The sequence below is a fragment of the Hevea brasiliensis genome, chromosome 5, assembly GCF_030052815.1.
Source record: "Hevea brasiliensis isolate MT/VB/25A 57/8 chromosome 5, ASM3005281v1, whole genome shotgun sequence".
Lineage (NCBI taxonomy): Eukaryota > Viridiplantae > Streptophyta > Magnoliopsida > Malpighiales > Euphorbiaceae > Hevea > Hevea brasiliensis.
The window spans coordinates 44,236,280-44,308,368 of NC_079497.1; the positions used below are offsets into that span (position 1 = coordinate 44,236,280).

The window sequence follows — 72,089 nt, forward strand, 5'->3', positions numbered from 1 at the left end:
AAAGGCAAGTGTGTATACCAACTACCTTCAAATTCAATCACACAAGCCCGTAGCATATCCTCCAATATCTGAATAACTCTTTCAGGTAGGCCATGCATGCGTGGGTGGAATCTTTGTCTTTGAAGTTCAATCTAGTTCCTAGGGCTCTCTGAAGACTACCCCAGAATCTAGAAGTGAACAAAGGATCTCTATAAGATATAATCGATACTGGCACTCCATGCAATTTTACAATTTCATATATGTAAAAATCTGGCCAATCTCTCCAACTATAGTCCATTTAGAATGGCAAAAAGTGAGTAGACTTGGTCAATCTGTCAATTATGACCTATACTGCATCTTGACTATTATGTGTCCTCGGGAGTCTCATCACAACATCCATAGTTATCTGTTCCCTTACAATGTTTCATAGGGTGCCACTCGTATGCTAGCTTGACACTTATTAATGTATACAAATTCTGTTAGTGGGATGTATCTGTCCCATCTCCTCTCGGATTCAATGACACAAGTTCTCGATATATTCTTGAGGGCTTATCACCTTTTACAGGTTATTTTTATCATTTCATTTCATTATTTATAGGAACTCAATGAGTTTTAAAATTTACCTGAATCACTTGTTTCAATTGTCCATCTGTCTGAGGATGATACGTTGTACTGATATCTCTAAGCTTATAGCAATTACTGTGGTACAGGTAATTCACACTAATGTAACCGAGTCACTGACTCTAGCTACCTTACAAGTGTAGTCGTTTGATAGGCTAGTTCTGAAGTCTTAAATTTCTGACTAAAATTTTCACACTTATTTCCAGTAGTAGTACTCTATTCGGGTGCAACTGTATCAATTTATAGATTACTTACAATTATTCTTAATTTATTATACCACAAGGAAGCACGTAGCTCTACACAATAATCTCGTGTCGATCTTGTGTCTGCGACTTACAATACAAACATCGAGAACATTATATAGTCACTACGTTATAACCTCATGGACTAGGTTTTCTAACATCTTATCCTTCTCGAATCCACTAATATCCTATATCGATTCTGATTACAATATCCATTGACAATTACTAACAGTAACATCTTTGCCCTCATCTAGAGCAATTCTATTACTGTAACTTACTTTTAGGTCCTCTTGCCTTACATTAAGTAGGCTCGCCAATTAGCTTTATAATTTATGGTATGTTAGAAAATACTTTTAGCTAACAATTCTTCCAAAATTAATGTCAATCATATTTGTTATTGTAGTTTTAATCCTAAAAGACTAGTCACTAACACATCAAAATTCATTTCCATGTGAAGGAGTAACAACAGAACATATAGTTCTGACACTAACACACAACTAAGTAGTGCTGGGATCAAATAATAACTAATTGCTTCTTTCAAAAATTAAGAACTTACCAGCAGCTACATCTGAAGTTTCTGCTCTTTCTTCTTGGCGCATAGTGAACTCTCTGACTGGTGCGCTACTATATTCGGGTTGATTCACTGTGTTATAATGGTGAGAAGTACCAACTCTATTTCTATCTTGACTCTGACTGACGGTCTGTGAAATCCAGAGAGCAGATCGAGGTGGTTTAGTACAATCTTTAGCAAAGTGTCCAAGTTTTCCACAATTGTAGCAGGCTCCAGACGCCTTATAGCATATCCCACCATGATATCTTCTACAAGTTTCACATTGGCGGGAAGGGTAGGAACTTCTAGTTGTTCGACGACTAGATCTTAGTGGTCTCTGCCCTGATGATCCGCCTCTATCATATTTCTGTGTTCGAGGTTCCTCAAATTCTTTTCTCTTCCCTAAATTACTGTTCGAACTCTGACCCATAGGTTTCTCCCTCTTTTCCATTTCATGTTGCCCTTGTGGGGGTTGGGTCTGTACTTGGGCTTGGGCTGACAGATTATCAGCCATTTGTTGGAAGAAAGTGGCCATTTGTGCAGTAATTTGTACCGGTAAAACTGGTACAATCGAGCCTTCGACGTTTTGTGGAGCTGGGGCCTCAGCTTGTTCTTCTGCCATCACAGACTGTTCTATTGCCTCATTATTCTCTTCCATATCTTTTCACAAGATTTTCTATTCCTGTACAACCAACATAAGGAGATTCCTCTCCATTAGTTCACATTTATGATGTAAATGTACTATATGTATCAAACATTTGAGCAGTTGTAGTTACCGACAAAAAGATTTCAAATTCACAGTTCAAAATTTACTTTAAAACCATTGCTCTGATACCACTAAAACATGTCACACCCTACCCCTCTGTAAGGCATAACATGATCCCGTAGTATACCTAATGAATTACCAACTCCGTCTACTGATAACCCATTAAGTACACTACAAGGGATTTTAAAAACTTTTCTTACTTCTTTTACAAGCAGGTGAGCACTATTTACAGTGTTAAAAACCTTTTGAATCAAGTGATAAACGACACATTTGACTTAATTGGAGTTTCTGTTAAAATTTTGGCAGAATGCCATCTGTATTTTGGATAAAGCAGTTCTTGTAAAACTCAGAAACAAAGACTTCAATATGTATTTGCAAATCTCAACTCCAATATATTTCTCAACACAACATATTTCTCAATTCAAATCCATAGTGATTTTTCAAAGACTGAGATACAAGAAATATAACACAAAACTATTTAATTAAATGAAATCTCATATTTACATTCACGATAATTTACATTTAATTACATACCAAAATATTTTACAAGAGTTTCTATATAACTGCTCAAATAATTTACATACATATTATTACATGCTTACATCAAAACCTATGTACATGGGTATATCTATGATATACCCGAGTCGATCTGAATGTATCCTCAAAGCAACTTAATCATCGCTCTATGCTCTTCTTACTGCGACAAAGATACAAAGCTATCACGAGTGGTGAACTCGATGGTGCACAACTATAATTTAAAACATAGTACAATATACATTGACAAATTTTACAGTAAATAATTTGAGAATCTGAATACTGATCAAATTTCACAACTCAAAATATTCATTGCCAATAATGTAAATCATTTGTATAAATAACTTGGAGCACAAAATTCAATTTATCAAATCTTGACTATCCATTTAAGTAATTCCAACAAAATCAATTACACACAAACCATAATTGAAATCACCATTCCTTACCATTCAAAAGCCATTCTCAGATCTCAAAATCATTTTGTATCTCAAAAATCATCTCAGATCTCAAAAGTCATTATGCATCTCAAAAACCATGTTGTATCTCAAAAATCAATCTTTATCTCACTAACTATGCAAGACTAATCCGAAGGGCCATATTCGATGTGATTCTAACTCCCTATGGTCGGGAGGTCGACCGATTCTAACTCCCTATGGTCGGGAGGTCGAATCATCGTACGCACCATCACAATAATGAATCTTCCGTAAGGGCCATAACGATAAAATAAACTTAGATCTAACCTCAAATCGAGGAGAATCTAAGCCTGCACGTACCATGGTAATCAAAACACAACTCACTCCATTGTCTTCTCAACAAATGAGAGAGACGGTAATAACCTAGTCAAGCATCTATAGTGAGATATAAAACAATATCACAATCCTTTTAGCGAGCATAAATCACAATATAATTCGATTCAAAGTCAATTCCAATATCCAATAATTTTTATGCTCATCACAATTCAAATAATAAAGTTTTCATTTTTTCCATGAATATTACCATCACAATTCAAAACATATTCTATCACAAATTTTCCAAAACATAATTTACTTAATCCATAACAATGCTTAATACTTATGGAAATACCATTTCACAAAGCCAAATTCATACATACAATAACAATTTTCAATAATCATGGAATTAAATCCAATGCTTGTTAAACATAATTCATAAGAAAAATATATCATTTAATCATATGAAATATTCAAAACAAAATCGATTAAAAACTAGTTGTGCACAAACCTCTCGATGATCGTCTCTCGATCCGACTCGGTGTTTCCTTCCCTTTTCTTTGAGTCCTTGTTAATCGAGAAACACAATTTGAAGTGTTTCAAGATTAAATTAAACTGCTCTATCGATGGTGTTTGGTAAATAATGCAATGAACTCAATTATTCACTTAATCACCTAATATACCGACCCTCATTGCGCTTTTAGGTAAATTAGGTTTTAGTGTCGTTAATATGTCACATTTGATAGGGTTTTAGGTTTGGTATGTTTTACCAAAGTCATTTCCTTGCTTAGTGCATTTTAATGCAAATTCTCGATTCCGACACCGGTTTGACCTAACCGACGATCTAGTTCCTCGGTTTTCGGTCTCGGTCGAAACTACAAACTTGTAGATTTAGGTCTTATGGATCATGTGCAAAATTTTAGGTCAATCCGAGTTAAGTAGACCAAATTATGGTCATTACACTCTTGCTGGTCAAATGGTACCATTTTAGGTCAATTTTAGGTCAAATTGGTCAATTCTGGTTCGGCCAGTTTTTGGACCCGAACTTGTGCAAGTTGTTTGACTTGCTTATGGTCATTTCTGGGCTTTGGTGTCTTCATAAGACTTGTAGGTATGGGTCTTAACTATTCTTGGTCAAAATTTCAGGTCAATTGGACCTGGTTTGAGTGAGTTATGGCCTAAACACTCACTGCTGCCCAATTGGTCATTTTTCAGGTCCTAATTGCACCTAATCCGAATTGGTCATTTTTAGGTCACCTTGCAAGCAGAATTTTGGCATGGTTTCTCAATGAAAGTTGGCACATTTTGTGCCTAGTTTCACCTCAAATTGGTCTCATACCAATTGAGGTTACACATTCAAGGTTATAGGCTAAAATATACACTGCCCTCAATATGCATTTCACACCCCAACTTCAAACACACACTTACCTTTGCCATTTGTTTACTTACCTACCAAACTGTTTTGGCACATTACCAAAAGCATTTTCTACATTACATTAGCATTATTTTGGGCAGATTCCAATCACCCTCAACACACCAAATATCATTCACAATTACAATTTCTAAGTACCATTACAAACACACCTAAACATTACAAACTTTACATACACTTTACAATGTTAATTTACATACATATCATCAATCCTTCTAGGTCAATATTCTGCCCACACTTCCTTCAATATATACCATTACTCAAGTGTCCACAAGCTGCCACAAACCATTCTTCAACATCACATTGCCGTCCCATATACCAATTCCCATCAAAGTGCATAATTCACCATATAAACATGAAATAATTCACTAAGTTACTAAATCACCATGATTAACATTATTTCTCATCAATTATATGCACAAATACCTCATCAAAAACGTGACTCATGGCTGTCCAAAATGAAAACAACAATAACCCTTCAAACTCAAAATTTTCCTTCACCAATCTAACACCCATAACATGAACATAAACTTTAACAAAGAATTTCTCAAAAATGCAAACTTACCTTTAATTGTAACTTGCTAAACCTTCACCAAACTTCTCAAAATTGGTATCAATATCTTCCTTGTGGTGTGTAGACCATTTTTCATGAAGCTATCAAAGTGATTGGAGTTGAAAATGGGGAGTGCATGGAGCTTTGAAGAAAAACGTTAATGGTGGCTTTCTCCTTTCTTTAAATTCGACAACTTTGTAAGTTGGAGAAGATGAACTATGTGATGGGTTTAGTGGACTTACACCTGCCATACTTTATGTTTAATTAATCCTATAGTGGTCCACTAACTAAAATTAAAACATATTATAAGTTAACTTTCACTTAATCCACATTTAACCCATTATTTTAGCTATTTACTTTGGGTACCACCAATTTAATTTTTCATTTATTTTCTAAGTGTAATACTATTTATTTTTAATGGACATTTAGGTCAAAAGACACTTCGGGATGTCAAATGACTATAATGCCCCTGTTCGGGTTGCATTCCCGATTTTTCGGTAACATCGTATTTTGTCTGTTTTTCGATTTCTCACTTTTCTTTGTACTAATTATTTAATTTTTTTTAATCTTTCTAATGAGATTTATACTTCAATAAGGGTCTATTTATGTCCTAAAAATGTTTTCCAGGGTTCCCCGCAGTCCAGGGCTAGTCAACGGACCACGCCGTGACTTCCCGGTGCGGTCACCCATCGCTAGGTTTCCCGGCTCGTTTAACTTGGCTACATTTCTTTGCTATTATTTTTCCTTTGTTTTTCTTGTATTTTCTTTTCTTGTATTTCATTATTTTATGTCTCCCCACTCATATTGAAGTGTAGTTCTAGGCATCCTAACTGTCCGGACAGCACTGGTCACCGGAACAGCAGAACGCACTACCGAACTTAGGGGTGTTACATGACACATATTACATAAGTAATACAACTTGAAATATAAAATGTAATTAACACAAATGGATTGTTTAGAGTATAAATGAGATAAAGTTATCATTAGGATTTACGTCTTTGTTTCAAATAGGATTATAATACCTTATACAAAAATTGGTACATGAGAGGTAATAATGTGAATACTAATTCATATAAATATTGTAACGATTAGATGAATCACATGGATGTGTAAATGGGTTAATTGCTCTCATCATGAGAGAAATGGAAATATTTCGATGTACAAATGGTACATGAAAATCGATTGATGTAAATTGCAATTAACGTGAATGGTATGATGAATGCATAAATTATATAAAAATGAGATTTGAAGATTTATGCTTCTACTATAAATAAAATTAAAATACTATGAACGATAATTGGAACATAAAATGAAATAATAAAACTTATGAACATTTAATGATATTATGTACCATTGTATTGCCTAGACATGTGTGTTGGATTGGATAGTTTGGCATGCCAATAGGGTATTGTTTTAGCAGTACTGCGAAAGGCTTTATGCCTGTATTCATGGCTTTGTGCCCGTATTCATGGCTTTATGCCCGTATTCATGGCTTTTATGCCTGTATTCATGTCTTTTATGCCGATTATGTGATATCATGGCCTTTTAGTCATACTGACTGCATACATGGTTGACGTTCTGCGTCCCATGGTATGACGGCCCGAGGCACCGTGGTGTGCAGTGCCAACAACCCGTTATCCATCCTGGCCCAAAGATAGGTTACTTGGGCATGGAAAAGTATAACTGTGATTGAACTGATTATTAAAGAAAATATGAAAATTAAGTATCAGGAATGATTACAAAAATACAAAGAAGCTGAAGATCATGAAGAAAATAATTAACGAAATGCATGAAGAAGTTAATATCATAAAACATGATTAGCCCTCGACTAAACAATAAGTTAATAATTATTCATTTCTTATGAACACAATAGCAAGGAAATTATTATTTTTATTTGCATATTATATTTTCTTGTATTATTGGCACAACTAAGCTTTATGCTTAGCGCGTCGCTTTTGCAACGTGTAGGTACTGAAGATTTGGACAGAGGGCCCAGTAGACCACAGATTCGGTAAGGCTCACGATTCAGCATAGTGTCCGTGTCACCTCACCATCCACAGTGCATTGGTAGGACACTAGGTCCCATTTTGTATTTTGAGATTTTTATAAATTTTGTAATTAAACTCTTATTTTATCATGTGTATTTGAAACAAATATAATATAATTTTGTATTAATGTAAGTACTTGTAATTTGTGATTATAAATCACATGTGAGAATTTATTTATGATTTGAGTCTAATGATGATGTGAAATGAATGAATGACAAATAGAGGAATTGTTAAGAAAATTGTGTTTGTGAAAGGAAAAGTGAATACATAACTGTGACTGGTACATGATTATCACATGAGAAGAATGATTGAGAAATGAATGGTGAAAAATGTTGAGATTTTGATATTGAAGTTTGAGAGCGATGAGATGATTGAATATGATCATAGGAAGTGTTTTTCACAGGTTCCGAAGAACTGTTTTCTCTATTTTTAACCTGCAGATCACGATTTTCTATAAAATTCTCGGAACCTCAAATAAATTATAATTTCGATAAATGGCTTAAATAAATTATATTTCACAAGTTATATTCAAAAGGAAGAATAAAAAAATGAATTAAGATAAAATAGAGTGCTCGGCACACTGAGTGGCATAACTTGCTCAACTACACTGTAGTCGGGTAAGGGGTGTCACAGCGTGTGGGCTAAGGGGGAGAAGGTGAGGATTCTCCTCCTCACCTCGATGAAGACCCCATTCTCCGTGCAGATCGTTTTGCAGGAGCTATTGATTAGTTTTGGGAAAGAGAAAACTAGGGTTTGGTGAAGGGAGAGGAGATTTGAGAGGTTTTTATAGGCTATAAGAGGTGGAGATGAAGGGTTTTGTCCTTATGAATGGTTTCAAGGCGAGGGGTGTATTTAAAGAGTCATTAGGACTCTTCGTTTTGTACGTTTCGCACCCCAGAAGTCACGTCTGTGACATGATACACGGGTCATGTATCACTGTATGGATCCCGACATGTAGGGTCATGTAAGTTTCTGCCCGAAAATTACATTTAGTGATAAGTTACGAATTTACAGACGCACATCAATTTGAAGAATGGATGATGTTTGCCAATGTTGCTTGCTTCTCTCACAGCAAGAAGGGCAACAAACTATGTGAGATTATCTGAAAAATTAATAATTAATATTAATATTAAAAAATAATCCTTTATCATCATTATAATAAATTAATGAGTGTTTTTATTAAATTTAATGTTGTTTCCCTTCACACACACACATATATAATAAAATAAAAATAATTTAAAAAAGATAAAAGAAATGCTAAGTTATGTGGACAGTAACACAAGTACTATTTATCTGTAAATATAATAATATTCTTTGATCATAAATTCTGAAAGATAAAATTATACATGATATGAGCCAATAAAAGATAATTATATAAAAAATTTATGTGTTTATAAAAACTTAAAATTAGTAAATTTTATTTTAATTATAAATTTCATAATAAATCTATCTTTCTTTTATATTTATTTATAGGTTTATAATTTTTTAATTTAATTAGTGTACATCCACTTTCGTTAATTTAAATCTATATTGATATATTTTTAATTCTACAAATTCTCATAGAAATTTATTCTCATAATAATTTATGATTATACAAAATAATTATTTTTTTAAAGTTAACCTTATAAATATAGCCTTGCTGGAAAGGAAAAACCATTAACTTTAAATTACTACGAAATATTATATGGTAAAAAATTAAATTTATTTTCAAAAAATAAATTTCGGATAAATTAAATTGCATGAGTTAACTCATATATATTATTCTTTTATCATTTAATTTTGAGCAGTATCCATATCATAATTTTATTTTATTTAATAATTATATTAACAATACATGTTAATAATTAGATTAATTATAACAATTTTTTTAGAAAGATATAATATAATTAGACATATAATAAATTTTAATATTTTATAAATAGTAATTTACAAATCTATAAATGTTTTTATTTAGAAAATAATTTAAATTAATATAAAATTAATAATATTTTATAAAATTATTTAATACACGCAATTATTTTTGTGACTAATTTAATTAAAGTTACATAATAAAATTAATGCGTATATAACAATAGTGTCATCGTCATCATTTGACTATGGTGGTCATTTAACCATGGTAGGTTTCCCCCATAATAAACCGTTATAGTCAAATATCGATCTCTTTTTCTTTTCAAAGAAAAAGAGACTTCGGATGCGTTAAAAAAAAAAAAAAAAAAAAAAAGAGACTTCGGATGGCCCATAATTGGCGTAGGAGGCAAGCAGGGAAAGAAGGGACTTTGGGCTATGGAGGAGAATATAAAAGGCCGAATCAGCGTATTGTCATCTCACATCATGGCTTCAGAGAAAGCGGCGGCTCTTACAGCTGTTCCCTCAGATTCTCCCACCATGTAAGCTGATCTACCGTTTTCCGTACACACTTTTTCTTGTCTATTTTGTTTGTAGCCACTATGGACAATTTTCTCGTAATTGCCTATATTGAATCTGGGAGTGTTTTCTTAACTCTTGGGAATTGAATGGAAGGGTTGTGTACTATTTTATCAATCCTTGTGGTGGTTCAAATGATTTCTGATTCTTTATTACCTTTTAGGGTTAATTATTACCCATTCACTTGTTATATCTGGTAATCAGACCATGCATGTAAACCTTTTGGAATATCTGCATTTAGGGTTTGGAAGCAATCGATATTATAAGCAATTAATACTCTGGATTGTGAACATCACGCTATGACTTGGTGGGGAGAGTATTTGTTTGAGTACCCTCTATGTTACTGTTTTAGTGGCATATCCGCTTGTGGACCAATACGCTGTATGTGCTGGGTGAGTGCAGATAAGAAAAAAGTATTTTTAATCAGAAAGAAATGCAACGTGGGAAAAAGGATTTAAAGAATGGATTGACATCATTCACGAGAGCAGTACAACCATTATAAGAATGTTTGATGTGTGCATTGGAAGAAGATTATAGTTGAGTTTATTCAGCCTTCAGACAACTTATATACAAGCTTTCTGTTGATCTTATAGCCAAGATTTTTTAGCTTTATATATCCCACGAGGCCTATCTAGGATATACTTTTTGGATATATCGGAAAATACTATCTAGGATATTTTAACATTTTGATGTCTGGGTATTTTGTGCTTACGTTGGTGCTTCAAATTAGTCAAAGTAGAGTAAAATTTTCTATTGATTTAGGAGTCCTGTATGCATTTTTGGTCTTTCATTTGGCCCTTTCAGACTGCAATTTATGTTTGAATGGTTTAGTTACTCTTTTCTTTTTTGAACCACAATCAAAATTGCTCTGATGTTGTGTCTGTATTACAAATTTCAATTAGTAAATAGATCCCAGACTTATTATATATTTGTTTGACATGCAGATTTGACAAAATTATCAACAAGGAAATCCCATGTAATGTTGTTTATGAGGATGATAAGGTACTTGGACGCGTTTGCTTTGTTGCTGAAATTTATTCATGAGAAAATTTTTTGATTTGTGGCTAACAAATATTTCATTGACTTGATGAATGGTATATATGAAAACTTTGATAGTTGTTTGATTAAATTTTTTTTTTTTGTCTTTTTATTTGATTTTGGCGGATTATTAGTTTTCTTTAGCAAAATGTAGAATAGATTGAAAGAGAGAAAGAATGTAAAAGAGATGAAAGAAGTGTTCAATTGCTTATGTTTGAAATGTTATCTAGTAAACAATGTTTACTAACAAATTGCTATTAACAGTTATTGTAATGTATCTATTTTTTGATCAGCAGCATGTTTCAGCTTTGATAACTTTTCTATGTCTCAACTCCAAACTAATTCTGTGCTTTCCTTCTTTTTTTTTTTTTTTTTTTTTCCTCCTTCTTCTAATTGAGATACTTCACTGGTTTTGCTGTTTGGTTTCCATTTTTTATTCGTTTCTTTTGTCAGGTCCTAGCTTTTAAGGACATATCTCCTCAAGCTCCTACACACATCTTAATCATTCCCAAAGTCAAGGATGGCTTGGCTGGACTGTCTAAGGTATGTTCCATAGCTGATTTAATTTTCATAATCGCTTCTAACATTAACAACTCTAGCTTTTTGGAAATTTTTCTAGAAAATAGTTCCTTAGTTAATCACTATGCTTTTGCTTGCTTTTGAAATTTGAGTGGATTGACCTATACCTATTAAAACAATCCTAATACTGGACAGCAACACATTGTCAGCTATTTGATAACTTTGTCATGAATCCATCAATGCTTTCACCATAGCTAAAGCTTAATTTATTGTCATAAACTCCTTAACTGTCAACTCTGTTAACAGTTAGTATCAGTTCAGTCTATTGGATTCTTAGGTTGCTTTCTCTCATAGCAGTTTTGAGTGCAATCTACATTTTCCCACTTGTATGCTAAAAGACAGCCTCATTGTATCAATTGTTCTGCTCCTTCAAATCACTGAACCCATGCAACCTCAAAAGGGGAAAAAATGCAAACATGCAGCCATGGGACCCAAACACAATCTTTGCCATCAAACTAAATTTGAGCCATGAACACAAAGTGAGAGAGATCGCTAAGGTTCAGATTTGAACTACCAAGAATAAGAACAAAATTAAGTGAAGCTAAGGTTTTGGCTTTAAAGTTTAAAGAATATAAATAGAGAAAAGATAGCTGAATAAGTCACAAATTTGAAGAAGTAAAAGAAAGGATTAAAAACCCCTAATTGGAGCCATTGTGGTGGAGAGCTGTAAATGGAGGAGAGGAGGGAGTAGAAATAAGAGTGTAGATGCCTATTTTTGCACCTTTGTATTCATGCTTGATTGGATTGCGTGGGTGAGCCTAATGATGAAAATCTAAGTTTGGAATGGCATTAGCATTGTTTTAGAATGATTTAGGAACAATTTAAAATGGCTCTATGTTATGGTCCCGGCTAACGGATCTAGTTATGGGTCGATGGGTAGTAGTAGGAGGGGTTGGTGTTTGGGTGTTTGGGTTAGGGTGTTTCCTTGAGCGACCTATGGTGGAAGACAAGAAAAAGTCAGACTCGTTAAAGGGAGCCTGAAACCTCAGTCAAGAAGACTTAAATTGGGTTTTAACAGTCTGTTTTATTCCATTAGATTTGCTGAATATATACAAGTGCAGAAATAACTACTCCCTACATACAAGGAGCACTACTTCTATATGGAGGAATAACCTCCCACTAACAACAAGAAAATAGGAAAATGGAGGAATACCCTCCTATAATGCAGGAATGTTGAAACAGAATCAAAACAGAAAGAGAACAACTACTGCTGACTAATTCAGCCACTCAATTACTGGTAACTTGGATTTAGGACCATGGGTATAACGGGAATATACTTGCAGGGGTTTGGTAACATTACTTCCCGCCCCCAATGGAAGCTTGTCCGCAAGCTTGAAGTCCGAAACTTGTCATTATATCTTTGGACCCTTTCCCACGAAGCATCTGTTGGTGAAGAATGACTCAATGAATTAAAACCTCTGGAATTCCTCCTTTGATACGATGATCCGTAGCGGCTAAAGGATGGACAGGATCCTCCAAAAGAATGGTAGGTGGTAATGTTGGAGTGACAGTGGCCGGCATGATAGGGCTTGAGATAGGAAACATGGAAAGCAGGTGGATCTTGGACTCTGTTGGAAGGTCTAGTTTATAGGCCATGGTGCCAATGCATTCCAGAACCCGAAAGGGTCCGTAAAACTGGCGGATGACTTGTGATTAGTTCTTTTGTAATCGATCGTTGTCTATACGCCTTTAAACGCAGCAGACCATGTCACCAACTTTAAATTCCATGAGCGGTGGGGTGATCATAAGTGGCTTTCATCTTATTTTGGGCTTGTAATGATTTTGGCGAAGTAGGTGCGCATGTCATCCGTTGGCGCGAAAGTATCAACCGCTTCAATTGAAGAAGCGCCATGCAAGTAAGATAATAGTCGAGGAGGTGGTCGACCATAAACAGTCTCAAAAGGTGTGGATTTAAGTGAGGTATGGTAGCTGGTGTTGTAGCAGTATTCAGCCCAAGACAACCAATCAATCCACTTTGATGGCGATGAACTAGTGAAACAACGGAAATACATTTCAACAGTACGGTTCACAACCTCTGTCTGTCCGTCAGATTGTGGATGGTAAGAGGAACTGAAATACAGCTTGGTCCCACATAAACGGAATAGTTCTTTCCAAAAAGAACTTGTGAAAGTCACATCCCTGTCACTGACCATAGTTTCTGGCAACCCATGTAATTTAAAAATGTTGTCAAAGAAGGTGCGAGCGACACTTACAGCGGTGTACGGGTGAGTGAGAGCAAAAAAATGTCCGTACTTTGAGAACCGATCAACGACAACCATTAAAACATTTTTTCCGCGTGAAGTGGGAATGCCTTCTATGAAGTCAATGGAGATATCAGCCCAAATTTGAGTGGGAACGGGCAAAGGTTGAAGGAGTCCTGCCGGTTGTAGTGTGTCAGTTTTATGCCGCTGACATACATCACAAGAACGCACAAAATCCCTTACGAAATTTTTCATCCCCTGCCAATAGAAATCTCTAGTGATTCTGTATAATGTCTTCTGGTAACCTTCATGACTTTGGTTGTGAAGAGCACTAACAACCAGCTGAATTGATGGGGAATTGGGAGGCAGGTAAACTCTGTTATTGTAGAAGAGTAACCCATCCCGAAAAACCCATTTTGAAGCGACTGTTCCATTGGTAATTGCAGATTTGTTCTGAATTCTTTGGTGAATCACTATGTTCCTTTCGAATTTCATCAAACAAACTGAGTTGAGGCATGGAAACAGCCATAAGGATTGAATCATCGGCATTCCGTCGAGAAAGAGCGTCCGCCACCACATTAGATTTGCCAGCCTGTATCAACAGTAAAAGAAAAACCCAGGAGCTTGCTAATCCAATGTTGTTGAGAGATGGCGCTGCTCAAGCAGATATTTCAATGTATAATGATCTGTCCGAACAATAAATTCACGTCCCCACAGATAGGAATGCCAATGCTTTAGTGCCTTCACTAAGCCAATCAATTATCGCTCGTAAGCCGGAAGATTTTGATGACGAGCTGCCAAGGAACGGCTGAAATATGCGACTGGCCGGTTGTGTTGTAACAAGACTGCTCCAATCCCTGTACCAGAAGCGTCACATTCTATAACAAAAGTTAGATCAAAATTCGGTAGAAGCAGGATTGGAGTAGATGTCAAGGCTGCCTTTAACTTCTGGAATGCATCGATAGCGTGATCAGTCCAGTGGAAGTTGTTTTACGCGACATAGCAGTGAGGGGGGCGACAATGATGCCGTAATTCTGCACAAACTTGCGATAATAACCTGTGAGCCCTAGGAATCCACGTAACCCACGAATGGTGTTGGGCTTTGGCCATTCTAATACAAAGACAACTTTGGGTGATCCACCGCACTCCTTGGGAAGAAATAATATGACCCAAATAGGAAATCGAGATTGACCGAAGACACACTTCGACCGCTTGAGGACCAAGCGGTTCTCAGAATGCAATTGGAAAACCAGCCGCAAATGGTGGATGTGTTCTGCCCAGGATTGACTGAAAACCAAAATATCGTCAAAAAAGACGAGTACAAGTTTTCGTAAGTAAAGTTGGAATACCTCGTTCATTAGGGCCTGAAAAGTTGAGGGAGCGTTGGATAATCCAAACGGCATCACCAGGAATTCAAAGTGTCCGTGGTGAGTGCGGAAGGCAGTTTTCTCTATATCAGCAGGATGCATCCCCACCTGAAAGTAACCCGAAAGCAGATCTAACTTTGAGAAGAACTTAGCTCCACCCAATTCCTCCAATAATTCATCAATAACCGGAATAGGGAATTTGTCTTTGATGGTTTTGGCTTTTAATTCTCTGTAATCAACACAAAGGCGCCAGGAACTATCAGCTTTGGGAACCAGAATCACCGGCGACGAGAATGGGGAACGGCTGGGACGGATTATACCCTGCTGTAAAATTGCAGCACATTGCTTTTCAATTTCGTCCTTCTGACCATGAGGGTAACAGTATGGTCGAACTACCACAGGACCAGCTCCGGGGATTAGGGGAATACGATGATCACAAGATCTGCTAGGGGGCAGCCCAGTAGGAGCATTGAATAAAGAAGCAAATTCCGCCAATAATTTCTGGAGTTGGATGTCTGGGTCAGATGAAATCTGCATGTTGTTCAGATCTGAACCGTGGGAAGAGCTTGAAGAAGTAATACCCTGCAATGTCACTAAGTGGCCCTGTTGATAAAAACTCATGCTCATAACGGTGAAATCCCACAGAATGGGTCCCAAGGTTCGAAGCCAATTAACCCCCAAAACCATATCGAAATTGGTTAAGGGTAAAACAAACAAATCAACCATGAAAGAATTAGACTTCAGAAGGACCGGAATTCCTTTACAAATACCTGGGCTAGTAAGTTGCTCGCCATTGGCAACGTGTACCTTTAAACCATTCTGTTTGTTTACCACAGCATTCAGTTCCTCAACTTTTGCGGCAGAAACAAAACTGTGAGTGCTGCCGGAGTCAATGAGGATCAAGACTTGCCCAAGCATCCAACTGCCTATCAACCTCATGGACTGGGGATTTCGAATCCCAGTAATGGCATTCAAAGAAATTTCTGGATCAGCTGTGAAATCCTCTACATCTTCCGTCTCTTCCAAATCAATCCAAAACAATTTCTTACATTGATGGCCTCGAACAAACTGCTCATCACAATTAAAACAGAGTCCTTTCTTCCGCCTCTCCTCCATTTCATCAGGGGACAGCCGCCTCACTATCCGATTGGCGCGGTTGTCGTGGAATTGCGGCACGACGAGTATCCTCGCGGTGAAGAACGTGGAAAGCTTGATTTGCGTTCATACTGATCGAAATGCTCATAGCATTAACCAAGTCGGTGGGATGGTGAAGCTCCACTTCAACCGCAATGGAGTCTTGTAAACCACCGAGGTATAATTGGACCTTACGGTGTTGAGTGAGAGTTCGGCCCGAGACACAAGAGCCTCAAGCGATTACGATAATCCGCGACAGACCCCATTTGCTTGGTTTAGCTAATTCACCAAGTTTGTTCTGCGGATTGGAGGCCCAAAACGGAGGTTACATTGGTGAGAAAACTCAGCACAAGAGGGATTTGGAATGTCATCCAGCAACTGCATGTACCAAAGGTGGGCAATTCCTTCGAGATGGTATGAAGCTAAACTGACCATCTCTTCTTCCGTAGTTTGTTGGTGCTGAAAGAAGTGTTTGCAACGGTTTAGCCATCCCAAAGGGTCATCTTTCCCATCATAGCGAGAAAATCCAGTTTGTGAATTTGGTACAAACGAGCTTCCTCCATTTTTGAATTCGCGATACCGAAATTCCCTTATCTCTCCGTAAGCTTCTTTGGACTTCGATCTTCTTTGGTTTGGAAATCCTTTTAGTGGATTCCCATTCTGAGTTAGAGCATCGAATTTGGCGTCTGATTCCTTGTTGGATTGTTGCTCGGCTAATAACAAGTTAAAGAGCTTAGCGGTGGTCTTGAAAAGAATCTCCCATAACTGCAGGCTCTGATACCAAACTGTTATGGTCCCGGCTAACGGATCTAGTTATGGGTCGATGGGTAGTAGGAGGGGTTGGTGTTTGGGTGTTTGGGTTAGGGTGTTTCCTTGAGCGACCTATGGTGGAAGACAAGAAAAAGTCAAACTCGTTAAAGGGAGCCTGAAACCTCAGTCAAGAAGACTTAAATTGGGTTTTAACAGTCTGTTTTATTCCATCAGTTTCTTTGAATATATACAAGTGCAGAAATAACTACTCCCTACATACAAGGAGCACTACTTCTATATGGAGGAATAACCTCCCACTAACAACAAGAAAATAGGAAAATGGAGGAATACCCTCCTACAATGCAGGAATGTTGAAACAGAATCAAAACAGAAAGAGAACAACTACTGCTGACTAATTCAGCCACTCAATTACTGGTAACTTGGATTTAGGACCATGGGTATAACGGGAATATACTTGCAGGGGTTTGGTAACACTCTATTGAATAAAAGTAAAAGTTAAGGGGCCAAAGTACAGTTTTGACTGTAAGGGGAAAATGGTCATTTTTAAGTGTATGGTTCAGAAGTATTTTTTGGAATTTCCATAATGAATCTTGACCAACCAACCAATGTGATGATAAAAGATAGCTGAATAAGTCCAAATTTGAAGAAGTAAAAGAAAGGATTAAAAACCCCTAATTGGAGCCATTGTGGTGGCGAGCTGTAAATGGAGGAGAGGAAGGAGTAGAAATAAGAGTGTAGATGCCTATTTTTTCACCTTTGTATTCATGAGTGATTGGATTGCGTGGGTGAGCCTAATGATGAAAATCTAAGTTTGGAATGGCATTAGCATTGTTTTAGAATGATTTAGGAACAATTTAAAATGGCTCTGTTGAATAAAAGTAAAAGTTAAGGAGCCAAAGTACAGTTTTGATCGTAGGGGGAAAATGGTCATTTTTAAGTGTATGGTTCAGAAGTATTTTTTGGAATTTCCATAATGAATCTTGACCAACCAACCAATGTGATGACCTTTTTCCCTTGAATGTTTAGTGCATGGTGGGAGTTGTTGGTTTTGGGGCCCATTTAGTGGTTTGACTCGATCAAACTTGGGCTTGATTTTGGGCCTTGCGACAGTTAATCCTAAAATTTTAGGTTCGATTATGAATAGAACCCCTTAAAAATATGTTCAAAATTAATGTGGTTGTTTTAGATTGGAGTTAATTGATGTTGGTTGGGAAAAATGTTAAAAATAAGCTAAAAATTGGATGTTTTGGGGGGCCATTTTTAGGTTTTTGGGCCATTGGCCTAATCATCATTGGAATTTTTTTTATATATAAATTTCATAATTTTGCTTTAAAGAAATAATTATATAAATTTATTATTAAATATATTTTTTTATTTATAACTATAAACAAATTATGCTATCAAAATATAAACTTTTTCATTATCATTATGGTAAATTTAGAATTGAATAATTAATTATAAATAATGCATCAATTAATTAATTTGATATTAATTAATTATTTATCAACTCTGTTTTGGTAGTAACTACAAACTTTCGATGCAAGTCTTGTTTAATTATTGGTCATATGATTAAGAAAAGCCAAATCTTTATGAGTTTTTGTAATTATGCCCCATCTTTATGATTTTAGTAAATTTATCCTAAATTTGTTGTAAATTTGTCCAATCGTCAAAATTCAAGTTGTGGTACTTAAATAGCATTTACATGGCAAATGACAAGGTTGGAAATATGGACAATTTCATAAATGTGGGTGGTGTGGCATTTTATGACGACAAATTTGATTTTCATCATAAAGGTACTTGAGCTTTTGTGCCATTACATTGTCCTTGACTCTGTTAACGAATTGTTGGTGTTAAACCAAAGGATAAATTTGTGAAATTATTGAATGAGTTTCAATTTTTTTAAAAATTGCGGGGTCCACATACTTATATTAAAATAAAACTCAACTCAACTAAGTTTTTATCCCAAGAATTTGGGGTCAGCTATATGGATTCTCTTTCTTCATTCTAAACGATTTTGGATAAAATTTTCGAAAATATGTAATGCTTCTAGGTTATGTTGTACTACTCTCCTCCAAGTGAGTTTAGGTCTACCCATTTTTTTCTTTCTATCTCCTAACCTAATGTGCTCTACTTATCTAACTGGAGTTTCTGTATGTTTATGCTTCACATGACTAAACCACGTTAATCTCCCTTATCTCAACTTATCCTCAATTGGCATCACTCCTATCTTTTCTCTAATACTCTCATTATGGACTTTATCTAGTCTAGTATGACCACTCATCCACCTTAACATTCTCATCTCCGCAACTCTTATCTTAGACACATACGACTCCTTCAGTGTCCAACATTCACTAACATATAACATGGTCGGTCGTATGCCTGTACGGTAAAATTTTCCTTTCAACTTATTGGGAATCTTGTGATCACATAAAACTCCCGTGACACTTCTCCACTTCAACCATCCGGCTTTAATCCTATGACTAACATCCTCCTCACATCTCTCATATACTTGAAGGATTGAGCCAAGATATTTAAATTGATTACTTTGGAGCAGTACCACTCCATCCAAACTAATTCCTTCCCTATCACCAGTTCGGCCTTCACTGAACTTGAAATGCACAGGCTTTGCCCACTTTCATTCTCTTAAGTGCTTCCTTTACTTCTAAATTCACGCTATTACCACTTTGACTATTGTTAAAGAGATCATCAAAATAATTTCTCCATCTTTCTTTAATGTCCTCATCTTTCACCAACACTTTTCCTTCTTTATCCTTAATGCACCTAACTTGATTGAGATCTTGACATTTCTTTTCTCTCCTCCTTGCTAATCTATAAATATATTTCTCCCCTTCTTTAGTTCCAAGTTTCTCATATAACTTTTCAAAGGCCAACGCTCTTGCTTGACTAACTGCCTTTTTTGCCTCTTTTTTTGCTATCTTGTACTATTCATATGCCTCATTATTATCACACTTAGGTAATTTCTTATACCATTCTCTCTTTCTCTTCACTGCCTTTTGTACTTCCTCATTCCACCACCATCTCTCTTTTGAGGGTGGTCCATGTCCTCTAGACTCTCCAAGTACTTTTCTAGCTACTTCTCTAATCTTTGATGCCATTTGTATCTACATATCATTGGCCTCCACATCCAGCTTTCATGCTTCAGACTCGAGAAGTTCATTTTTGAACTTTACTTGCTTTATTCCTTTTAATTCCCACCACTTTGTTCGAGCTATACTATTTCTTCTAACCTTACTTGAATTGTTCCTAAACTTGATATCCAAGACCACTAACCGATGTTGACTTGTTAAAGCCTCTCCTGGAATGACCTTGCAATCCTTGCATAGAGCTTTATTTGTCTTCTTGGTTAAGAGGAAGTCAATTTGACTTCTATGTTGTCCACTTTTAAAAGTCACTAAATGTGACTATCTTTTTATAAAGTAGGTATTTGCTAGTATTAGGTCGTATGCTAGTAAAATCCAGGATACTTTTTTCCTCCTCATTTCGGCTGCCAAAACCAAAACCTCCATGGACATTCTCATAACCTTGCCTATCACTGTCTACATGTCCATTCAAATCTCCATCGATGAAAACATTCCCTTCATTCGGTATGCTTTGCATTACATCATCCATATCTTCTCAAAACCTTTGTTTACTCTCACTATCTAATCCTATTTGTGGGGCATAAGCACTAACTACATTTATTGTTTCTCCTTTTAGTACTAGTTTTACTAGTATAATTCTATCTCCTACTCTTTTCACAACTATTACAGTATCTTTCAATATCCTGTCTATGATTATGCCCACTCCGTTCTTGTTCTTCTCCTTTCCGGTAAATCACAGTTTATACCCTGAATTACCTACTTCCTTGCTTTTCTCTCCTACCCATTTAGTCTACTGAATGCAAGCAATATTCACCCTTCTCCTTTCAAAGGTATCCACAAGTTCTATTAATTTTTCTGTAAGTGATCCAACATTCAAAGTACCAACCCTGATTCTCCTCCTATCCCGTTCCTTTCTAATTGATCTCTTTCTAAGATATCTTGTATTATTCTCTATGCCCATCTTGTGTTCTGTTCCACTATCTGTTCCACTATCTGTCTTATGGACTAATTTCTTTACACACACCCGTCCATGATGTGAGAATCTTTACTCATTTAACACCACACCCAGGTGCTGGCATGGCTCGTCGCTTTCGGTGAACGCCCTACACCCTTGCATATTTCTCATTACACCCGGGCTCCGATGTAGTCCTGCATTTGAATGGAATTAATTATTTAATCTCTGTATTTTGCTTCTATTAAACTATTTAGTCTCTCCGTCAAATTTTCTATTGGTCAATGCTAGTTAAACTACTATTTAATCATTCTATTTTAGTGAAACTAATTAGTTAATTCTTGTATTTAAAAAAAATATATTATTATTTAGTGAAATTAATTACTTAGCCATTGTGTTTTGAAAACACAATATTTTAAAAAGCATATTCATAGATGAAAAATAAAAATTTTGCTATGCGAAGAGAAAATTTGAATTTATATTTTTTAAATTGTTTATTTATTTTCATTCAATTTCCTATGCATCATTTTTGTGTTTTCTTTGTTGGAAAATAATTTTCCTAGATTATCCACTCCACCTACCGTTTAAGTACCCTCAACTGCAATTTTGACCATTGGACAAATTTACAATTAACTTTTGAAATTTACAATACACTACGGGGTCCTTATATTTTGCCTTTATTAAACTATTTGGTTTATCCATTAAATTTTTTGTTTGTTAATGCCTATCAAACTAATATTTAGTCTCTCTGTTTTAGTGAAGTAATTAGTTGGTCTCTTTATTTTGAAAAATACTTCTATATAATCCTTCTATTTTAGTGAAACAAATTACGTAATCTTTATATTTTGAGAACTCAATATTTTGAAAAACATATTCATAGATGAAAAATGTAAATTTTACTATGTAGAGAATAAATCTAAATTTATATTTTTTAAATTGTTCAAGTATTTTCATTTGATTCTCTGGGTATCATTTTTGTATTTTCTTTATTTAAATACAATTTTCCTTGATTACATGGAGATCTAAATGAATTGATTAACTTTTTCACGCTTAAAACTTGTACCAAGTTTTATCAAACGATGAAAAATAGAGAGAAAATGAGGGGGAAAAAGGGTGTAGGTACAGAGGGCAAGAAATATGGGGAGTGAGGAATAAATGAGAGCAAGAGAAAAATAAGAGGGACAGAATATGGTAGTTTGGGCATAAAAAAATAACACGAGGGACTATAGAGTTAACGGAACTAAATTATGGGGATCAATTAATGTGTAGTTAATTAGTTTCACTAAAATAGAGAGACTAAATAGTAGAGTTATTAGTCTTAAAATCCTTTGACTAACGGAAAATTTGACGAAGCGACTAAATAGTTTAATATAAGCAAAATACATGCACTAAATAGTTTAATGTAAGCAAAATATAAGGCTTAAATAGTTTAACAGAAACAAAAATATAGGACTAAATAGTTTATTTTCCAAATACAAGGATCAAATAGTTAGTTTCGTTAAAATGAAAGTACTAGATAGTAATTTTCCCAAATTAAGAGGATGGGATATAATTGCAAAAATTAAAATTTTTAAGCTTTTTTTTTTTATTTTTAATATCATTAAGCCTTGATTTTTTTTAAAAGAAGTTATTTTAGGTGTTTATTGACTTGATATCTAGGTGTTTAGATGTTTAGGTGGTAAGAAATTATCCTATGGTTGTGTACCATAGTTCAGTAGGATTAAACGTTGGTTCCTATCCTGTTAACTAGAATTCAAGTGACTCTGTATGGATGTAGAGAGTGGAAGCCTTAGGCCTTAGGTAAATGTTCTTATGGCTAGACTCTTGACAATTTTCTGATATTTGTACTATCTGAGCCTTCCATTACTGTTATGAATGCAGGAGATGGATTAAAGTAGGAACTAGGACATCTAAGAGTTTATTACAGAAAAAGAAATAAGGATGTAGAGAGTGGATGTAGAGAGTGGAAGCCTTAGGCCTTAGGTAAATGTTCTTATGGCTAGACTCTTGACAATTTTCTGATATTTGTACCATCTGAGCCTTCCATTACTGTTATGAATGCAGGAGATGGATTAAAGTAGGAACTAGGACATCTCAGAGTTTATTACGGAAAAAGAAATAAGGATAACAAGCAAGCCAATCTATTGGGGAATCAGGATAAGGCCAATCTTCTTCATGGCAATTGGGTTGTTACAAAAGAAGTGATTAAGTTAATTGCAGCAGAGGATAATGCGATAGATAAAGATAAACAAGCCAAGGATGCCAGAACCTATAAATAGAGAGAGGAAAATGGAGAGCATTTCTTGAGTATTTTGTAGTTTTGGCCATTAGTGCCTGGGAGTAGTGACTTGTGTCTACATTATTCAGTTGATAGTCATTGAGTTAATTATTTCTTTATTTATTTATAAAGATTGTTAATCTATGGTTTTACAGATTCTCTTCAATAAACTTAAATTTCTTTCTTGATTACTTGCTTATATTTCTTTACAATATTCCTCACTCTATCAATTGGGTCCGACCTGCCATTGCATCACCATCTTGGATGCCAAAAACTAGAATGGAATCCCGTGTTGAATAGATAGAGAGCTTCTATCGAGGAAGTTCTGCTGCAATTATGGGTAGACAGAGAACAAAATGTCAAATGTTTCACAGGGTTGTTTGAGGAAATGGCCCAGACAAAGAACTGTTTGGACAAACTTGATACCATTGAAGGTTTACTTTCCTCTTTGGTTAAAGGCAAATCCATAGCAACTGAATTAGAGATGGGCAATGCAAATCCACCAATTGGAGCCTTATGTGGGAATCATCTATACAATGCTCTTCATTTTAGCAGGTCCCAACTGATGAATTTCCTTTAGCAGCAAAACAAGTGGAATTGCCCAGCTTTGATGGAAACGATCCAATTGGATGGTTAGCTAGGGTTGACCAGTATTTCACCATCAATCAGATCAAAGATGACGCTAAAGTTTCTATAGCCATGATTTGTAAGGAAGGGACAACACTATTGGATACGTTGGCTTTGACAACGTTCACTTGACATGACTTGGGCACAATTGTCAGTGGAATTAATGCATCGTTATGGAGCGGATCTAATTTCTAATCTGCATAAGAGATTAACAGCCATGAAACAAGACAATACAATAGAGGAGTACATTGATTCCTTTGTAGCACATGCTGCCTAAATTCTAGGGCTCTCGAATCAATATTATCTGGGATACTTCATGAATGGCTTGCGTGATGAGGTTAAGATTTGAATTTGTGCCCACGACTTCACTGACATTTTCCACACCATGACATTTGCTTGAGAAATTGTGAGAGTACTGCTATTTGTTGTATCACGGAAAATAGGGATGAAAATGTCACAAGATCGTTGGGCTTCTAGCTAATTAGGCCCATGGACCAACACCAACTTCAGCTCCAAACCATCTTGCCCAACTCCTAGACCTGTAAATCCTCAACCACGACATATAAATGATCCAAAGAACCTGAAAAACAAACCCACAAACACATTACGCCTTCCTTCTTCCTCTTCTTCATTAACCACCACTAAATACAACCCTCCACTCCTATGAACCAGAGGAACACGTCAATACTCACATCAAGAATTCCAACACTTAAGAGCCAAAGGATTATGTTACAAATGTAAACAGCCTTATAGCCCATTGCATGAATGCCCCAACAAAGCCTTACACGAACTAATATTAGGCAATGATGAACTATAGACACCAGATGTAGATTTGGAATTTACTGATGTCGAGCAACTTGTGGTAGAGATTACTGATGATGCCTATTTCACTTTGCTTGAACTTCCATTTTACTCTGTTGGTGGGATTTTAAGCCATAAAAATATGAAATTGAAAGGATGGGTTAAGGGTGCTACAATGGTAGTGATGATTGATAGTGGTGCAAGCCACATCTTTATCTCTAGTGACATGGTGAAACAACTATAACTGCCTATGACTTTATCTCTAGTGACATGGTGAAACAACAATCACTGCCTATGGAGCTAACTCAAACATTTAAAGTACGACTAGGTGATGGCCATTGCGCTTCCTCAGAGAGCATATGCAAGAAAATTTCTTTTGAGCTGCAATATATTTCCATATTAGCCGATTGTTATGTTTTTCCATTGGGAGGAGTAGATATCATTTTGGGTGTGGCATGGCTAGAAACATTGGGAGAAATACGAAGCAATTGGGCCACAATGACAATGTCATTCTACCATCAAGGTACAAAAATCACATTGGTTGGAGATTCTTCTTTAACTAAAGTATTGGTCTTTGTTTTTACATTACAGAACTTATAGGATATTGAGTCTTATGCCTTGCAGTGGGAATCCACTCGTAGCACACTTGATTTCTCGGCTATGCAGGACTTATCTATGACCCAACAACAAGACTTGCAGCATCTTACACAATAATATGCCCAGTATATTTGGAGGCATAATGTCCTTACCTCCTCATCGGCCTACAAACCATGTTATTCCTTTACAACTTGGCTTTGCACCTGTAAGTGTTCGGTCATATGGTGTAGAAAGAGATGATTCTCCTTAATTTCAATTAATCTGTGCATGGATATATATTTACAATTGATTCCTATAATTGTGTTCTACTAATTAGGAAGAAATCCTAAATAAGAAATCATAAATAGGAATACAGAATACAGAATATACAGAGAAATAATAGAGTGATTGACTTTCCATAACACTCCCCCTCAAGTTGGAGCATAGATGTTAATCATGCCCAACTTGTTATAAATGTAGTCAATCCTAGCTCCATTCAGAGCTTTTGTGAAAATATCTCCTAACTGCTTTCCAGTTTTGATGTGCCCTGTTGAGATGATCTGTTGTTGAATCTTTTCACGAACAAAGTGACAATCAATCTCAATATGTTTGGTTCGCTCATGAAACACCGGATTAGAAGTAATATGGAGAGCAGCTTGATTATCAAATCACAATTTTGCAGGCAGGGAGGTCTTAAAACCTGTCTCATCTAGTAATTGAAGTATCCACATTACCTCACACACTGATTGTGCCATGGCTCTGTATTCGGATTTAGCACTAGATCGAGAAACTACACTCTGCTTCTTGCTTCTCCAAGACACCAAATTTCTTCTAACAAAAACGCAATATCCAATAGTTGACCTCCTGTCAACCTTAGATCCAGCCCAGTCGGCATTTGAAAAACATTCAACATTCAAATGCTCATGATTACCATATAACAAACTTCTTCCTGGAGCGCCCTTCGGATAACACAAGATTTGTCCCAAGGCTTCCCAATGAGCAACAGTTGGGGAAGACATAAACTGACTTACCACACTAACGGCATAAGCAATGTCAGGGCGAGTGACTGTAAGGTAGTTCAATTTTTCTACCAATCTCCTGTATCTCTTTGGATCTTCAAACAACTCACTATTCCCTGCTAACAGTTGTAAATTTGGAGTCATTGGTGCATTACAAGGCTTAGCACCTAATTTTCCTGTCTCTGTCAATAAATCGAGAACATATTTTCTTTGAGACAAGAAAATACCCTTCTTACTTCTTATAACTTCAATACCCAAGAAATACTTTAACAATCCAAAGTCTTTGGTCTGAAACTGGGTTTGGAGGAAGGTTTTAAGAGATGAAATACTTGCAGAGTCACTCTCAGTGATGACAATGTCATCCACATAGACTACCAGGAGAATTAGACTAGCCTCAGATTGCCTATAAAATACTGAGTGATCACACTTACTCTTTTGCATACCAAATTCATGTACTGCTTCACTGAATCTCTCAAACCAGGCCCTAGGACTTTGTTTCAAGCCATAAAGAGACTTCCGAAGCCTACAAACTTTACCCAACTCCCTCTGAGCAACAAACCCAGGTGGTTGCTCCATATACACCTCCTCTTGAAGATCACCATGAAGGAAAGCATTCTTGATATCTAATTGGTGCAGGGGCCAATCATATGTAGCTGCTAAAGAGATAAACAAGCGAATAGAAGTAAGTTTAGTTACAGGAGAAAAAGTGTCAGAGTAATAAACCCCATATGTTTGAGCATATCCTTGTGTTACAAGGCGTGCTTTTAACCTAGCCACAGAATCATCAGGATTTACCTTTACTGTAAATACCCATTTGTAACCAATAGCTTTCTTACTAGTGGGCAAAGGCAACAGTTCCCATGTACCATTAGCATCTAAAGCCTCAATTTTCTCTTTTATAGCAGCACACCAGCTAGGATGAGATAGTGCCTCACCAACAGTATTAGGGATAGAAATAGAGTCTAAAGAATTAACAAAACACCGAGAACAAGAAGACGATTATAAGAAACAAAAGAAGAGATAGGGTAAGTATATGAATGTTTACCTTTACGAAGAGCAATGGGTAAGTCTAGATCAGAATTATGATCAGTATGAGGTACAAGATCTCCCAACGAAGTAGCTGGTGGAGGATCTGAGTCAGGAATCTCCAATCTCCTGGAATAAACATAAACAACTGGAGGTTGAGTAGGTCTAGAGACAGAAGGAATAGGCTGTGGGAGAGTACTAGACATTGGTTGGACAGTATATATTAAGAGATTATCCTCCTCTCCCTGACTCTCATACACAGATGATTGAGGAAAAAATGGAGTGGACTAAAAAAATGTGACATATGTAGAAACAAGTTAACGATTAAGAGTAGGAGAGAAACAGTGGTACCCTTTTTGGAGCCGGGAGTACCCAAGGAAGACGCATTTGAAAGACTTTGGATCCAATTTAGTAACTTGTGGACGAATATCACGCACAAAACAGGTACAACAAAAAATATGGGGTTCAACAGGGAATAAAGATTTTGTAGGAAACAAAGCAGTATAAGGAATACCCCTATTAAGGACAGAAGACGGTGTACGATTGATAAAAAAATATGCCGTAGAAATTGCATCTGCCCAAAAGTGTTTAGGAACTTTCATCTGAAAAAGAAGGGCACGAGTTACCTTAAGAATATGCCGTTTTTTTCTTTCAGCCACGCCATTTTGGGATGGGGTATCTACACAGAAAGACTGATGAAGAATGCCATTTTGTGTCATATAAGACTGAAATTGTACTGAAAAGTATTCTTTGACATTGTCACTTCTTAATATGCGCATAGAAATATTAAATTGAGTTTTGATTCATTACAAAAGGCACAAAAGATAGAAAATAACTCAGAACGATTCTTCATTAAATATAACCAGGTAACACGAGAGTAATCATCAATAAAAGTAACAAACTAATGAAATTCAGTTTTAGAAGTAACAGAACAAGGACCTCAAACATCAGAATGAACTTACTCAAAAGGGAATGAAACTCGTTTGTTGACTCTAGACATAGAAGGCAAACGATGATGTTTTGCAAACTGACATGACTCACATTCTAGTACTGATAAAGACTGAAACTGTGGACACAGCTTCTTCATGGTAGACAAAGAAGGATGACCCAATCTACAATGAGCTTCAAGAGGTGTTAAGATACTGGAGCAAACAAGCGACCGCGGTACCTGATTTTCCAAAATGTAGAGACCACCTGAATCATGTCCTCTACCAATAATCTGCTTCGTCGTAAGATCCTGAAACAAATACTGGTCAGGAAAAAAGGAAACAGAACAATTTAAGGTACGAGTAAGTTTACTAACAGAAAGTAGATTAAAAGAGAATTTTGGTAGACACAAAACAGATGACAAAAAAATTGACGAAGTAGGATTCGCAATTTCAGAACCCATGACACAAGAAGTAGAACCATTAGCTAAAGCAACAGTAGAGGAAATGAGATTAGATTGAAAAGCAAATAGAAAACTAGAATTACCTGTCATGTGATCTGTCGCACTAGAATCAATAACCCATTTGGAGGAGGAAGACACAAGGCATGTAGTGGATTTACCTGACTCAGCGATCGCAGTGACAGGGGAACCGGTAGGCTTTAGAAATGCCTGATATTGGGAAAACTATGCAAAATCCTCTGCAGATACCAAAATAGTTTTCTCAGAGGAAGATACTGTAAAATCCTCTGCTGCCATATTTGCCATCTGTGATCGCTGATTTTTCTTCTGAAGTTGCGGACAATTATATTTTGTATGGCCAGGCTCATGGCAATAATAACAAATGACTCATCTTGAGTCCTGATTAGAACTAGCCACTCTATTACGCTGATTACTTCTGTTGCCTGTAATTCGTCCTCTACTTCCTCTTCTATTACCCTGTTGTCCATTTGGATTACGGCTAATAAGAGCACTACTGGCAGGCTGTGAAGATTGGGTACTCTCTGTATGAAGGACCCGTGTGAACGTTTCATGCAAAGAGAAAATCTCAGAACTGGAGAGAATCTGAGATTTAGCAGTCTCATACTCTGAAGGAAGGCTTACAAGAAAACTCATAACAGCCAGTTGCTCTCGTTGAGCCTGCTGAACTTTCACATCAGGACTAAAAGGCATCAATACATTAAGTTTCTCATATACCCTTTTAAAATCCATAAAATAAACCGTGAGAGACTTATTATCTTTCTTAGCACTGTAGAATGCCTTACAAACATCATAAATAGGGGAGATATTCCCTTTTCCAGAATACAGAAAATCTAAGTAATCCATCAATTCTTTAACAAATTTACAGTGATTAATTAAACTAATTACCTCACTGTGAATTGAGTTCAAAAGATGCAAAAACAATCGAGCATCCTTCCTTAGCCAAGTTTGTCGTGTATCATCAGTAGGTGGATCTTTAGTGAGGTGATCATTCTTATCAATGTTACGCAAATAGACCCTAACATTCTTACTCCACTCCAGGTAATTCGAACCATTATATTTGTGTTCCGTGATCTTAGTCATCACTGGAATCATATCAGAAATAACATTCTTATTGTCTGCCATTTGTTGAGACAAAGAAAACTAACCGAAATGTTAATCCAAAGTGCTTACAGCAGTAAAATAACCCAAAATCACAAATCAAGCAAATACTAAAATAGGATATGAGAGCCAAACCTCATAAGTCCTTTAATGGTGTACTAGATCAGGCAACAGCACACAGTGGTAGAATGAGGGGGTTGAACGCTGACGATGTTGATCGGGGTCGAAACAGCCGGTCGGCGGCGGCCAAGGTCTCTCCTGAGCTGAGTGGTGAGAACAAATAGTCACCCTAGATAGATGACTTGCTCTGATACCATGTAGAAAGAGATGATTCTTCTTAATTTCAATTAATCTGTACATGAGTATATATATACAATTAATTCCTATAATTGTGTTCTACTAATTAGGAGGAAATCCTAAATAAGAAATCCTAAATAGAAATACAGAATACAAAATATACAGAGAAATAATATAGTGATTGACTTTCCATAACATATAGGTATAGACACTTTTAAAAAGATGAGATTGAATGGCTAGTGCCTGATATACTCACCGTTGGTATTATTCAACCGAGTGTCAGCCCTTTTTCCTGTCTTGTTCTATTGGTGAGGAAGAAAAACAGCAGCTTGCGTTCTTGTGTTGACTACAAGGCAATAATAAAATCACAATGCTAGACAAATATCTCATATTGGTGATCGATGAATTATTAGATTAGCTCTTTGGAGCTACTTCTCAAAGTTTGACTTAAAATCGGGATATCACCAGATTTGTGTGGCACTTTCTGATGTTTCTAAAATGACATTTTAGAGTCATTCAGGGCATTACGAGTTTTGAGTTATGCATCGATGACGTTTCAATCAGCAATGAATGATTTATTCTGTCCTTACCTGTGACGGTTTGTATTGGTTTTGTTCGATGATATATTTGTATATAGTAGAACTTGGTCTGACCACTTACAGCACTTGGAGATAGTTTTGTTTTTGTTTCAGACTAACCAATACAAGGTCAACAAAAAGAATAGTTATCCAGACTAGTTGTCAAGTGGCCTCAGCCCAAATCATTGAAGGCAATTCGTGGATTCCTTGGGTTAACGGGGTATTACTGCTGGTTCATCAAGAATTATGGTTCATTGGCCTAGCCCTTAACACAATTGTTGAAGAAAGATGCCCACAGAAAGCTTGAATGGAGTGATAGGCCCAACAATCATTTGATAGCCTAAAAGCTGCTTTAATGTCCTCTCTTGTGTTAACATTACTGGACTTCCTAAGGCCATTCACCTTAGAAAGCGATGCATTTCTCGCAGGTTGGGAGCGATTCTTATTCAAGATAACAACACCATTGCATATTTCAATAAGGCGTTGTCCCTTTGCACTTTTTCCAAATTTGCACATGAGGAGATGATGGTACTGGTTATGGCCATACAACACTGGCAGCCTTACTTAATGGGTGGGGCAAAAATTCGTTGTGCTCACAGATCACTAAAGTCTCAGGCATTTACTCGAACAACATATCACCACACTGGCACAACTTGGGCTATGATTTCCAAATTCAGTACAAGATGGGAGTGACGAATAAGGAAGCTGATGCACTTTCGCGACGTGATTAGGACTTCAAATGTTATTCAGTTTCAAGGCCATACTGGTTGGAACTTGATGAAATGATGATGCAATTCAATAAGATCCTCATTAGAAGCAAGTTTATCATGATATACAATGAGACGCATCTTTTCATGGACAATTTACACTGATTCAAAGCCGTTTGTATTACAGAGGCATATTAGTCATTCTTGAAAACTCTCCTTGGGTGCCAAAATTATTTTCTGAATTTCATTCCACAACCATTGGGGGACATTCCAGTGTCTATCGAATGTATAGGAGATTAGTTGCAAATCTTTGTTCGAAGGGTATGATGAAGTCGGTGAAAGAATTTGTCGCCTCTTGTTTAGTCTGTTAGAAAAATAAATATGAGACTCTTTCCCATGCTAGTCTATTGCAACCTTTATCGATACTAGAAGCTATTTGGGAAGACAAATCACTAGATTTTATCACAGGCTTGCCAAAGTCTCACGGCATAGATTGCATCCTGGTTGTCACACCTTACCCTTTTGTAAGGCATAACATGATCGCGTAGAACACCTAATGAACTACCGAATTTTACCTACCGATAACTCATTAAGTACCCTACAAGTGATTTTAAAATAATTTTCTTATTTTTGATAAGTGGTGAGCATTTTCTAATAGGTATTTAAAACATTTAATTAAAATTAAAACTAGTTAATATTTTTGGTCCATTTTATTTTTCTGTAAATTTTATAAAAATTTTGCCAGAGTTCCGTCTGTATTTTGAGAAAATAGTTCTTCAAATACCTAAAAAAAAAGCACTTCCAATAAATTTTCTCAACCACTTCTTCAATTTCACAATCAATCTCAATCAATTTCAACATATTATCAACTTCCAAAATTCAAATCCACAATTTCTCAATTCTAAAAATTGCAATAATCATAAAAATACTATCAATCAATCAATTTACTCATATTTCATTTAAGATAGACAATTTATATACATCATTGCAAAATTTTACATTAAAAGAAATTCAAACTAAAATTTATTACAAACTTTATACAAGTTTTGTACAAGCTGCTCAAGATCGAATTTACATGTGCAATACATAAATCAAAATAAATATTTACAGTCAGGGTATAAATTATACCCGATAACTTCTAGCTGATAGATCCTCAATCCTCGTGACTCGATCACGCTTCCTCTAGTCTCTATATCTGCGACAGCAATAAAAGCTATCGCTGAGTATTAGGACTCAGTGGTGCACAACATACTAAAATAATCTTATGCAGAATTTAAATCACATTTATTCAAGAATTTGACTAAACATGAGTATTAAACACAAAACATGAATTATGAGATTTTGATGCAAACAAGTTCATTTCGAAGTATCAAAACACATTTCATAAAATCCACAGTTATATCATGCCATTCGAAATAAATATAATCTCAATAGCCAAAGGCTAAGGAGAAGTCACATCACAAGGCTAGCTAGCTCAAATATATGGATATCCATTCAATTTCCTCTTCTACTAGCACACCTCAAAACTTCATCCAGAGAAGGAATCAAAATTCGAAACTGATTACCCTCACTAGTCATGCTAGTGATAGTGAGGTGTTCAAATATATGGTCATGACACTGTGGTTTCAAAACTTATCTTAACAATTTACCAAACATTGCCATTTCAAATATACACAATAACTTTCAACAATTTAAATCAAAGCATCATAAATAATGTCACAATTCACTATATTAAATTATTCAAAACCATATGCAGAAAATAATTTACAGAATTTATACGTTGTGCACAAACCTCAAGCGAGTTGCCTCTTGGCCTTGACTTGATTCTTCGGGTTTTTTCCCGGTGTTCATTTTAACTGAAACACACAATTTCACATTGTTTCAGTACCATAACTTAGCATAAATCCAAAAATAAATTTAACTTCACTTTTACCTGGCTCTAATGTGCTAAACTCGGCGTTCTTTAAATTTTGTGTTTCAGGGTTATTATTCACTACATTATTTAAGTCAAATTGTTGACTTTTTGTAGCTTAATAGGTATGGGAATTCCAACTTCACCCACATACCACATTTTGGTCACTAAATTTATTGGTTTTGGTTGTTTAGTCAAATTCTAAGTATTTTAGGCAAATTTGATAATTTTCAGTTTTGGTATCTAAGGTTGCACTGTTCCATTAGTCATTTTACTGTTGGAATTTGGCAAAACTTTCTTCACAGAAAATGTTCCCTATTGTCTTAAGTTTATTCTCCTTTTTGAATCACTCCAATTGGAGTTTTGTAGCTCAAGTTATAGCCATTTGAACCATGGCTGCCGGATTGGACTTAACCCAGAATTCTGGGTAAATTTTGGTTCTGGCAGTTTTATGTCACCAATTTGGGGTGGCCAAATGACTTGGTTAATTGCATAATTTGGGTTTGTTTTCTTCATGAAAGTTTTAGGTATATACCTCAACTGTCCACTGGTCAAATCAGATCATTTAGACCTGCCTAGCTCAAGTTATGGCCAAATGAACAAACATTTGGTCAGTTTGTGCATGGCAGACTGTGATTTTCCAAGTTTGATCAATTTGTTCACTAGGTTTTGGTCACTTTTTGGGCATGCTTCCTAAATGAAAATTGTGTCATTTAGTGTCTATTTTCATTCCCAATTGGTCTCATACCAATTGGACTTGTAAATTTTCATTTTTGGTCCTTCAAAGGCAACTTGGTCATGTTGCCAGCAGCATGACCACGCTCAATCCGAATTTGCTTTTAATTCAAACACTTCTAACACACTTCATTAGGTCACAATTGACCATTTCTCTCCTTAAACTAGGTCAAAGATATCATTTACAAGTTTCTCACATTTTTGTCTCTAAACCCTAATGTCCAAAACCTTAATTCACACTAATTGTTGCATTTAACCAATTCAGTGTTTTTAACTATAATCACTAAACTAATTGAGGTTCATATACTCATTTAAATCCATCAAACCATGCAAATCACACTTCCCATCATGCTGGCCAAAATTTCAGTTTGGTCCTCCACACATTTTTTTATTTCATTTCATTATTTTCTAAGTTCATTTAAGTAACTAAACATGCATTTAAAGTAGAAAATTGAAAGTTAGCATACTAACATTTCTTAGAACTTCAATTCCTTCAAATCTCTATTTTTTGTATTTCTTTCCTCTTTCAATCTTTTTCTTAAGTGACTAAAACAAGCTCTAATGAGGTTTTTATGGAAGCTATTAAGGTTTAGTGAAGAATTTTAAGCTTGAGTGCAAGCTTTAATGGAGGACATCCATGGAGAGGTGAGGGAAGGGTTTCGGCCGGCTTGGTTGGGAGAGGAGATGAGGGTAGCTTTTTTTTTTTGTTGTATTTTTGTCTTACTTAATAGATATTTAACTTAGTCAAAGTTGGTAGGAATTAAAAATCAATTTTTGACATTATTTTGATGTCATAAAGTGATGTAATTAACTTTTTCTTTTCTTTTTTTCTTTTTTTTTTAATATTTATCTATTAGTTCTTTAATTTAATTCCCGACTCCGAAGTTTTCTTTTCTCCGATTTTATTTGACAATTAGGTCAGGAGTCAGCTCTCGGGGTCAATTGACCAAATTGCCCCTTGTCGGTTTAACCCGGTTTGCAATTAATTCAATATGTCTTCCGGCTCCTTGAATTAATTATTTGACTGGCTTAACAGCTCTTTTTCTTGATTTTCTCTTTTCCACTGTGTTCGTAAGGGTCTTAAGGACCGCGGCGTCACATTTTACGGTTCGAAATTTGAGTGTAAATCGACTTCACAGTCGTTCCCGAGAAGGTCACCCATCGCTGTGACTCCCGGCTCGTTTAACTTCTTATGTTCTGTTTTTCTTGTTTATACTTAACTAATTGACAATTACTAATTATTTGTGTTTATGGCTTCTCTAGCTGTCTTAAGTGTGGTTCTAATCCCCTTAATTGTCCGGAAGGACTCCGGTCACCGGAACAGTGAAATGTACCAGGCTATACAAATAGGGGTGTTACAATTTTCTCCCCCTTAAATAAATTTCGTCTCGAAATTTTACCTGGTATCAATCTCTGAACAGCTGTGGGTGTTTTCTCTTCATGTCCTCTTCTCGTTCCCAAGTAGCCTCCTGGCTCGAATGATAGTTCCACAACACTTTCACCAACGGTATCTGCTTGTTCCGTAGTTGCTTCACCTTATAAGCAAGAATCACTATGGGTTCTTCCTCATATGTGAGGTCTGGATTCACTTCAATTTCTTCCACTGGTAGTACATGAGATGGGTCTGATCGATACCTCCTCAACATAGACACATGAAAGACATTATGTATCTTTTCCAACTTTGGAGGTAGTGCCAAACGATATGCCAAAGGACCCACTCTTTCCAGCGCCTCATATGGCCCAATGAAACGAGGACTCAGTTTCCCCTTTCTGCCGAATCTCATAATTCTTTTCTAAGGAGAAACTTTGAGGAAAACTTTCTAACCCACTGCATACTCAATATCCCTTCTTTTCAAGTCAATGTAGGACTTCTGACGGTCTGATGCAGTCTTAAGTCGATCTCTGATCACCCTGATTTTCTCTTCAGTTTGCTGAACAATTTCGGGTCTCATCATTTTTCTTTCACCCAAGTCATCCCAACACAACGGGTTCTACATTTTCTGCCATACAAAGCTTCATATGGAGGCATCCCAATGCTTGATTGGTAGCTATTGTTGTAAGCAAACTCAATCAAAGGCAAGTGTGTGTCCCAACTGCCCTCAAACTCAATCACACAAGCTCGTAGCATGTCCTCCAAGATCTGAATTATCCTCTCAGACTGGCCATCTGTCTGTGGGTGGAATGCCTTACTGAAGTTCAATCTAGTTCTTAGGGCTCTCTGAAGACTACCCCAGAATCTAAAAGTGAATCTAGGATCTCTGTCTGATACAATGGATACTGGCACTCCATGCAGTCTCACAATCTCATCAATGTACAACTTGGCCAATCTTTCTAAACTGTAATCCATTCGGACTGGCAGAAAATGAGCAGACTTGATCAGTCTGTCAACAATGACCTATACTGCATCATGACTCTTCTGTGTCTTCGGAAGTCCCATCACAAAATCCATCGTTATTCTCTCCCATTTCCATTCTGGTACTGGTAGTGGATGTAACAACTCAGCGGGTACTTGATGCTCTGCGTTTACTGGCTGACAAGTTAGGCATTTGGAAACAAACTCCTCCACATCTCTTTTCATACCCATCCATCAGTAATGCTCCTTTAGCCCTCTATACATTTTTGTGCCACCAGGGTGCATGGCAAAAGGAGACTCATGTGCTTCCTTCAAAATGATCTGCCTCAAATCAACATCATTAGGAACACACATATTCTGCCCTGGTGTAGCAGTAGACCATCATCTCTTATTGAGAATTCTGGTTTCTTGCCCTGTCTGATTGCTTCCAACAGCTTCTGATACCTTTCATAATTCTGAGCAGCCATTCTGATTTGATCAATCAACACTGGCTGTACATGCCATGCCATTACTGTCTGTCCCTCATCATTAATCTCTAAGCTGGCATGCAATGATCTTAACTCATGCACCAAAGACAAAGGAGTAACCCGTAGACTCGCCATAGTTTTGCGACTTAAAGCATCAGTCACAACATTAGCTTTTCTTGGCTGATAGTCTATCAGACAATCATAGCCTTTTATCAATTCTAACCACCTCCTCTGTCTCAAATTCAACTCTTTTTGGGTGCCCAAATACTTCAAACTCTTATGATCTGTGTAGATGTAACACTTTTCCCCATACAAATAGTGTCTCCAGATCTTAAGAGCAAACACAATAGCTGCAAGCTCCAAGTCATGTGTTGGATAATTCCTCTCATGCGGTTTCAGCTGGCGTGATGCATAGGCAATGACATTTCGATCTTGCGTCAATACACAGCCTAACCCATTGTGAGAAGCATCACTGTAAACTATGTATTCTTTACCCGGGGTAGATAAAGTCAGGATTGGAGCTTCAGTCAAACATTTCTTCAATTCATCAAAACTCTGTTGGCATTTATCTGTCCACTGAAATTTCACATCTTTTCTAAGCAGCTTGGTCAATGGAGATGCCAACATGGAGAATCCCTTTACAAATCTACGGTAGTATCCAGCTAAACCCAGAAAAACTGCGAATCTCTGTGATGTTTCTGGGTGGCCTCCAATTAAGGACAGCTTCAATCTTACTTGGATCTACCTTGATGCCCTCTTCTTATACTACATGCCCCAAGAAAGATATTTCTTTCAGCTAAAATTCACATTTCGACAATTTGGCACATAGCTGTTTCTCCCTTAAAGTCTGCAGTACAATCCGCAGATGTCTATCATGCTCTTCTGCATTCCTCGAATAGACCAATATATCATCAATAAATACCACAACAAACTGGTCGAGATATGGTCTGAAGATAGTGTTCATCAGATCCATAAAAGCAGCCGGAGCATTAGTTAACCCGAATGGCATGACCAAAAACTCATAATGGCCATAGCGGGTTACAAGGCGCTTTAGGAATACTCTGCTCTTGTACTTTCAGCTGATAATAACCTGATCTCAGGTCAATTTTGGAGAACATAGCTACACCCCTCAACTGATCAAACAAGTCATCAATGCGGGGTAATGGATATCTATTCTTTATTGTCACCTTATTCAACTGCCGAAAATCAATACACAAGCGGAGAGTACCATCCTTCTTCTTAACAAACAACACTGGCTCTCCCCAAGGTGACACACTAGGGCTGATAAAGCCCTTGTCAAGCAACTCTTGCAACTGCACTTTTAACTCTTTCAATTCTGCTGGTGCCATTCTATATGGTGTTATGGAGATTGGGTCTACACCAGGCATAACATCAATCTCAAACTGCATCTCTCTTTCTGGAGGTAATCCTAGCAATTCATGAGGAAACACATCCGGAAAGTCACATACCGTAGGGATGTCCCTCAGTGCTGGACTCCCCACTTGGGTGTCTATCACATGTCCCAAGTATGCTTCACATCCATTTCTGATCATCATTTTGCTAGTGCAGCCGAAATGATGTTTGATGGTAGTAAATGCCTCTCCCCATGTATTACCACGTCACCGTACAAAGGGAGACCAAAAGTGACTGTCTTCAGTCTACAGTCAATCATGGCACGATACCTGGCTAACCAATCCATGCCCAAGATAATATCATACTCTCTGAAGGACATTTCAATTAAATCTGATGGAAAAACATGTCCTTGGATCACCAAAGGACAATCTCTATAAATTCTGTTGACCCGGAACTCTTGTCCTAACAGACTAGTTACTAGCACTTCAAAACCCATTTGCACACATGGAACAGCAAGTGAACTGATTATGCTAGCACTAACATATGAATGGGTTGAACCCGGATCAAACAACACAAATACATCTTGATCAGAGATAGAAAATGTACTGGCTACCACATCGGAAGTCTCAGCCCCTCTTCTCGCTGTCTCATTGTGTAGACTCTGGTTGACGCACTTCCTTGCCGATCGACCAAGCGTGCTCGACTACGAAGCAGTGCCTCTACCTCTGCCTCTTCCTCTGCCAACTGATTGTGAACTTCTGAAAGCAGGACTCTGAATAGATCCTTCTGCAGTCGTAGGAGCTGGACCATATTTAGGAGCACTAGTGCAGCCTTTTGCTAAATGGTCCTTGCCTCCACAATTAAAACAGGCTCCAGTGGCCCAATAGCATTCCCCCCCATGCATCTTGCCACAAGTCTCACAGGGGCGAGCAGAATATGAACCCCTGCTCGACTGCTGACCAGACCTAGGGGGTCTCTGTCCAGAAAATCTGCCCCTACCAAATCTTTCACCTCGACCCCTGCTGGGTCCACTAAATTTCTTCTTTTTCCCAGAAGTACCACCAGAACTTTGTTCAACTGATTTTTCCCTCGTCTTTCTCTGATTTTTCAACTTTTTCTGATTTTTCTTTTGTTGGGGTCGCTTCTGATTCAATCCTTTCTAACTCGAGTGCTTGAGACATGAGTTCTGAAAAGTTGCTGTGTCTGAATCCTACTACTTGCATTCTCAAATTGGGCTTCAAACCAGTCTCAAATCTCTTGCATCTTGCCTTGCTGGTAGAAAGGAGACTCCCAGCATAATGACTTAAGCGGGAGAACTCCCTGTCATACTCTGCCACTGATCGGTTCCCTTATTTCAAACTCAAAAATTCTTGCAATTTCTGATTAACATATGCATCTGGGATGTATTTCTGTCTGAATTCTCTGATAAAGTCGTCCTAGGTCAGCACTGGTGGTTCAGCCAAACTGTGGGGGATGGTCTTTCACCAATCATACGCATCCCCTTGCAGTAGAGACACAGAGTATTCAAATTTCAGTTCATCTTGGCAGTGCAGCTTCTTAAATACTCTGTCCATTCTTTCAAGCCATTTCTCTGCTTCTAAAGGGTCCACTGTACCCTTAAATTCTGTAGCTCCATACTTAAGTAATTTATCATATTGTCCAGTGCCGAGGCGTGGTTGTGCCACAGTGTGTCCAGGGTGGAGCTTGGCAGCATACTGACCATTTGTTGAAACATCGCAGTTATCTGCTGTGCAAACTGTGCAGGAAACTGCGGCATTTGAGGAGCTGGTGCTACAGATCCACTGACATTTGGTAAAGCTGGGGTTTCCCCTTGTGCCTCAGCTTCGACAGATTGCTCGACTGAGCGATCCCCTTCTTCCATTTCAGTTTGAAGTTAGGGTATCTCCTGAACAAATAACAAAAGGAGATTTCCCTCCGTTAGTTCATATTTATGATGTAATGCACTGTATGTAACAAATATTGAGCAGTTGTACTTAACAAAGAAAGACACAAATTCTCAAGTTAAAGTATACTTCAAAAATTTTGCTCTGATACCACTAAAACATGTCACACCTTACCCCTCTGTAAGGCATAACATGATCCCGTAGAATACCTAATGAACTACCGAACTTCACCTACCGATAACTCATTAAGTACCCTACAAGGGATTTTAAAATAATTTTCTTATTTTTGATAAGTGGTATTTAAAACATTTAATTAAAATTAAAACTAGTTAATATTTTTGGTTTATTTTATTTTTTCACAAATTTTATAAAAATTTTGAGTTCCGTCTGTATTTTGAGAAAACAGTGCTTCAAATACCTGAAAAAAAAGCACTTTCAATAAATTTTCTCAACCACTTTTTCAATTTCATAATCAATCTCAATCAATTTCAACACATTATCAACTTCTAAAATTTAAATCCACCATTTCTCAATTTTCAAAAATTGCAATAATTATAAAAATACTATCAATCAATCAATTTACTCATATTTCATTTAAGATAGACAATTTATATACATCATTGCAAAATTTTACATTAAAAGAAATTCAAACTAAAATTTATTACAAACTTTATACAAGCTTTGTACAAGCTGCTCAAGACCGAATTTACATGTCCATACATTTATGTGCAATACATACATCAAAATAAATATTTACAGTCAGGGTATAAATTATACCCGATAACTTCAAGCTGATAGATCCTCAATCCTCAGCAGCTCAGTCTGCTGCTCCTCTAGTCTCTATATCTGCGACATAAATAAAAGCTATCGCTGAGTACTAGGACTCAATGGTGCACAACATACTAAAATAATCTTATGCAGAATTTAAATTACATTTATTCAAGAATTTGACTAAACATGAGCATTAAATACAAAACATGAATTATGAGATTTTGATGCAAACAAGTTCATTTCGAAGTATCAAAACACATTTCATAAAACCCACAGTTATATCATGCGATTCAAAACAAATATAATCTCAATAGCCAGAGGCTAAGGAGAAGTCACATCACAAGGCTAGCTAGCTCAAATATATGGATATCCATTCAATTTCCTCTTCTACTGGCACACCTTAACACTTCATCCAGAGAAGGAATCAAAATTCGAAACTGATTACCCCCACTAGTCATGCTAGTGAGGTGTTTAAATATATGGTCATGACACCGTGGTTTCAAAACTTATCTTAACAATTTACCAAACATTGCCATTTCAAATACGCACAATAACTTTCAACAATTTAAATCAAAGCATCATAAATAATGTCACCATTCACTATATCAAATTATTCAAAACCATATGCAGAAAATAATTTACAGAATTTATACGTTGTGCACAAACCTCAAGCGAGTCTCCTCTTGGCCTTGACTCGATTCTTCGGGTTCTTTCTCGGTGTTCTTTCCAACTGAAACACACAATTTCACATTGTTTCAGTGCCATAATTTAGCATAAATCAAAAAATAAATTTAGCTTCACTTTTACCTAGCTCTAATGTGCTAAACTCGGCGTTCTTTAAATTTTGTGTTTCGGGGTTACTATTCACTACACTATTTAAGTCAAATTGTTGAATTTTTGAAGCTTAATAGGTATGGGAATTCCAACTTCACCCACATACCACATTTTGGTCACTAAATTTGTTGGTTTTTATTGTTTAGTTAAATTCTAAATTTTTTAGGCAAATTTGATAATTTTCAGTTTTGGTGTCTAAGGTTGTACTGTTCCATTGGTCATTTTACTGTTGGAATTTTGCAAAACTTTCTTCACAGAAAATATTCCTTATTGTCTTAAGTTTATTCTCCTTTTTGAATCACTCCAATTGGAGTTTTGTAGCTCAAGTTATAGCCATTTGAACCATGGATGCCGGATTGGACTTAACTCAGAATTCTGGGCAAATTTTGATTCTGGCAGTTTTAGGTTACCAACTTGGGGTGGCCAAATGACTTGGTTAATGGTATAATTTGGGTTTGTGTTCTTCATGAAAGTTTTAGGTATATACCTCAACGGTCCACTGGTCAAATTTCAGGTCATTTAGACCTGCTTAGCTCAAGTTATGACCAAATGAACAAATATTTGGTCAGTTTGTACAGGGCAGACTGTGATTTTCCAAGTTTGGTCAATTTGTTCACTAGGTTTTGGTCACTTTTTGGGCATGGTTCCTCAATGAAAATTGTGTCATTTAGTGTCTATTTTCATTCCCAATTGGTCTCATACCAATTGGACTTGTAAATTTTCATTTTTGGTCCTTTAAAGGTAACTGGCAGCATGACCACACTCAATCCGAATTTGCTTTTGATTCAAGCACTCCTAACACACTTCATTAGGTCGCAATTGACCATTTCTCTCCTTAAACTAGGTCAAAGACATCATTTATAAGTTTCTCACATTTTTGTCTCTAAACCCTAATGTCCAAAACCTTAATTCACACTAATTGTTGCATTTAACCAATTCAATGCTTTTAACTATAATCATTCAACTAATTGAGGTTCATATACTCATTTAAATCCATCAAACCATGCAAATCACACTCCCCATCATGTTGGCCGAAATTTCAGTTTGGTCCTCCACACATTTTTTTTTATTTCATTTTATTAGTTTCTAAGTTCATTTAAGTAACTAAACATGCATTTATAGTAGAAAATTGAAAGTTACCATATTAACCTTTCTTAGAACTTCAATTCCTTCAAATCTCTATCTTTTGTATTTCTTTCCTCTTTCAATCTTCTTCTCAAGTGACTAAAACAAGCTCTAATGAGGTTTTTATGGAAGCTATTAAGGTTTAGTGAAGAATTTTAAGCTTGAGTGCAAGCTTTAATGGAGGACATCCATGGAGAGGTGAGGGAAGGGTTTCGGCCGGCTTGGTTGGGAGAGAAGATGAGGGTAGTTTTTTTTTTGTTGTATTTTTGTCTTACTTAATAGATATTTAACTTAGTCAAAGTTGGTAGGAATTAAAAATCAATTTTTGACATCATTTTGATGTCATAAAGTGATGTAATTAACTTTTTCTTTTCTTTTTTTTTTTATTTATCTATTAGTTCTTTAATTTAATTCCTGACTCCGAGGTTTTCTTTTCTCCGATTTTATTTGACAGTTAAATTAGGAGTCAGCTCTCGAGGTCAATTGACCAAATTGCCCCTCGCCGGTTCAACCCAATTTGCAATTAATTCAATATTTCTTTTGGCTCCCTGACCTAATTATTTGACTGGCTTAACAGTTCTTTTTCGTGATTTTCTCTTTTCCACTGTGTTTGTAAGGGTCTTAAGGACCGCGGCGTCACATTTTACGGTTCGAAATTTGAGTTTAAATCGGCTTCGCAGTCGTTCCCGAGAAGGTCATCCATCGCTGTGCCTCTCGGCTCGTTTAACTTCTTATGTTCTGTTTTTCTTGTTTATACTTAACTAATTGACAATTACTAATTATTTGTGCTTATAGCTTCTCTAGTTATCTTAAGTGTGGTTCTAATCCCCTTAATTGTCTGGACCGACTCCGGTCACCGGAACAGTGAAATATACCAGGCTATACAAATAAGGGTGTTACACTGGTGCTAGTGGACAGATTGTCCAAATATGGCCATTTTCTGGGCTTGCGAAGTTGCATGGTCTTCCTCGTTTAATCGTTAGTGATCGAGATTCATTATTTCTTAGTAATTTCTAGACAGAACTATTTCGCATGCAGGGAACTAAGTTGAAAATGAGCACTGCATACCACCCGGAAAAAGATGGCCAAACCGAGGCTCTTAACAGAGGTTTGGAGACTTTATCTATAATGTTTTAAATCGGAAGAACCTAAGCAATGGTACAAATGATTACCAGGGGCAGAATTCTGGTACAATACCAGTTATCACACGGCAGCCGGAATGACCCATTTGAAGTGTTATATGGGAGGCCACCACCTGCAATTTACCAATTCATTCTAGGCGAATACACCTAGTCTTTCATGTTTCACTCTTAAAAAGAGAACTGGGTGAGCATGATGTTGTAGAAGAATTACCAGATGACTTAGACTCTGCATTCAAAATATTAGAACCGGAATCAATCATGCGAAGCCAGAAAGTTATGATTGATGGGGTGGAAGGTCTTTAATGTTTTGACTAAATGGAAAGGCCTACCTGTTGAAGATGTGACTTGGATGGATATTGTAGACCTTCGCAATCAATTTCCAAATTGCTGCCTTGAGGACAAGGCTGTTCTTACAGTGGGTGGCAATGTTATGAACGCAGGAGATGGATCAGAGTATGAACCAGGACATCTCAGAGTTTATTACAGAAAAAGAAATAAGGATAACAAGCAAGCAAATCTGTTGGGAGATCAGGATAAGGCCAATCTTCTTCATGGCAATCAGGTTGTTACAAAAGATGTGAATAAGTTAGTTGCAGCAGAGGATAATGCAGTGGATAAAGATAAACAGGCCAAGGATGCCAGAGCCTATAAATAGAGAAAGTGGGAAATGGAGAGGATGTCTCGAGTATTTTGTAGTTCTGGCCATTAGTGCCTTGGAGCAGTGACTTGTGTCCTGCTACATTATTCAGTTGCTAGTTATTGAGTTAATTATTTCTTTATTTATTTATGGAGATTGTTAATTTGTGGTTTTACAGATTCTCTTCAATAAACTCAATTTCTTTCCTGATTACTTGCCTCTATTTCTTTACAATATTCCTCACTCTATCAATTACTCTCAGCATTATTCCCTTTGCAGCCCTGAATGGGCTGCTACATGTTTGAGTACATGCATTCAAGAAACATACTTGGAAGTTCTACATCCTACAAACTTCGTATGTTAGAAGAGCAAATGTGAACCAAATGTTGTTGCTGCTATATGTCATTAAAGAATCCACATGAAGGAAAAAAAAAAAATTCCTCGACTCTGACCTATCTGTTTGGTCTTGAATGGAGAATTTTGGCCCGCCCTTTTTTGACCCTGTTAAAGATTCTTAATCTAGTTGTCAGCTTTTATTTATGTTGTAGGTTATTTTATGTGCCATTCTAATTATTTTATATCACTTAGGCTGAGGAGAGGCACTGTGATATTCTTGGTCGCCTGCTGTACACTGCCAAGCTCATTGCTAAGCAGGAAGGACTTGAAGATGGTTTTAGGATTGTGATTAATGACGGGCCGAATGGATGTATGTAGGCCTCTATCATTTGCTTGTGCTTCTAGCATAATAGCTATTAATTTTTTTTTTCTTTGCACAGGTCAATCTGTTTATCACCTTCACATCCACCTCCTTGGGGGACGTCAAATGAACTGGCCTCCTGGCTAAGATGGAGTCATCATGTGGATGGGCATGTTATGTTTACTGGTTGTAATGTATTGCCTAGTGCTACTATGGTACTGAACTTGTATTTCAGAAAGAACTGACCTGCTTTTGCAATCTGGCATGTTATTTAAATAATGTGAAAGACTAGTGAACCTAAAAGAGTGTAAAAGTGGTAATCTTATTTGGCGAACTTAATTGTGAGAAGATGTTTGCGACACTGGGTTTTTTACTTTTTTACCTTATAGGTGGTGAATGGAGGGCTTCTATCACTAAATTAGATAGGTTTCATTCTCAAAATATATAAATTGACGCTTCAATATTGCTTGAAAAATCGTGGTACCACAACTTTTCTTGTATAACCTATTTGACCTTTTCTGTTACTCTCAGAATCAATGTATCTTTAGTTGAGCAAATGATTTGTTCATCACAAGTGGATTGACAGCAAAAATAATTTCTCGCCAAATCGTATTCTCGGAAGTCGGGCAATTTATTCATCTGCATATTAAGACAAGGTAGTCGGAGATCATGTCCCTCTTTGGTGCTTGGGCTGTTGTGGGGGATTTTAATGATCTTTTAACAGATGATGAGAAGAGAAGGGAATCTGTCGTGCATAGTGGTGTCTGTAATTTTTATTTACTTATTTATTTATATATATATTTTTTTCTGAAGGAATGGTTTGTTGATCGTAAAGCATACAAAATCGCATTGAGGTGGTCAGGAACAGCGATGCCGCTGGGTGAGTGATTCGTCAAGTCTTTGCAATATGGCTCAAAAGTTTCTCTAACTTGCATTACACTGGTAGCTACTGCTGCTTTTCCCATTGGCATATGTATCCCAATTTGTCTTCAAGACATCTTCATCTCTTAAGGTGCATGGTTTTAGATATTGAAATTAAGCAATCTCTATTTGATATGTTAAGGCTCGTGATAAGGATGGATTTTAGGCCAGCTTTTATCAATTCCAATGGCATGTCATTGGAAGTTCGATTTGTCGTTATGTTAAAGATGTTTGTTCAGGGGTTTGTTGGAAGGGGTTAAACGTATCATGATTGTTTTTATTCGAAAAATGATAATCTTGAGAAGTTTTCGCAATTTCGTCCCATCAATTTATACTTTTGTGTTGTACGAGATTGTGACGAAAGTTCTTGCCAATAATTGACATCTTCCTGGCCTAGGAGATTATTTATTTTACGTGTCGGAAAACTCGTAAGAGTAGAGTTGGACATTCAGTTCAATTTAAAATTGAATCAAATCAAATTAAATAAATCGAAAATCAAAATTTATATAAATTTTAAAATCAAATCAATTCAAACTACACAAACAACTGAATCAAATCGAAATAATTCAGTTTGATTTAGTTTGAAATTTGGGTTTTACGGTATCATCACAAATTCTTCTACGGTAGACACTCACACCGTTAACACATTCACTAAATCAAAGTATCAAATCGGAACAAACATGAAATTGACAAAAACCCAAACAATCCATTATGAAATTGACAAATTTTCAAGCCATAAGAAACTATTAGAATCAATATGAAACGATTACAATGACCCATAAGAAGCAAATTTTCAACCAATTAACCATAATAAAATCAGAATAAAAACAAATACAGTTTACTCATAAGAAACAATCAAAATCAGAAAAACCCATAAGGAAAATCAAAATCAAAATCAGAAAAATTATAGTTGCATGCGGAGTGAGGTGAGGATGAAAGCAAGAACGAAGAATCGGAGTTGAGGTTGCAAATCCAAGACCGCAAAAGGAAGAAGCAGAGTTGAGGTTGCAACTTGAAAAGCGATCGTCGGCAATAGGAGGTGAGGCATCGGGAAAGTCGCAGATGCAAGGCAAGGCAAGGCAGAGGTCGACAGCAACACTGAGGCGAGGAGACATCAGCCAAGTGTGTGATATGCAATCATGCAAAGTGACTAAATGGGAAGCCAAGATTCAATAACTATGAAAGGAGAAGAAAGTAAAATTGAAATTTCAATTTGGTTCGATTTAATCGAAAAGTTTTTATTCAAAATCGAATCAAATTAAAATAACTAAAATTTTTAATAATAAAATCAAATAAAATCAAATCACCGTATAAATTAAATTAAATTATTAAATTAGAGCGATTCAATTTAATTTATTTGGTTCGGATGAAATAATACTCAACCTTGCATAAAAGGTTATAACTGTAAATGTGGATTTGGAAAAAGCATTCCATAGTTAAAATCGACTTTCATCTTTGAATATTTTCGTTAGGGGCAGAGACAAAGGGGCTAGGGATTGCCTTGGCTCCATACAGTTTCAAAAATTTTTAATATATACAATGAAATTTGTTTATTTATTAATTAATCTTTCAAAATTTATATCAATCACTATAAAAGTTTATAAAAATATAAACTAACTTTAGTAAATTTTTATTTTTATTTAATTAGCTTTCTAAAAAAATCTATTGGTCTCTAATAATTTATAATTTATAATTTATATATTAGGATTTAAATTGAAATATTAAAATCATTTGACTATTATTAAATAAGTACAAAAGTTCAATTAAAAATTAATTATTCAAACTTTTATATTTGCAAAATTAAAATTTGATTAGTAGTAGTTATTTGATGAAAATTAAATATAAATTAATTTAATAATTTACTATCGCATAATTTAAAATCATGGACATATATATATATATATATATATATAATTTTTATCTTTCCTCTCATTTTGCTTTCTTTCCTTTATTTCATTTTAACTGAAAAATATTTTATTTACATGTGTACAAGTAGATAAAATTAGGATCTCAATTCTCAACACTCATACAAATTTAGATTGATCAACTTAATTATATATTTATTTTTATATGATATATTTACTTTATTGTTCTACTGTTTGCTAGTTTTATAACCCCGTAAGTGCACGGATCGTGAACAAGTAATAAAGTGATGAGTAGAGTATCATTTCCATAAGAAATTTATAGGCGTAAGTACTAAGTTGGATAGCAATTTTGATTGTTTAAACTACCAAAAGTTATGAAGGAATTAAATCTAAACTACTGCTGAGAATATTTGAAAGCAAGAGAAAATAGAGCCGAGAATTTAAAAGATTCTATGAAGTAAATAATTTTAAAATTAAGATTTCACACTTTAACCCTATTATGTTTTTAACCTTGCTAGTTCAATGGATTGAGTGTTGTTACTTTAATAGAAATTAATCCTAAAGTATCCTAGATCCTCTCTCAAGGCATCTAAAATGTATTTTAATTAATCTGAACCCTACTTTTATGGTGATTAATCTTAATTAAAATCCTTTAAGATTTTTGATTAATTATGGAATTCTATAAATGTCATCAGCCTATCTCTAGGTAAGATTTCCTATGTTCAAAATCCTGATTTTCTAATACTAATCTTCACCTTTTAGTTCTTCAATTAGTATCTTAGATCATAATTGATAATGCTTAATTACTCAAAGTAAACCTAGGCTTATGTATATTATATGAATCGATTGGTATGCCAATTAGGGATTGCAGATAGCAGTACTGCCTACATGGAAAGTCATGGATTGACAATATATGGTTGATATGATTTTAAAAGAAAATGAATATCGGTATCAGGGGGCTTGCAGGGATGGCGATACGTAACGCCTGCAAAGTGCTCTGATAGGTACCACCCAAGGGCTTGCAGGGACGGCGATATGTAACACATGCAGGTGCTTTGATAGGTACCCTTAATTGCCACCAAAGACAAAGAAGGGGCTTGCAGGGACGGCGATACGAAACGCCTGCAAGTGTTTTGATAGGTTACTTGGGCATAAATATAAGTAATAAGTTTTAAATTTAAATAATTACATGAAGAGACCATTGATATGACTTTACAAGATAGAGAAGGAAATAAGTGTATAGATAAGATGTTAGAAAACCTAGTCCATGAGGTTATAACGTAGTGACTATGTAATGTTCTCGATGTTTGTATTGTAAGCTGCATATTAGAATACCGACATGGGATTACTGTGTAGAGCTACGTGCTTCCTCGTGGTACAATAAACTAAGAATATTTGTAAGTAGTCTGTAATTTGATACAATTACGCCTGAATAGAGTACTATTACGGGAAATAAATGTGAAAATTCTAGTCAGAAATCTAAAACTTCAGAACTAGCCTATCGAAAGACTACACTTGTAAGGTAGCTAGAGTCAGCGACTCGGTTCCTTTAATGTGAACTACCTGTACCTCAGTAATTGCTATAAGCTTAGAGATATTAGTACAACTTATCATCCTCAGACGGATGGACAATTGAAACGAGTAATTCAGGTAAATTCTGAAACTCCTTGAGTTCCTGTAAATAATGAAATGAAATGATAATAATAACCTGTAATATGTGATAAGCCCTCGAGAATATACTGAGAACTTGTGTCATTGAATCTGAGGGGAGATGGGATAGATACCTCCCACTAATAGATTTGTATATAATAATAAGTGTCAAGCTAGCATACAAATGATACCCTATGAAGCACTGTAAGGGAAAAGTGCAGAACACTAGTATGTTGAACTGAGTTGTGAAAAGATATCTAGACATTGATGTAGAGTCTTATAATTATTTTGATATTTTTGTCAGAAAAGAATGATTTAGGTATTTGAAAATATATTTAGAAGTTGTAGTGCTATTCCCTCTGGAAGCAAGAATAGATGCCTTTCATTGATGGAGTTCATGTGTAGTGATAGTTATTAAATAAGTATGATGCTTGCAAGATATAAGCTTTGTATGAGACGAAGGGTAGTTTAATAGAATTGGAATTGGTAAAAGAGACTAAAGGACTGGTAAAGAATCCTAGTATGGGAGATCAAGAAACTAATGAATAACAGAAGTTCATGACTAGGAATACTAAAGGCAGAGGAAAACAATGATGGGAAAGTAAATAAAAAATTATGAGATAACGATAAGCTCAGTTGTTTGAATCCGATGAATTTCAAGGATGAAATTCCTTTTTAGAGGGGAAGAATTGTAACACCCCTATGTTCAGTAGTGCGTTCTACTATTCCGGTGACCAGTGTTTGTCCGAATAGCTAGGATGCGTAGAACTATATTTAAATGTTAGTGAGGAGACATAAAATAATGAAATACAAGAAAGGAAAATACAAGAAAAATAAAGGAAAAATAATAGCAATGAAATGTAACCAAGTTAAACGAGCCGAAAACCGTAGCGATGGGTGACCGCACCGGGAAGTTGCGGCGTGGACCGTTAACTAGCCCTGTGTCACACCCTACTCCTCGTAAGATGTAACATGCTCCCGTAGTATACCTAATGAATTACCGAACTTCACCTACCGATAACTCATTAAGTACCCTACAAGGGATTTTAAAACAATTTTCTTATTTTTGATAAGTGGTAAGCATTTTCTAATAGGTATTGAAATCATTTATTTGAAGTTAAAACTAGTTAAAATTTTTTGCCCATTTTATTTTTCTGCAAATTTTATAAAAGTTTTGGCAGAGTGCTGTTTGTATTTTGAGAAAATAGTTCTTCAAATTCCTGTAAAAAGCACTTCCAATAATTTTTCTCAACAACTTCTTCAAAAGTCATAATCATCTCAACCAATTTCAACTTCCAAAATTCAAATTCACAATTTCCAATATCCAACAATTATCAAAATACCATTACTATATTTCATTCAATTTAAAATAAAATACTACCAATCATATTTCATTAATGACAAAATAATTTATATATACATCATACTAAAAATTTACATTAAGAAAATCTAAACTAAAATTTATTACAACTTTATACAAACTTTGTACAAGCTGCTCAAGACCGATTTTACATGTCCATACAATTACGTGCAATACATACATCAAAATGAATATTTACAGTCAGGGTATAAATTATACCCGATAACTTCAAGCAGGTAGCTCCCCTGTCCTCAGCAGCTCAATCTGCTGCTCCTCTAGTCTCTATATCTGCGACAGCATATAAAGCTATCACTGAGTGGTGAACTCAGTGGTGCACAAACTAATAATTTAAAACTTAATAAATTTATTCTTAACAATTCATAATGAATAAAAATTTAAAATTTCTATATTCTTCAAAATCCATGACATACAAAAATCATTATTTTCATTCATGCAAATTATTCATTTGAATAACATTTTGATCAATTAATAACTATTTATTTACATTTCTTTTAAATTCTGAAACAATACAAAAATACTTTGAATCACTAACAAATTATTTATTTCAATCACAATTTATCAAATTATGCATAATTTAAAGGGTGTTGCCAACAATTCACACAGTTTATCTCATGGCCCAAAATTCAAATAGATGCCGTGTTGTACACCACGACATTTCACATTCTCCCAATAACCGAGGCTAAAAGGGAGAAACAAAGACTAGCTAGTATATATGAGTACTCATTCAAATTCTTCCCCAACTGGCAAGCCAGAGAGGAAGTAACTTGCCCCATCAAGTGGAGGAGATATCTCACTAGACAAGCTAATGAGAATTCACAACAAATTTTGCCATGTCAACTGTGGCTTCAAATCATATTCAAAACAATTTCTATTCACAAGGTGTTTACAAATCATCATAAATTCATGCTCAAGGTTGGCAACACATCAAACTTAAAATTTACAATCCTTAAAACCATGCAATAAATCCTTAAATGCATAAGAAAATTTACATTTAGTTTATGCAATTTCATTCAACAAATTAAAATTCTTGTGACACCTCTTACCCGTGTACAGTATACCCGAGTAAGTAATGCCACACGGTGTACCGGCACACTCTAATATTCCTCAATTAATTTATATCATGCTTTTGCATATAATTTATGAAATACAATTTATTTAAGCCATTTATCAAAAGTATTATTCATTTAAGGTTTCGAAAATTTTAAAGAAAATCCGGCGGAGTACCGGCTAAAAATGGAGAAAACCGTTCTTCGAAACCTGTGAAAACACTTCCAAATAATTTTCAAATAAACCCAACTTCAATTCATCAACAGAGTCTCAATATCAAGATTTCAACAATTTTTTTTTTTTAATTTCAGGTCTCAACAACCTTTTCATTTCTCAAACATCCCTTTCTCAGGGTTCTCATATATATAAACAACAATTAAATACTCAAATTACTTCCATACATAACCATAAATCTTTATTATTTACATGAACCTCAAAATACATTACATAAATCCCAAATACATATGAGAAAATAAAAAGTTAATTACAAAATGATAAAATGACATCTAGTGTCCTACCAATGCACTGCAGGTGACGAGGTGACACGGACACTGTGCAGAACTGCAGGATGGACTCACCCAGTCTGTGGTCTACTGGGCTCACGATCGGGATCTCCAGTACCTACGCGTGGCAAAAGCAACGCGCTAAGCAATAATGCTTAGTGGTGCAATAATATAATAGAAGAAAATAGCAAGAAAATGAATGTGTATAGAATGTGTATGCTTTCTTTGTTTGGTATTGGTATATCCATTATTTCGTTAACGTTGTTCACTTTTTTTCATTTAGCTGCCCCAAGTAAACCTACACTAGACGACTGGACTAGATAACGGATGGCGCTTTGGGTACCTAGTACCTCGTGCCGTCACACCATCGGTCACATATGCATCTCGGTGTGCAGCGGCTAACAATGTCGTAAATAATATCAGGCACAAGGCCAAGTCTCAATACAAAGTCAGAATGGCTAAAAGCCATGAAATCACGGAATGGCATATTGCCATGTGCAGTACTGCTAACTGAACCCTATTGGCATGCCAAACTATCCAAACCAATCTTGTTAGGTATACTAGGGCATTTGAAACTTTTAAATTATTCAATTTGTGAATTTCAAATTTTTGGTGTCACTATTCATCATGGGTCAACAAAAATGTTGACTTTTAGAATAAAAATGTGTACATTGACTTTGGCACTCCCAACATACCACATTTGGTGTTTAAAACTTGTTGGCATTAAGTGTTAATACCATTTCAAAGTGTAACTCAACACAAGCAGAATTTTCAGTTTTGGTGAGTCAACTTTACTGTTCCATTGGACACTGTTACTGTGGAAATTTGAAGAAATGTAAAACATAAAAGTTGTTCTTTATTTTGTCTAGTTGAATTTCCTTTTTTGAATCACTCCATTTGGAGTTTTGTAGCTCCAGATATGGTCCAAAAACCACAGCTGGCCGGATTCTCATTCTGCAGAAATTACCATATCTACAGTAACATGAACAGTAACTTCCACTACCATTTGGGTTAGGTTCTGGCCATAATTTGGGATAGGTTCCTTCATGAAAGTTGTTTGTATATGTCTTAACTTGTTTCTATAAAAATTTCAGGTCAATTGACCATATCTATAGTGAGTTATGGCCAAATGAACAGTTACTGTTCATTTGGTCAATTCTGCAGAACCAGTTGCAGGGTATCCGGATTGGGGCCAAGTTTTGGTCCTCTTGCTTTGGTCTTTTGGGCATGGTTTCTTCAGCAAAAATGTGCCATTATAAGCCTAGTTTCATGTCCAATTGGCCAAACACCAATTGGACTAACACAGCCCAAGTTATGGCAGTGCAAATGGACTGAATTTTCAGTCCCTATGCTGCTGTCCTAGGGCAGCCTGCAGCCTCACTTTGCAACCTCATTTTTCAGTCCATTTGTTAGTCAAATTACCTAAAATGGTCACTAATTGACCATTAAAAGGTTCTTTAACAATTGCATAGGCCAAGTTCACATTTTACTCCAAAAACCCTAGTTCCAAGTCATGATTTCTACACTTTACCTTAGTTAGCTATTAATTCACCATTCTTATGTTTATAAACTTCAAACATGGTTTCTAATTCACTTTAAGCTCATCAAAAACACTTCCTCCTATTCCATAGCTAGGGCAGCCGAAATTCATGTACACCTTCACAAGAATTTTTGTTCATTTAATTTACATTTTCTCACTAAATTCAAGTTGCTATTTATGAAATGAAAGAGTTTTAAGTATATAGAGCACTAACCTCAAGTGGAAGAATTTTCCAAGCCCCTAAACTTCACTTTTCTTCCTTTTCTTGGCTGCCAAAAGCTTTGTCTAGGTGTGGGATTAATTTTTGATGAAGGGACTTATGGGTTTTAGGGTGAGGAAGCATGGAAATTTAAAGCTTGAAAGAGCTTTCATGGAAGTGGCTATGGGACTAGGGTTTCGGCTGGTTTCTTTTGGGGAGGATGGCTGCTGCAATTTTTGATTTTTTAGTCTTCATTTAGTCTCTTTATTAGTTAGTCAAATAATGGTTTAATTGTGATTGGTCCAAATTTTCTTAATGACATCACCATGATGTCATAAATAAGCTTTTTCCTCATTTTTCTTTTCTTTCCTCCACTACTCATTTTCAATTTAATTTCTAGTAATATTTATTCATATTTTATGTCATATTAATTATTTACTCAACTGGACAAGTCGGCCAAAAATCACCTCTGAAGGCGAAATGACCAAAATGCCCTCCGTTTGGCTTAACGGGTCAAAATTGTCTGTACCGATTGAAAAATTTTTCTAGGTATTTTCTTGGCATTCTAATGCCATAGGAACCTCAATGACCCTTCTCTGGAGTCCCAAAAATTATTTTACAATTTTTCCCCCGGGTTTAGGGCTCCTCATTGCGAGAACCGTAACTTTCCTCTGGTTACCCATCGCTAGGGCACCGGCTCGTTTGACTTGATTGTATTTTATTTCTAAAATTTTTACTAAATTTTTCTTATTAATATTTGAGTTAATTATGGTCCCTCACTTAAGTTTAATTATTTTTCCGGACGTTCTAGCTGTCCAGACCGACACCGGTCACCGGAACAGTAGAATGTACGGAATGATTACCGGGAGGGTGTTACAATTCTCAACACAACAAAATTATAAATCATAAAATAAATTTATTTCAAATAAATTTGGAATTGAAAGATAACAAAAGAGTTAATTGTGCACAAACCTTAAACGAGTTACCTCTTGGCCTTGACACGATTCCTCGGGCTCCTTCCCGGTATTCTTTTCCACAGAAACACATAGTTTCATAGTGTTTCAGTATCATAACTCATCATTAATCCAAAAATAAATTCAAATTCTTTTATATCTAGCTTTAATATGCTAAACTTGGCGTTCTTTAAATTTTGTGTTTCGGGTTACTATTCACTATACTATTCAAGTTAAATTGTTGACTTTCTAAGGCTTAATAGGTATGGGAACTCCAACTTCACCCACATACCACATTTTGGTCACTAAATTTGTTGGTTTTGATGGTTTACTCAAATTCTAAGTCTTTTAGGCAAATTTGCAAATTTTCAGTTTTGGTGTCTAAGGTTGCACTATTCCATTGGTCACTTTACTATTAGAATTTGGCAGAACATCCTTCACAGAAAATGTTTCCTATTGTCTTAAGTTTATTCTCCTTTTTGAATCACTCCAATTATAGTTTTGTAGCTCAAGTTATAGCTATTTGAACCATGGCTGCCGGATTGGACTTAATCCAGATTTCTGAGCAATTTTTGGTTCTGGCAGTTTTAGGTCACCAATTTTGGGTGGCCAAATGACTTGATTAATGGCATTATTTGGGTTTGTGTTCTTCATGAAAGTTTTAGGTCTATATCTCATCTATCCACTGGTAATATTTCAGGTCATTTAGACCTGCCTAGCTCAAGTTATGGCCAAATAAACAAACACTGTTCATTTGGTCAGTTTGTACAGGGTAGACTGAGATTTTCCAAGTTTGGTCAATTTGTTCATTAGGTTTTGGTCACTTTTTGGGAATGGTTCCTAAATGAAAATTGTGTCATTTAGTGTCTATTTTCATTCCCAATTGGTCTCATACCAATTGGACTTGTAAATTTTCATTTTTGGTCCCTCAAAAGGACCTTGGTCATGCTGCCAGCAGCATGACCACACTCAATCCGAATTTGATCTCAACTCCAACACTTCCAACACACTTCATTTGGTCACCATTGACCATTTCCCACTTCAAACTAGGTCAAAGACATTATTTACAAGTTTCTCACATTTTTGTCTCTAAACCCTAATGTCCAAAACCCTAATTCACACTAGTAATTACATTTAACCAAATCCAAGTATCGCAACATCACCTCTACCTTCATATAAGCTTGCCTACACTTATAATCCAATCAAATTCATGCACTACCATATCAAACCCTAGCTGATCAAAATCCATGTTTAGTCCTCCTATAATTAATTTCATTTCATTTTAAGTTAAGATCTAAGTTACATACAACAAGAACACAAATATTAAACGTAAATTTTCAATTTAAATTTACTAACCTTAAACTTTAATATCAATCTTCAATTCCACTCCTCTTTCCTTCTTTCTTTCTTGCTCAATCCTCTTCTCAAGTGAGGTTATCAAGTTTTTATGGAATAATTATGGAAGAAATTGGGGTTTAGTAGGGATTTAAAAGCTTGAACTCAAGCTTTAATGGAGTTTAGAAATGGAGAGGGAGAGTGAGAGTGGTGGACGTCCACTTGAAGAAGATAAGTGTTTTTTTTTGTTTTGTTTTTTTTTTCTTTTCTTTATGTCTCAAGCTTTAATGGAGTTTAGAAATGGAGAGGGAGAGTGAGAGTGGTGGACGTCCACTTGAAGAAGATAAGTGTTTTTTTTTGTTTTGTTTTTTTTTTCTTTTCTTTATGTCTTTTGTCTTATGGAAGACCAAAATATCTAATTAATTGAATTTATTAATTATTACATTTATGGCATCATGCATGATGTCATGCATGATGTCATCTCCCTTCACTTTTTCATTTTCATTTTTTTTCTATTTATTTTTTTATTAGTTCTTTAATTTAATTCCCAACTCTGAAGTTTTCTTTTCTCTGATTTTATTTGACAGTTAGGTCAGGAGTTAGCTCTCGAGATCAATTGACCAAATTGCCCCTCGCCGGTTCAACCCGGTTTGCAAATAATTCAATATTTCTTCCGGCTCCTTGACCTAATTATTTGACTGGCTTAACAGTTCTTTTTCGTGATTTTCTCTTTTTCACTGTGTTCGTAAGGGTCCTAAGGACCGCAGTGTCATATTTTACGGTTCGAAATTTGAGTTTAAATTGACTTCGCAGTCCTTCCCGAGAAGGTCACCCATCGCTATGACTCTCGACTCATTTAACTTCTTATGTTCTATTTTTCTTATTTATACTTAACTAATTGACAATTACTAATTATTTGTATTCAGGGCTTATCTAGTTGTCTTAAATATGGTTCTAATACCCTTAATTGTCTAGACCGACACCGGTCACCGGAACAGTGAAATATACCAGGCTATGCAAATAGGGGTGTTACACCCTGGACCGCGGGGAACCCTGGAAAATATTTTTAAGACTTAAATAAACATCTATTGAAGCATAAATGACATAGGAAATGTCAAAGAAAAATTAATTAATTAGTACAAAGAAAAATAAGAAATCGAGAAAACGATAAAACTCGGTGTTATCAAAAAATTAGGAATGCAACCCGAATAGGGGCATTGTGGTCATTTGACACCCTGAGTTGACTTTTGACCTCAATTTCCATTAAAAATAAATGATAGTAAACTTTGAAAATGTCATGAAAATTAAAAGAGTGGTACCTAATTAAATAGTGAAAGAATTGTGTCATAATTGCAAATGAAGGAAATTGGAAATTAATTAATCATTAAGCTAACTTAGTGCTCCACTAACTATGTATTAAGTGGCCATATATAATGCCTTAGTGGACAGCTCAACATCATCTTCTTCCTCACAAATTCACTTGGCCGAATTCATCTTCCATGAGAACTCCATTGCCGTCCACCATCAACCTTAAGTCCACCATGATTTAGCCATAAAAAAAACCTTAAGTTCCTTCATTAATCTTTGCCTACACACCTTGGGCAGCAATAAGAGAGCAAGAAGGATAAGTTTTGGTAGAGTTTTGAAGAAGTCCAAAAGAGGTAAGTGGTTATTTTCAATTCTTGTTTCATTAAAAGTGTAACTAAGCTTGTGGTTGTTTGATTTATGGAAGAAGTTTGAGGTTTGATGAATTATTGGTGAAGGACCATTTCGGCAGCCATGGAACTTCATCATGTACAGCTTGTCTTTGCATGTAAATGGTTGTTTGAGATGTTAAATTAAGTGTTTAAATATATTGGAGTTAGTTTTCATGTATAAAGTTTGATTTGTAAGCTTGAAAAGTGAAAATGGAAGTTGATGTGTATGGGTAATTTTTGGGCTGCCTCATAATGGAAATGGGTAATGTTTAAGTTCATGAAATATTTTTGAGGTAGTGTACAAAAATGGCAGCACCTGTGTATGGAATAGTATTGATAGGTATGTAATTTGATGTGTGATAATTAGAAGTAATTTTGTATATATATTGTTGGGTTTGAACTTTGTGAATTGTGACTGCATTTGGTATATTTTGAAGTTGTTATATTCTATCCAAGTTGACTTATAATGTAAAGAATTGAATGGTTATGGTTAGTGCCAAATGCAGAATGGTATGGAGAAGTGAGGAGGTAGTTGGTGAATGTGTGTTGGTTTGGTGTTTGAAAGGCATGTAGAGGGCAGTGTGCAAATGGGCCTATAACCCTAAGTGTGTGACTCCAATTGGTATGAGACTAATTGGAGGTGAAACTAGGCACAAAATGTGCCAACTTTCATGAAGAAAGCCTACCTAAATTCTGTCCATAAAGTGACTTGAAAAATGACCAAATCCGGATTAGTGACTTGAAAGCCTGAAAATTGACCATTTGGGCCGCAGTTAGTGTTTTGATCATAACTTACTCAAAATAGGTCTAAATGACCTGATATTTTACCATGGATAGATTAGACATAGATCTACAATTCTTATGAAGACATCAGAGCCCATAAATGGCCAGAACCAAGTCAAATAGCTTGCAAAAGTTCGGGTCTAAAAACTGCCAGAACCAGAAATGACCTAAAAATGACCTAAAGTTGCCATTTTAGTACAATCTGTCCAGCTTTAGTAAATGGACCATATCTTGGTCTATACAACTCATAGTGACCTGAAATTTTTCCTCGAGTGCAATAAGACAAAGAGCTACAATTTTGCTTCTTTGACCAGAAGCTAAAAACCAAGAGAAATAGGACTTTAAGCTAGACAAATTTAGCATACAAAAATTGAAAACTTGACATTTACATACAATGATGCTTGAAATAATTTGGCAATGAATGCCAACTTGTAAAAATGGTAAATTGCACTATATTGGTAGCATATTGAAATGCAAAATGTGACTTATTGTTAACATTAAACCTAATTCACCTAGAGTGCATCAAGGGTCAACATTATAGGTTGACTAAGGAAAATAATAGAATTAAATTGTAGAAAGAGATGATTCTCATTTAATTCAATTAATCTGTACATGGGCATATATATACAATTGATTCCTATAATTGTGTTCTACTAATTAGGAAGAAATCCTAAATAAGAAATCCTAAATAGGAATACAGAATACAGAATATACAGATAAATAATATAGTGATTGACTTTCCATAACACTCCCCCTTAAGTTGGAGCATAGATGTTAATCATGCCCAACTTGTTACAAATGTAGTCAATCCTAGCTCCATTTAGAGCTTTTGTGAAAATGTCTCCTAACTGCTCTCCAGTTTTGATGTGTCCTGTTGAGATGATCTGTTGTTGAATCTTTTCACGAATAAAATGATAATCAATCTCAATATGTTTGGTCCGCTCATGAAACACCGGATTAGAAGCAATATGAAGAGCAGCTTGATTATCACACCACAATTTCGCAGGCAGGGAGGTCTTAAAACCTGTCTCATCTAGTAATTGAAGTATCCACATTACCTCACATACTGATTGTGCCATGGCTCTGTATTCGGATTCAGCACTAGATCGAGAAACTACACTCTGCTTCTTGCTTCTCCAAGACACTAAATTTCCTCCAATAAAAACGCAATATCCAGTAGTTGACCTTACACAACCTTAGATCCACCAGTCGGCATCGAAAAACATTCAATATTCAAATGCCCATGATTACCATATAGCAAACCTCTTCTGGGCGCCCTTGGATAACATAAGATTTGTTCCAAGGCTTCCCAATGAGCAACGGTTGGGAAGACATAAACCGACTTACCACACTAACGGCATAAGCAATGTCGGACGAGTGATCGTAAGGTAGTTCAATTTTCCTACTAATCTCCTTTATCTCTCTGGATCTTCAAACAACTCACTATCCCTACTTGCTTGTAAAGTTGGAGTCATTGGTGCGCTACAAGGCTTAGCACCAAATTTTCCTGTCTCTATCAATAGATCGAGGACATATTTTCTTTGAGACAAGAAAATACCCTTCTTACTTCTCATAACTTCGATACCCAAGAAATACTTTAACAATCCCAAGTCTTTGGTCTGAAACTGAGTTTGGAGGAAGGTTTTAAGAGATGAAATACCTGCAGAGTCACTCCCAGTGATGACAATGTCATCCACATAGACTACCAAGAGAATTAGACCAGCCTCAGATTGCCTATAAAATACTGAGTGATCACACTTACTCTTTTGCATACCAAATTCCTGTACTGCTTCACTGAATCTCCCAAACCATGCCCTAGGACTTTGTTTCAAGCCATAAAGAGACTTCCGAAGCCTACAAACTTTACCCAACTCCCCCTGAGCAATAAACCCAGGTGGTTGCTCCATATACACCTCTTCCTGAAGATCACCATGAAGGAAAGCATTCTTGATATCCAATTGATGCAGGGGCCAATCATATGTAGCTGTTAAAGAGATAAATAAGCGAATAGAAGTAAGTTTAGCTACAGGAGAAAAAGTATCAGAGTAATCAACCCCATATGTCTGAGCATATCCTTTTGCTACAAGGCGTGCTTTTAACCTAGCCACAGAACCATCAGGATTTACCTTTACTGTAAATACCCATTTGCAACCAATAGCTTTCTTACCAGTGGGCAAAGGCAATAGTTCCCATGTACCATTAGCATCTAAAGCCTCCATTTCCTCTTTCATAGCATCACACCAGCCAGGATGAGACAGTGCCTCACCAACAGTATTAGGGATAGGAACAGAGTCTAAAGAAGTAACAAAACACCGAGAACAAGAAGACAATTGATTATAAGAAACAAAAGAAGAGATAGGGTAAGTACATGAACGTTTACCTTTACGAAGAGCAATGGGTAAGTCTAGATCAGAATCATGATCAGTATGAGGTACAGGATCTCCCAACGAAGTAGCTGGTGGAGGATCTGAGTCAGGAATCTCCAATCTCCTAGAATAAACATGAACAACGGGAGGTCGAGTAGGTCTAGAGACAGAAGGAACAGGCTGTGGGAGAGGACTAGACATTGGTTGGACAGTATATATTAAGAGATCATCCTCCTCCCCCTGACTATCATACACAGATGATGGAGGAAAAAATGGAGTGGACTCAAAAAATGTGACATCTGCAGAAACAAGATAACGATTAAGAGTAGAAGAGAAACAACGGTACCCTTTTTGGAGCCGGGAGTACCTAAGGAAGACACATTTGAGAGATTTTGGATCCAATTTAGTAACCTGTGGATGAACATCACGCACAAAACATGTACAACCAAAAATACGGGGTTCAATAGGGAACAAAGATTTTGTAGGAAACAAAGCAGTATAAGGAATATCCCCATTAAGGACAGAAGATGGCATACGATTGATAAAAAAACATGCCGTAGAAACTGCATCCGCCCAAAAGTGTTTAGGTACTTTCATATGAAAAAGAAGAGAACGAGTTACCTCAAGAAGATGCCGATTTTTTCTTTCGGCCACACCATTTTGGGATGGGGTATCCATACAGGAAGACTGATGAAGAATGCCATTTTGTGTCATATAAGACAGAAATTGTGCTGAAAAGTATTCTTTGGCATTGTTACTTCTTAATATGCGCACAGAAATATTAAATTGAGTTTTGATTTCATTACAAAAGGCACAAAAGATAGAAAATAACTCAGAACGATTCTTCATTAAATATAACCAGGTAACACGAGAGTAATCATCAACAAAAGTAACAAAATAACGAAATCCAGTTTTAGAAGTAACAGAACAAGGACCCCAAACATCAGAATGAACTAACTCAAAAGGGGATGAAGCCCGTTTATTGACTCTAGACACAGAAGGCAAACGATGATGTTTTGCAAACTGACACGACTCACATTCTAGTACTGATAAAGACTGAAATTGAGGACACAGCTTCTTCATGGTAGACAAAGAAGGATGACCCAATCTACAATGAGCTTCAAGAGGTGTTAAGGTACTGGAGCAAACAAGTGACCGCGGTACATGATTTTCCAGAATGTAGAGACCACCTGACTCGCGTCCTCTACCAATAATCGCCGTCGTAAGATCACGAAACAAACACCGGTCGAAAAAGGAAACAGAACAATTTAAGGTACGAGTAAGTTTACTAACAGAAAGTAGATTAAAAGAGAATTTTGGTAGACACAAAACAGAAGACAAAGAAATTGACGAAGTCGGGTTCGCAGTTCCAGAACCCATGACACAAGAAGTAGAACCATCAGCTAAAGTAACAGTGTTGGAAGTGAGATTAGACTGAAAAGCAGATAGAAGACTAGAATTACCTGTCATGTGATCTGTCGCACCAGAATCAATAACCCATTTGGATGAGGAAGACACAAGGCATGTAGTGGATTTACCTGACTCAGCGATCGCAGTGATAGGGGAACTGGTAGGCTTTAGAGATGCCTGATACTGGGAAAATTGTGCAAAATCATCTGCAGTTACCAAAATAGTTTTCTCGAGAGGAAGATCTCAGTAGAATTCTCTGCTGCCATATTTGCCATCTGTGATCGCTGATTTTTCTTCTGAAGTTGCGGACAATTATATTTTGTATGGCCAGGCTCGTGGCAATAATAACAAATGACTCCTCTTGAGTCCTGATTAGAACTATCCTTTCCATTACGATTACTTACATTTGCTGTAATTCCTCCTCTACTTCCTCTTCTATTACCTCGTTGTCCATTTGGATTACGGCTAATAAGAGCACTCTTGGCGGTGTGAAGATTGAGTACTCTGCACGCTGAAGGACCCGTGTGAACGTTTCATGCAAAGAGGAAATCTCAGAATCGAGAGAATCGAGATTTAGCGATCTCATACTCGAAGGAAGGCACGCAAGAAAACTCATAACGACCATTGCTCTGTTGGGCTCTGAACTTTCACATCAGGACTAAAAGGCAACAATACATTAAGTTCCTCATATACCCGTTTAAAATCCATAAAATAAGCCGTGAGAGACTTATCCTCTTTCTCAGCACGGTAGAATGCCTTATAAACATCATAAATACGGGAGATATTCCCTTTACCAGAATACAGAAAATCTAAGTAATCCATCAATTCCTTAACAAATTCACAGTGATTAATTAAACTAATTACCTCACTATGAATCGAGTTCTGAAGTTGCAAAAACAACCGAGCATCCTCCCTTAGCCAAGTTTGTCGTGTATCATAAGTGGGTGGATCTTTAGTAAGGTGATCATCCTTATCAATGCTACGCCAATAGACCCTATGATCTTACTCCACCTGTAATTCGAATCATTAAGTTTGTGTTCCGTGATCTTAGTCATCACCGGAATCACATCAGAAATAACATTCTTATTGTCTGCCATTTGTTAAGACAAAGAAAACTAACCGAAACACTAATCCAAAGTGCTTATAGCAGCAAAATAATCCAAAATCACAAATCAAGCAAATACCGAAATAGGATCTGAGAGCCAAACCTCAGAAGTCCTTTAATGGTGTACTGGATCAGGCAACAGCACACAGTGGTGGAATGAGGGGGTTGAGACGATGCCGACGATGTTGATCGGGGTTGAAACGGCCGATCGGCGGCCAAGGTTTCTCCTGAGCTGGGTAGTGAGAACAAATAGTCACCCTAGATTGATGACCTGCTCTGATACCATGTAGAAAGAGATGATTCTCATTTGTTTCAATTAATCTGTACATGGGTATATATATACAATTGATTCCTATAATTATGTTCTACTAATTAGGAAGAAATCCTAAATAAGAAATCCTAAATAGGAATACAGAATACAGAATATACAGAGAAATAATATAGTGATTGATTTTCCATAACATAAATAAATTAATTATTGAACCTTATTGACAGAGACAGTTTAAATGAGTACTGAAACACTTTAAATTGTGTGTTTCAGTTAGCAAAGACTCAGGGAAGGGGAAGGAAACACTGAATCAGGGCCAAGAGGTTACTCTTCAGAGGTTTGTGCACAACTAGTTTTTAATTGATTTTGTTCTAATTATTTTATGTGATTAAATGAAGTTATTTTCCTTATTTATTATGTTTATCAAGTATTGGATTTAATTCAATGATTATTGAAATTATTATAGTATGTATGAATTTAGCTCTGTGATATAGTATTTCAACAAGTATTAAGCATTATTGTGGATTGAATAAATTATGTTTTGGAAAATTGTGATAGAATATATGTTTTGAATTGTGATGGGAAATTTGCATGGAAAAATGCAAACTTATGTTTTGAATTGTGATGAGCATAAAAATTATTGGATATTAGAATTGACTTTGTATTGAATTGTATTGTGATTTATGCTCATAAAAAGGACAAAGAGATTCATGATATTGTTTTGTATCTCACTATAGATGCTTGACTAGGTTATTACCCGTCTCTCTCATTTGTTGAAGAGACAATGGAGTTAGCTTTGTTTTGATTACCATGGTGCGTGCACAGGCTTAGATTCTCCTCTTATTAGAGGTTAGATCTAAGTTTTTATGTTATGGCCCTTTCGAAAGTTTCATTATTGTGATGTGTACTGTGCACGATGATTCGACCTCCTCAATCATAGGGAGTTAGAATCACCCCGAAGATGGCCCTTGCGGATTAGTCTTGCATAGTTAGTGAGATAAAGAATGATTTTTGAATAGTAAAGAATTTTGATTTCACATGGGATTTATGCATAATTGATTTTGTTGGAATTAATCTTTATTTCCATGATTGTTGGAATTACTTTAAATGTCCAGTTGTGATTTGATATATTGAATTTCTTGCTTAAAGTCATTTTAACTAATAATTTATATTATTGGCAACGAAGGTTTTGACTTTTGGAATTTTATTGAATTTTGAGACTTTCAAATTAATTGTTATAATTTTGTCAATGTATATTGTACTATGTTTTAAATTATAGTTGTGCACTACTGAGTTCACCACTCAGCGATAGCTTTGTATGCTGTCGCAGGTGAAAAGAGCTTAGAGCAGTTGAGTAAGCTTCTTTAAAGATACATTCAGATCAGCTCCAAGTATATCATAGGTATACCCATATACATAGGTTTTGATGTATGTATGTAAATATATGTATGTAAATTATTTGAGCAGTTGTATAAAAACTCTCGTAAAATATTTTGGTATGTAATTAAATGCAAATTATTGTAATGTAAATTTGTGATTTCATTTACCTATATAGTTTTGTAATATTAGTTTTTGAGTCTTGTAATCAATAAAATGTTTCTTTTATGATAAGGTTGGTTTGAAAATGAAATGATTTGATTATTGAGATTGAATTGTGAGATGAAATGAAGTTGATTAGAGTTGCATTTGAGAAAACATATTGTGAGTGTTTTCCTTTTTATGTTTGAAGAACTGTTTTCTCAAAATACAGTCGGCACTCTGCTGAAATTTTAAAATTTTTTTATAACACTAGATGTTAATCGATGATTTAAATTTCACGAAAATTGATTTAAAATCCCTTATAGTATATTTAATGGGTTACCAGTAGGTGAAGTACGGTAATTCATTAGGTGTTCTATGAGATCATGTTACATCTTACAGAGGAGTAGGGTGTGACAACATCTTACGGAGGTGTAGGGTGTGACACTCTGGCCGGAGCACTCCCTTGTGCTGACTGGCTAACAGTACCCTGACTACCAGAAGCATTGCCTCTACCTCTGCCTCTTCTTCTGCTAATCGGTTGTGAACCTCTGATAGCAAGACTCTGAATAGATCCTTCTACAATAGTAGGAGCTGGACCAAATCTAGGGGCACTGGTGCAGTCTTTAGCAAGATGGCCCTTGCCTCCACAGTTAAAGTAGGCTCCTATTGCCCAATAGCATTCTCCCCCTTGAATCTTGCCACAAGTCTCACAAGGGCGAGGAGGCTGTGAACCCCTGGCCGACTTCTGACCATATTTAGGGGGTCTTTGTGTCACACCCTACCCCTCTGTAAGGCATAACATGATCCCGTAGTATACCTAATGAATTACCAAACTTCGTTTATTGATAAACCATTAAATACACTACAAGGGAATTTAAACTTTTACTTACTTCCTTACAAAGTGGTGAGCACTACTTACAGGTGTTAAATTTTTTTTTTTAACTGAAATGAAACCAGATAACACATTTGAAGAATTAATAATTTCTATAAGAATTTTGGCAGAGTGCCATTGGTATTTTGAATAAAACAGTTCTTCAAAAACCTATAAAAAACACTTCCAATATTTTTCTCAATCCCAAACTCTAATATCCAATCAACACAATAAGTTTCTCAATGTTTTCCAACTCAAATCCACAATAATTTTCCAGTGTTTTCAAAAACTGAGATAAAAGAAATATACCACAATATTTTACAAGCCAAAATAATTTACAAATTTAGTTTACAACTTTAATATACAATTTTAATGTATAATTTTAATTTACAACTGCTCAAAACCAAGAACACTATATACATATAGTGAACATACATTACAATATGAAATGCAAAATATGGTATACTCAATATACCCAATAAACTCTCAATGAAACACTAGCAGCCTAGTCTGCTGCCCTGTCAGTCTGTCTACCTGCGACAGCAATGAAAAGCTATCGCTGAGCCAATGTCTCAGTGGTGCACAACATTAACAAAATGCAACTTTAAATCATAAATCAAAAGTCATATAAATAGTGGATACTTAAAACCATAGTTAAACTCAAAAGACAGTGAATGTCAATAAGAATTTAAACTCCATTTCACAATATCACAATAAATATCAATAACTCATACACATAACTTAATCATGTTCCAAAGTCCAATTCATCCCAAGAGCCGATGACTAATGAGGAATAACATAGCTAGCAAGCAATAATATGAGTACTCATTCTATTCGTCCTAAAGAGCCACACACCTCAACACTTCAGCCAGAGAGGGTATTCATAGTCAATTCATCCCACTAGACAAGCTAGCGAGGAATTCAATTAATATACATGATAGCTGTGGTTTCAAACCATTTACAATGTTTTTCAAGCAATAAGTATCCATCAAATATCATTAAGACAATTTTTCACAATTTAAACAATAATAGACAATTTGTCATAATTCATTTCAATTGAAAAATTCAAAAGAAGTAACTGTTGTGCACAAACCTCTGATAAATGTCTCTTGGCCCTGACTCAGTGTTTCCTTCCCCTTCCCTGAGTCTTTGCTAACAGAAACACACAATTTGAAGTGTTTCAGTACTTATTTAAACTGTCTCTAATAATAAGGCTTAATAATTAATTTATTGAATTCTATTATTTTTCTTAGTCAACCTAAAATGTTGACTCTCGATGCACTCTAGGTGAATTAGGTTTAATGTTACCAATATGTCACATTTAATAGCCTTTTAGTGTTGGTAAATGTTACCAAATTCATTTTCAAGCATATTGCATTTTATTGCAATTTGCCGGATTCCGGTATACTAATTTGACCTAGCCGGATGACCTAGTTCCCTCAGTTTTCGGGTTTCGGTCAAAACTACAAACTTGTAGGTCTATGTCAATTTACCAATGCTGGACAGAATGCATCAAAATGATAACTTTAGATCATTTTTAGGTCACTTTTGGTTCGGCCAATTTTTGGACCTGAAATTGTGTAAGCTATTTGGCTTGGTTCTGGCCATTTCTGGACTTTGGTGTCTTCATAAGAATTGTAGATATATGTCTAAACTATTCATGATAAAAATTTTAGGTCAATTGGACCTGTTTTGAGTAAGTTATGGCCAAAACACTAACTACTATCCAAATGGTCAATTTTCAGGCTTTCAAGTCACTAATCCGGATTTGGTCATTTTTCAAGTCACCTTCTAGGCAAAATTTTGGTAAGCTTCCTTCATGAAAGTTGGCACATTTTGTGCCTAGTTTCACCTCCAATTGGTCTCATACCAATTGGAGTCACACACTTAAGGTTCTAAGCTAAAACATACACTGCCCTATTACACATTGTTCATCCTTATCAATTACACATCCAACACTTACCAAATAACTCTTCCATGCCAATTCTGGTTTGTACCATAACATTAACACACTTTACTTCACATTTTTTGTCATTTTCGTAGCTTGTAACCACTCTCAATAAACACATTATAACTCAAAATTTTTCCAAGTCCAATTACAACAATTAACCACATGACATACCTCATTTACATCTCCAAATTCAAACCATTATACACATATCCATGCTGCCATTAATAATAACATCTTAGACAACCATAAACAAGTAAAAACAAGCTATATATACAGAATTTCCATGGCTGCCAAAATGTACATCTCCTTAAAACATCAAACTTCAAAAATTCTTCCATAAACCAACTACCTACAACCTTGGTTACACTTTTAATGAAATAAGAATTGAAAACACTCACTTACCACTTGTGAAGTTCTTCAAAACCTCACCAAAACTTAACTTTCTTGCTCCTAGTATGCTGCCCAAGGTATAGTGGTCAAGTTTAGTGAAGGAACTTAATGGAAAAAGTGGCTAGAACATGGTGAACTTGAGCTCTCACCATGGACGGCCATGGATGGACCTTGGGTGGAAGGATTCGGCTGGTTTTGCAAAGTGAGGTTGAAGATGGGTTTTCAGTATTCCAAGTGTCCCATAAGGTGTCCCAAAGTTAAGGTTAGTGGAGCACTAAAGAAATAAAATAGTTATTTATTCCAAGTTTTTAAATTCTCACATTTACCTTAATTTTTTTCACTATTTACATAATGGACCACCATTTTAATTTTCATGGTATTTTCAAAGTTTAATATCATTTATTTTTAATGGACATTTAGGTCAAAAGGCAACTCGGGGTGTCAAATAACCACAATGCCCCTATTCGGGTTGCATTCCCTATTTTTCGGTAACACCGAGTTTTATCATTTTCTCTATTTCTCGTCTTTCTTTATACTAATTATTAAATTTTTTTTGATATTTCTAATGACATTTATAGTTTAATAGATGTTTATTTAAGTCTTAAAAATATTTTCCAGGCTTCCCCATGGTTCAGGGCTAGTCAACGGTCTACACCGTAACTTCCTAGTGCGGTCACCCATTGCTATGGTTCTTGGCTCGTTTAACTTGATTACATTTCATTGCTATTATTTTTCCTTTGTTTTTTTCTTGTATTTCATTATTTTATGTCTCCTCATCCATATCTAAGTATAGTTCTAGGCATCCTAGCTGTCCGGATAACACTGGTCACTGGAACAGTAGAACGCACTACCGAACATAGGGGTGTTACAATTCTCCCCCCCCTTAAAATAAATTTCGTCTTGAAATTTTACCTGGCATCCGTCTCTGAACAGCTGTGGGCACTGTCTCCTCATGTCCTCTTCACGTTCCCAAGTAGCTTCCTGGCCTGAATGATGGTTCCATAGCACTTTAACCAGGTGTATCTATTTGTTCCTCAGCTGCTTCACCTCATATGCCAGAATTTCTATGGGTTCTTCATCATATGAGAGGTCTGGATTTACCTCAATCTCTTCAACTGATAGTACATGAGATGGGTCAGATCTGTACCTCCTTAACATGGACACATGGAAGACAATGTGTATCCTTTCTAGCTCTGGAGGTAATGCCAACCGATATACCAAAGGACCCACTCTCTCCAGAACCTCATATGGTCCGATAAAGCGAGGACTCAGTTTCCCCTTTCTGCCAAATCTCATAATCCTCTTCCAAGGAGAAACTTTAAGGAGCACCTTATCACCCACTGCATATTCAATATCTCTTCTCTTCAGATCAACATAGGACTTCTCGAGTGCATTTGCGACCTTGAGTCGATCTCTGATCAATCTGATCTTTTCCTCTATCTGCTGAACAATTTTTGGCCCAATCATCTTCCTTTCACCTACTTCATCCCAACATAGGGGAGTTCTGCACTTCGTGTCATACAAAGCTTCATATGTAGGCATCCCAATGCTTGATTGGTAGTTGTTGTTATAAGCAAACTCAATCAAAGGCAAGTGTGTATCCCAACTACCTTCAAACTCAATCACACAAGCTTGTAGCATATCCTCTAATATCTGAATTGCTCTTTCAAACTGGCCATCTGTTTGTGAGTGGAATGCTGTGCTGAAGTTCAATCTAGTTCCCAGGGCTCTCTGAAGACTACCCCAGAATCTAGAAGTGAACCTAGGATCTCTGTCAGATACAATCGATACTGGCACTCCATGCAGTTTTACAATCTCATTTATGTACAATCTGGCCAATCTCTCCAAACTATAATCCATCCGAACTAGTAAAAAGTGAGCAGACTTGGTCAATCTATCAATTATAACCCACACTGCATCATGACTATTTTGTGTCCTCGAAAGTCCCGTAACAAAATCCATGGTTATCTGTTCCCATTTCCACTATGGTACTGGCAATGGATGTAACAAACCAGCTGGAAGTTGATGTTCTGCCTTTACTTGCTAACAAGTTAGGCATTTGGAAACAAATTAGCTATATCTCTCTTCATACCCATCCACTAGTAATGCTCTTTCAGCCCTCCGTACATTTTAGTTCCACCAGGGTGCATACCAAAAGGAGACTCATGTGCTTCCTTCATAATGATCTGTCTCAATTCCACATCACTAGGAACACGCATTCTGCACTGATGTAGCAATAAACCATCATCTCTCACAGAAAATTCAGGTTTCTTGCCCTGCTGGACTTCTTTCAGTAGCTTCTGATATTTATCATCATTCTGAGCAGCCATTCTTGTAACACCCTCCCTGTAGTAACTCCGTACATTCTACTGTTCCGGTGACCGGTGTCAGTCCGGACAGTTAGAACGTTCGAAAAAATATTTAAATTAAAGTGAGGGACCATAATTAACTCAAATATTAATAAGAAAAATTATGTAAAAATTTTAGAAATAAAATACAACTAAGTCAAATGAGCCGGTGCCCAAGTGATGGGTAACCCAGGGGGAAGTTGCGGTTCTCGCAACTAGGAGTCCTAGACCCGGGTAAAAATTCATAAAATAATTTTTGGGACTCCAGAGAAGGGTCATTGAGGTTCCTATGGCATTAGAATGCCAAGAAAATATTTAGAAAAATTTTTCAATCGGTATAGACAATTTTGACCCGTTAAGCCAAACGGAGGGCATTTTGGTCATTTCGCCTTCAGAGACGATTTTTGGCCGACTTGTCCAGTTGAGTAAATAATTATTATGACATAAAATGTGAATAAGTATTGCTAAAAATTAAATTGAAAATAAGTAGAGAAGTAAAGAATAGAAAATGAAATAAAAGGCTCATTTATGACATATTATGATGTCATTTAAAAGCTCCCTCCAATCACAATTAAACAACCATCTAATTAACTAATAAAAGAGACAAAAGAAGACCAAAA

At 36.0% G+C, this 72,089-nt stretch overlaps 1 protein-coding gene across 1 annotated transcript; it reads left to right on the forward strand.

Moving 5' to 3' along the window:
• The first annotated feature begins 9,659 nt into the window (after positions 1-9,659).
• Positions 9,660-45,726, forward strand: LOC110635045 (14 kDa zinc-binding protein). Its single transcript, XM_021784234.2, has 5 exons — positions 9,660-9,840; positions 10,822-10,879; positions 11,369-11,458; positions 45,257-45,374; positions 45,445-45,726. The coding sequence occupies exons 1-5, from the start codon at positions 9,737-9,739 to the stop codon at positions 45,510-45,512; spliced, it is 438 nt and encodes a 145-aa protein (XP_021639926.2). The 5' UTR covers positions 9,660-9,736; the 3' UTR covers positions 45,513-45,726.
• The last annotated feature ends 26,363 nt before the right edge of the window (positions 45,727-72,089 follow it).

Excerpts from the sequence above, each read along its gene's own strand:
- LOC110635045 (XM_021784234.2), top strand. The coding sequence starts at position 9,737 with ATGGAGGAGAATATAAAAGGCCGAATCAGCGTATTGTCATCTCACATC. Across the intron at positions 10,880-11,368 it reads TTGTTTATGAGGATGATAAG|GTCCTAGCTTTTAAGGACAT; the intron begins GTACTTGGACGC and ends TTCTTTTGTCAG. Across the intron at positions 45,375-45,444 it reads TAATGACGGGCCGAATGGAT|GTCAATCTGTTTATCACCTT; the intron begins GTATGTAGGCCT and ends TTCTTTGCACAG.